Source organism: Calypte anna, chromosome 6, assembly GCF_003957555.1.
Source record: "Calypte anna isolate BGI_N300 chromosome 6, bCalAnn1_v1.p, whole genome shotgun sequence".
In the NCBI taxonomy this organism is placed as follows: Eukaryota; Metazoa; Chordata; class Aves; order Apodiformes; family Trochilidae; genus Calypte; species Calypte anna.
Genome location: NC_044252.1, coordinates 31,689,088 through 31,760,105, shown reverse-complemented (window position 1 = coordinate 31,760,105; position 71,018 = coordinate 31,689,088). Strand labels below are relative to the sequence as shown.

General features: G+C 43.9%; 3 protein-coding genes across 4 annotated transcripts; all 3 read right to left on the bottom strand.

Annotated features, from left to right (window-relative positions):
• Positions 1-31,576: 31,576 nt before the first annotated feature.
• Positions 31,577-44,444, bottom strand: BUB3 (BUB3 mitotic checkpoint protein). Of its 2 annotated transcripts, XM_030453064.1 has the most exons (9): positions 44,361-44,444; positions 43,946-44,110; positions 41,588-41,782; positions 40,385-40,454; positions 38,926-39,077; positions 35,896-36,054; positions 34,509-34,686; positions 33,929-34,145; positions 31,577-31,918 (listed from the first exon to the last, which is right to left on the bottom strand). In XM_030453064.1, exons 2-9 carry the CDS (start codon positions 43,952-43,954, stop codon positions 31,909-31,911), a joined length of 990 nt encoding a protein of 329 aa, XP_030308924.1. In that variant the 5' UTR covers positions 43,955-44,110; positions 44,361-44,444; the 3' UTR covers positions 31,577-31,908. The 2 variants fall into 2 exon arrangements, with proteins under 2 accessions (XP_030308924.1, XP_030308925.1); XM_030453065.1 differs by lacking the exon at positions 31,577-31,918 and having other exon boundaries at positions 33,925-34,145; positions 44,361-44,435.
• Positions 44,445-46,029: 1,585 nt separating this feature from the next.
• Positions 46,030-47,620, bottom strand: HMX2 (H6 family homeobox 2). Its single transcript, XM_030453535.1, has 2 exons — positions 47,344-47,620; positions 46,030-46,580 (listed from the first exon to the last, which is right to left on the bottom strand). Exons 1-2 carry the CDS (start codon positions 47,618-47,620, stop codon positions 46,030-46,032), a joined length of 828 nt encoding a protein of 275 aa, XP_030309395.1.
• An 8,667-nt stretch (positions 47,621-56,287) lies between these two features.
• HMX3 (H6 family homeobox 3) lies at positions 56,288-57,424 on the bottom strand. Its single transcript, XM_030453487.1, has 2 exons — positions 57,109-57,424; positions 56,288-56,898 (listed from the first exon to the last, which is right to left on the bottom strand). Exons 1-2 carry the CDS (start codon positions 57,422-57,424, stop codon positions 56,288-56,290), a joined length of 927 nt encoding a protein of 308 aa, XP_030309347.1.
• Between the last annotated feature and the right edge of the window lie 13,594 nt (positions 57,425-71,018).

Below are 71,018 nucleotides of genomic sequence, written 5' to 3'. Positions count from 1 at the left end.
TTCAGCTGTCCTGATCCCAACCCTCTGCCCTTTCCTCCTGAAAACCTCTGCTCGTGGCTCAGAATCTGACCTTTAGCAGGAGCATTTACTGGCTGCACTTTAAAATATTAAAATGAAATCATGAGTTTTCAGACCAAGACCAGTGACTTCTCACTGCAAAACCACATCAGTCCCAGAAGACGCTGGAAAAATATGTGGCTCTCTGCAAGGCTCAGATGGGCAACAAAAGCATTTTCTAAACTGCTTACCTATCAAAATCATATTTGGAACTCTGCTCCCGTAAGTACATGCAAAATTTGCATTACAAAAGATGCAGTCTGACATTGAAAGAGAGTTACCACAACTGTTCTAAAACACTGCAGTGTGGAAAAGGGGCCCCCAAGGATTCTTTTTATCGCCCTTAGGACTCTTGTTTCCAAGTGCCTCAGCACAACAGCAGAAAAGCTACAATTAAATATTTAAATCACCCTACCAGTGGGTTGGTTTTTTTTTTTTTTTTTCCAGGAAGAACTTGGACAGACATCTTTAGGAATGGGGTGTTTCCTTGTACACACGGCGAAATAATTTCAAAATAAAAGGGTAATCTAAATTTTATATTGCCCTGGGTGTAGCAAGCTCCTGGTGAGCCCTGTAACACCGCAGTAAAAAGATGGAAGTGCAAAGCTCTTTTTTTTTGATTACATCAGGGGTTTTCTATTTGCCACTTTAATCCTTAGACTTCAGCTGTTCCCTGTTCGGTCCTTTTACATCATCCTTAGCTAATCTGTCAAACATTTCAGACAGCCAAACCAATTTTCAGATTGCTGGGGACTTTGCCACAAGCACCGTGGGCCGTTAATAAGATTTTCATTTGGAGCGATGCTGCGGCGCCCGTGTTCTCTGTCGTACATAAATACTGAGCTTTAATGGCTTCAGGTTTTGTTTAATGTTAACATCAACAATAAAATAAAATAAATAAAATAAAATAAATTAAAAAAAATAAAAAAGGGGGGGCGGGGGAAAGGTTCTCAAACGCCGAAGCCCCACAGTGAAATGCACTAGTGACAGCTATTTGCAAGGTTAATGTTGTGGAAAACAACATCCATCTTTGAAACAGTTTCATTAGCCCCATACAGCTGACCTCCCCCCATAATGTTGTCAAATGTGACGTGCATCAGATTATTGGGAATATGGAGATCAATAAATATGCAACACCAGCGCTCAGAACGCTCCTGGCATCATAGCCCTACAAACGCCATCTAACATCCCAAAGAGGAGCTGTCATCTGTCAAATCTCCTAGCAAATAGACAGGCTTACAGGGGAAAGCCATCGGAAAGAGGGAAAACACAGGAGGAAAGATGAATTAGGGAGTAGAAACTTAAGGTTCTGATACATTCCCTGTCCAAACGAAAAAAAAAAAAAAGGAAAAAATTAAACTCCAACGCTTCAGAGCAAGGCTTGCCTGGTTTGTTGTGTTAGATGCAAACTCCAATGAGAGGCAGGATCTGCTACATTGGAGGTTCTCACACTCCCATCCTCTCCTTGGTGATGTTTTTGTGCCCTCTCAGGATCATCCTGGGGACTGTCCCCATGTGCCAGGTGTCTGCCAGCCCCAGGAACCTGAGCAGGTCTCCAAAAGCAGCCTAAGGATCAGCTCCTAGGGAGAAGAGACATAGAATAGAATCAGAGAATATTCTGAGTTGGAAAGGACCCATCAGGATCGTTGAGTTCCACTCCTGTCCCTGTGTAGGGCACCCCCAAAACCACATCAGGTGCCTGAGAGCATCATCCAAACACTCCCTGAACTCAGGCAGGCTTGAACTCAGTGCCTTGAACACTTCCATGGGGAGCTTGTGTCTCTGGATGCTTCCACAGCACATCAGGATACTAGAAATAATGAAGAACTAATGATTGCTTTTAATATTTGAAATAAATTCCATTGGCACAGCTTTTTCCCACCTTATTCTGGTTCTAACTCAGGGTTACAACTAAGGTGTACTTAGCAGCAAAAAGAGAAATCAAGGTATAATTATATCAAGATATAATCATATCATCTGCAGACTTTGGCTTTGGGTTCAAAGAGCTTAAAATATGGAGCACTGACAAATGACAAAATTAAGGAGAGGGTTTGGGAGCCAATTCCTAAAGAGAGGAAGAGCAGGCAGCACAGAGATCAAATAATTTCAACACAAAAGGGAAACAAAGCTACAAAGATCCCTCCCCAACCTGTTCTTGGCCTGTAAACTTTTTGTAACTGGGAAAATTAATTTTTTTTCTTCTTTTCTGAATGTCTGACATTGTTCTTATTACCATTTCCTAAATAACTGGGTAAGTAACCCTCAGCCCCCAGCTTTGGAGGCATTGGTGTGGCTGCCAGAGTGATGGAATTCTGCAATAAATTAGTGATTTGAATCACTCACTGAGTGGGAGCTGAAAACTCCCTTAAAACTTAATGCAGAGAATGACATGCCTGCTAACAACTCCAGCAAACAAAGATATATCTGTATAATAAAGAATTACACTCAGAACAGGCTGCCCAATTAAAGAGCTACCAGATTTGGATTTTTATGGTGTGGGGTTTGGTTATTTTTTTTCCTTATGTGTTTTTAAAAACCACAGCTGGTGTTGTGGAAAAGGAGAGCAAACAGAAAGCAAGGTATTTTTGAAGTATACAGTTATAAGGTGCTTGGCTGATAATTTGCAACCTTGGTACACAACATACCTTTTAGCAAGGCTATTTATTTCTCGGGGAGAATGCTACAGTACTTACGATAAAGGCCTCTGTTGGACCTCTTCATCAATAGCAAACCTTTAAGCACAGCACATTTCATAAATAGGAGTTCCACTAACACAGACTTCAAAAGGATAGAACCTGATAATTCAAAAATAGAGCTATATTAAGTGTTCCAACAGTCCATCCATAAAAGCAGCCTCCAAACGCCTCCTCTGTGCAACATGACAGTCTATTAGAATAATAGCAGGGGAAAGCATAATTACAAGTAATCATTGGTTGGAAAGGAGCTAGTTGTTTTTGTAGAGTAAAATGCCTTACTGAACCCAGCAGAAAATGCAGCCCTGGTTCTGGCAGGGAGGGGAGGGAGCTGCAGAAAATAATCAGAGCACAAACCTCGAGTCATCTGGGTTTTTTGGTGGTGTTTTGGTTTGGTTTTTTTTTTAAGCCCTGCCGTATGTCTTAATATTTTCCCAATGAATCACTCTTAATTTGCTGCCACTTTTTAAGTCCAGTGACCATGGTATTGCTGTTGGTTGGGGAGGGGAGATGATGACACATCCTTCCTGTTGGAATAGCAGCTTGGTTTGGGAAGAGCCAGGACTTGACACCTTTCTGCTCACCAATGTGAAGGTCTCCCAGCTCAGGGCAGGGGAGTTGGACCAGAAGACCTTTAAAGGTCCCTTCCAATGCAACCCATTCCATGATTCTATGATTGAGGACAAAAGGTCCACTCAGTGTGATTTTTTAAGTCTGTCCCTGGATAAGAAAGTTCAGAAGGGATTCCCAGGCTCCCCATCGATTTTGGGGGCTTCAGTAGCACTTGGGTCTTTGTCTTCAAGAGCAAAGAAAGAGCCTGAAGGTGAAAGCAACTTCTGGTTGCATGGAGCTGAGCTCCAGAAATCCCACCTCTTCCCCTTTCTTATTGCTCTAACTCTTATTGTTCTAATTATTATTATTATTATTATTATTATTATTACTTCTACTTCTTATTGCCCTAACTTCACTCCCACCTCCTTTAAGCTCCCCAGCCTCAGGTGCTCCCCAGCCATCATGCTCCATCAGTGAATCCATTTGGAGATTTGCTCTTGCCTTCTGTAAAATTGGAACTGGGAGGGTTGATTCCTAAATATCACTCTCTAGGATTATTTATGGTCACTTTTGTTGGAGCTGGATATATGAACAACCTCTTCATGCCCCAGCTGACCTGCTTACCCCAAAGCTGTGGGAAATGACACTGGAGATGGCAAGGGCAATGGTGGGGCAGACTTCATTTTGGCATTACATTCCTCAGCTTCCTTGTCATGTTAAAAACTAACAGTTTTTCTCAGAGGACCTGAGGCAGATGACTGGGCTAATTAAGAAGTTATAATTATACCCCCAGCTGCCAATCACTTCCTTTGTTTTGCTCTCCCAGGTAGAGGAGCAGCAACTCTTGCATTCATTATGCAGAAAGCACCTTTGTAGACCAGCCTGTATTCCCTTGCTCTTCTAAGAATGCTTTTAAGGTAAAAAAAAAAAAAAAAAACCATCTCTTTGTGAGGACAGTGCCATTATAAAGTGATATGTTTAGTCACAGCCAGTGCTTACTGAAAAGTTTCAACACTCATTACATTAGCTAGTCTTAAAAATGGAATGCAAACCAATTTTAATCAATATGCAGTAATAAATAAATATTAAGGAACTGTAGCAACTAATGTACAGGTAGCCTAATTAAAGTAACAGCATTTGCTGCACTAACATACCTTAATTTTCCCCACAAAATCCTTATTGAACCGCTACTTTTAAAAAAAAATTGCATTTGCAATTAGAAACACTGAAGTTACATTATCGATTTTCTGCTAAAAACCTTTTTAGTAAACAAGCACAAACTACATTCATTAAATGTAAGTGCTTGGAGCTATGGTGTGAAATTCAATTCAGCCATTATCATGAATTACACTGATTATTGCTGTAATTATTTTCTCTTGGATACAACTGCATTTCTGTTCCTTGCTAGTTCTGTTGGACATATAACCATGTTCATTTTATAGCTAATAATACTCAACTATAGTTTCAGCAATTACTATCACTTATACAAATCATTAAGTTAAGCTATGGGTACCCAGGAAAAAAAAAAAAAAAAAAAGTAAAACATCCTCTCATCCTCTTTTTTTTTTTTTTTTTTACCTCTGAAATAACTAATGGCAATGGCAAGAGAAGAAAAATTACCAATGTTAAATGATTTACATTAGAAAAAGTGATCACCTGTGATCCACTTTCACTGATATTTTGGTCATAGTGAACTCATAACAGTCAACTTAAAACCTGCCAGGTAAATTATGTCTTTATAGCCCAGGCTAATAGATAATCCTTTTTTTTTTCTTTTTTTTTTCAAAGTTTACCTATTAAGAGAACAAACTTTTCTCGAGGGCCATTTACACACAGGCAGGTCCTGGCCAAAATTAAATATCCCAATAATTTCAACCATTAAAAGAATTGATTTCACAGATCGTTTCAAGCATGGCAACAAAAAAATGTTTTGCACTTAGAAACCCTTTTTCCCAAACCCAATGACTGCAATCAAGAGGCTGCATTGCCACCAATGGTTATTGCTCTTCAGCCCAAAGAACACCCAAATCACCTGGCATTTTTTTAGGACAAATCCACAAGTGTCCATTTCAAGTGCTGCTTGAATAAGAAGCTCAGATGCTATATAATAAAAGTGAGGTTCTTGAAAAGCTATTTCTAGAGTAGATACTGTAACAAAAGTGATATTCTTGAAATGTGGTTATTTCTAGAATAGGGGGAAAAGCAACCAGTGAATAGCAGACCCCAAACTGATCAGGAAAGAGAGCTGGTGTCACAGCAAAGTTTTATCTGGTCTTCTGGAATATCAGTCACAGAGAGGACCAAGATCTGGGCTACAAATGAAGAATCTATCACCATTCCCCTGACATTTCCAACATGTGTGTATATCACATGAAGCAATGGGCACCAGGCAATTCACAACCTACTCATGTATAGATAAAATTTATGCATTTATATAAAATAAAAATTCCTGAGGGGCTGCTGAGGAGAAAGTGTGAAGCAGAGAGCAGGTGCTTGACCACTTGCAGGAGGAGCCTGGTATCACTCTACAGTCCCAAAAGTCCAAAGATAAATTGCTCCCAATAGAACTTGGCAAAAATGCAAGAACTAAGATGATTAAGGGAGTGGAACATCTCCCTTATGAGGAAAGGCTGAGGGAGCTGGGTCTCTTTAGTCTGGAGAAAAGGAGACTGAGGGGTGACCTCATCAATGTTTTCAAATATGTAAGGGGTGAGTGTCAGGGAGATGGAGTTAGGCTTTTCTCAGTGGTGACCAGTGATAGGACAAGGGGTAATGGGTGTAAATTGGAGCACAGGAGGTTCAGGTTGAATATTCGAAAAAATTTTTTTCCTGTAAGGGTGACAGAGCCCTGGAACAGGCTGCCCAGGGGGGTCGTGGAGTCTCCTTCACTGGAGACATTCAAAACCCGTCTGGACACGTTCCTATGCGAAGTGCTCTAGGTGGCCCTGCTCTGGCAGGGGGGGTTGGACTAGATGATCTTTCGAGGTCCCTCCCAACCCCTGGGATCCTATGATTCTATGAACTTTATGAACGACCCATGCAAATGTTCTGAAGACATCAAAATATCACCTCTTCTCCCAGATCCAAGCAAGAGGTTGGAAACCTGGGGCAAAACTCAATGGGAAATTTTCAACCCTCTGTGTTCTCACTGCCTGCCCCTCTTTGTTAGCTGCTAAATTAGAAAGCAGAGAACTAACAACAAGGAAATCCTACCCAAAACTCAAGCATTAAGCACAGAAGATGACCATGGTTATTCCCAGTTATCTTCTCCATACAGGAATCTGTCCTCTGGACACTCTGAAACCATGTAACATAAAATTCAAAGCAGCCAAGATGTGTTGGAGAAGTTCTGCTCAGCAAACAACGAGTGCTAATTGCAGGTGGATGGATCCACCAAGGGCAGGAGCTCAACCAACAAGGGCAGAAATTTCATCCAACAATGGAGCAGAAGGATGCTGGGACCTCCACCAGCCTCCCCAAACAGGGATGCCTGCCAGGCTGTGGCAATAATAGGGAGGGAAAAGAAGAAATCTTAGCAAAGTAGACTTGGAAAAGAAAGGAGGAGTAGAACAAGGAGTTTGGGGTGTGTGGACATATTACCTGAAGGGGATCCAGGAAAGCTGGGAAAGGACTTTTGACAAGGGTATGGGAGGATAGGTAAAGTTCCCCTCCCAAGTCCAAGCATTCCAAGCCATAAAAATCACATTTGAAACATGAAATAATTCTGCAGTTTTCTAATGGGTTTAATAATAATGCTAGTGATAGTGACCACCCTGTGGTTCCCATCAACAAAGAAGGAGGGCAATCCTATCAGAAAAAAGAAAAAAAAAAGCTTTTATTTCTGGATCAGGAGATGTAGAGAGAGAAGTAAAACTAATCAGAGGAACCATGCCTGGAAAGCCAGCCTGTAATTTTTCAAAAGAAGCAATACACATGTTTTCTGGAATTTTTTTTCTAGCAGAGATTGGGATGGGATTCGCTGTGCCCTGGCTAAACCCTGCTCTCCCTGCAAGCAAGAACCAATGCAGAGTGTTTTTGGAAAGTGAAGTTATATTTTTTCTTTCCTTTTGGGATGTGTGCAATGAGACTCTGGAGAAGGCAAAGCCAGCCTTTCAGGCAATGACTGGGAAGGGAAGCAAACAAGCACATAAACAAGCAAAATATCCTCTGCTTGTCCAAGACCATTCTAAAAAGGGGTTTTGTTTTCTTTTCCTACCAAGAAAAAAAAAATCACAGAATCACAGAATATTAGGGGTTGAAAGGGACCTCATAAATCAGTCCAACCCCTCCTGGGGCAGAGAAACAGAGGGGGTAAGAGAAGCTGGGGAGGAGAACCTGTATCCCACCCCAGGAAAACCATGGAAGGCAGAATTTTTTCTTGTGTAAGGTTCCTGGTGATCCTGTAAGCAGACTCAGAGATGGAAATCTGGCAGAAACATTTTGTGTCAGAGCCTTCCTACAAGAGCAAACTAAGCAGCAGGCAGCGACAGCACTGCCCACCTTCCAGGGAAGGCAAAAATTAATCAGAGGGAAAAGAAACATCCTGGATAAGTTGATTCCCTTGACAAAACATCCAGCTCCCTGTGGACATGATATGCATGAAGGTGAGCAGGGTAATACTGCTAACTTAACCTGCTCCAAAACATCTCCCTGCAACTTTGCTTTTTATTTGTTATTAAGAAAAATTGCAGCTGAGGGTTTGTTGTGTTTTTTTTCCCCCCCTCGTTCCTTGCAGCACTTGGATCTGTACAATTGAAGTACTTAAAATGACATTTATATGACTGCCAGCAATGGTTGATCAGTTAGTGTGACATGGGACAGATAAAAGCTCCAATTAGGCCTTAACTGTTTACTTAATAGAAAGACCTGTTAGGAATAAGAGGGATTGCCTGTTAGCAGGACAGAACTTTTTCACGTGGCAGATTATCAGTATTCTTTAGATTCACACATAAAACAGGGCTGAAATGCAATTACAGTTTCCACAAGGACCCAAATGCTTTTAACCTTTTCAAGGTAAAAAAAAAAAAAAAAAAAAAAAAAAAGGTGGGGAAAAAAAAAAATGCTGAAACTGCTGTTGAATTAGGTCCAGCTAGCTTTTTTTTTTTTTTCCTTGTTTTTTTCTTTTAAGTTTTTGTTTCATTTTAATAATGCTTTAGTCTGTTTCACAGCCTGTGGCCTCTTCAAACCTGTTACTTTTAAAGATATAGCAGATGCTTCCTAAATGGGAAGGAAATTGTAATGATGCAAATCCCTATTCACATGATTTTCCAAATAGGTTTGAGCACTAGAAGCTGTATAGGGCAGGTGGGGTAGTGTTGCTGACAACCAAAAAAAGGTAAACTTGAATACAAATAGACAAATCGAGCACACGTGTTCGTTTGGAAGTTTGCAGTCAGCTCTCCAGTCTGTGCCCGAGAAAATAAAGCTATAATGGGCACTGAGTGTCCTCCTCAGCATCAGAAAGCTAGAAATTAACTTAATTGCTGAACTGCCCCTAAAATCAGCTGCTTTGAACATTACAATTTGGCTTTTAGGCTCATCAAAATTCCAAATATGTTAAAATTCTAATTTGCAAGCGTGTTGAATTAACACTTTGAAACCACAATATTTAACCTGCTGGCTAATCTGATGTCAAGTGAAAACAAGTCAAACAACCTGGAAATTATGTACTGCACCCAAAGCCAGAGCAATTTACCTAAAAAATCTTCAGGATGGGGCTGCCATGAGGAATCCTCCAACTGGGTTTCATTACAAACCCTGTTACGTCTTTCCTCCTCCTAACAATTCCTATTGATTTAACCTGGATAAAGAGGAAGTTTTTTTCATTTAGGAGTTTGTTGAAATTTTCTTTGCTTTAGAAATGTAATTTTACAAACCTTTGTAAGCTTTACCTGAGCAGCAGTTTGGCTTCTGCAAGCAAATTGCCTTTATTTATTAACAGACCCAGAGACATTGCAGCTCCATGGTGTGGCCAAAAGCTGCTTTGAGAGGCTGGTGCTGTTCTGAGGGGTTATTTGTAAGACTGGTCAGAAAACTAGTTAAAAATTACATACTGCACCCAAAGCCAGAGCAATTTACCTAAAAAATCTTCAGGATGGGGCTGCCATGAGGAATCCTCAAACCGGGTTTCATTACAAACCCTGTTACGTCTTTCCTCCTCCTAACAATTCCTATTGATTTAACCTGGCTAAAGAGGAAGTTTTTTTCATTTAGGAGTTTGTTGAAATTTTCTTTGCTTTAGAAATGGAATTTTACAAACCCTTGTAAGCTTTACCTGAGCAGCAGCTTGGCTTCTGCAAGCAAATTGCCTTTATTTATTAACAGACCCAGAGACATTGCAGCTCCATGGTGTGGCCAAAAGCTGCTCTGAGAGGCTGGTGCTGTTCTGAGGGGTTATTTGTAGGACTGGTCAGAAAACTAGTTAAAAATTCCCCTCCTCCCAAGTGTAATCTGACTTCACAGCAACAGGCAAAATGCTTCTTTATAATAAAAAAATTTTAAAAAAAATCAAAACCCAAGCATGCAGACGTATGGATGGCTTCCAGTGACAGAACTCACATCAAAAAGGAGGAAGGAAAAAACAAACATTTACCTCAGCAGTTAGAAACAAGAAGGATCCCAGTGCTCTGGAAACATAGTGAAGAACATCCCTGTGTAGCCAACCATATTTTCATGGATCTTATTTAAATATTCTGGAAGGAAAAGAGCAGCAATAAGCAGGTTTAATACCAACGTGGATGTCCCTGTCACCTTGCCTTATTCAAACAAACATGCCTGGGACATATGGCATCACTTGAGGCATATCCATGCTCAAATCTCTGCACAGAATCAGGCTCCTAGGAAAGAAAATGAGAATTAAAACCCAGAAATCTCTGTAAACCCCCAGGCTGCCACTACAGAAAAGACAATAGCCACAATTTCTTGTCTCTTTGGTCTTGTTCATTCTTCAAACATCAAACTAAATGGTTCCCAGTTTTTATTTACAGGGTTCTATGAGATGGAATATTTCACTTTCAGGTCAGCTGTTCCAACAGGAAGTTATTTCTCTGGGGAAAAGTTTTTGTTTATTTCAAATTTTCTCATTTTTTTCATCCTGAGGATGATCCTTAACTAGGAAGTTTACGACATGCAGAACTTGCACATTTAGAGAGGAATTAATAATAAATGTTTCCAGTTTTGCAGCTTACAGTGAACTTGCACTGGCAGGAATTATAGGAACTATCATTTCTGCTGCAGCTGCATGGCTTGTTTGGGCTTCTGCTCTTTCAAGAAATGTAGGGCTATTCCATCCTACCTAGTGGCATTTCAAGACTGACAAGAAAAATTGCTCTTTTTTGTGTATAAAAATGCAACAATAACAAGCTCCAAATCTTTCTAATTAGCTTCTAATGCAGTGGTGCTGCTAATGAAATGATGCTTCCTTAGCCTATAAAACTCTTCCCCAAAATGATTCAGCAAGTGGCAAAGCCTGGAGCTGGGGCCAGCTCAGGTCCCTCTCTAGCCTGCTGTGATTCATGAGCAGGAGAGATGGGGAGGGAGGCACCAGCCTGAGATGCAAAGGGCAAAAATCCCCCCAGCATGAGACATGACACCAAACTAATGGTTACAGATGTGTTTTGGAGCAGGAGGAGGGGGTGTGAAAAAGGGCTCTGGAAAACTTTCCATTCTATTGCATGGGAAAGGTTTGTCTCTTGAAAGCAGCTTTTTTTGGTTAAGCATCTTTAAAAACACACCAGTTAGAGACTACTACTACTAAAATAGAATCATTCCTGTCCTCTGCCAAAATCAACAGCAGCATTTTGCAAGCAGTGGCCAAATAAAACAAGGTGAGGATTAAATCAGTTTAACACCTTCTAGGGTTTCTACCAAGCATCCTTAGAGAAAAGCCTGGGTTTGTTTTCCTGACTGTCTGCTTCCTTCACAGCCTCTCTTCAGTTTCACCCTGTGTCTTCTTCTCTTGTGAATACTCAAGTGTTGGGACCATGGCTCTTTCACCCCAGAGTTTGGGACTTCTTAAGGCAGTAAGGAACAAAGAACCAGTCCAGCAGAAGGCAGAGAGCATCACCTTGGAGTCAGCAGAGTTGGAGCAAGGACAGAAGCTGGTGATGCAGACTAGGAGCCAAGGCGGAATAACTAAAACTGTTATAGCACCAGGGAATCACTCCAGGCTGAAGACACAGCTCCTCTGCTGTCCTCAGGACATGGATTTAGACCCCCTGAACACAACACAAAGCTCTCGAGGTTTTGATGACCACAGCTGGTTATACACCAAGTGACTAGCAGGCTCGGGCAGGAGAAAAGGTTTTCCTCCTTCTTTTCCCAGCTAAATCAAACCTCCCTCAAGGCAGAAGTCTCTGCTTGGAAAGACATGTGAGATGCAAGCCTATGCTCCAGGTTGTGCATCAGCAATGAGAGGTGAGGTGGCATCCGTCTTGATTTAACACCACGCCAGAGCCTCCGGGCTCCTGAGCAGCACTTGGACACGATCCAAAGGTGGTGATTGTGCATTTCAGGCCTTCAGAACTTGTCCCAAGACCACAACCCTCTCCTTTCTGCCAGTAAGTAAAATATAACCCAGAGGCTTCTTTTGTCACACAGCAATCAGGTTCTCCAAACCCATTTGCTGGCTGCAGCGCATCGCAGTTCCCAGTTTCTTTTCTCTTCCCCCCCACTCCTCTCTTCTCCCCGTGCTCACTGTTTCTATTCAGCCCTCACAGCTGCATCTCAGTCAAAAAACAAAACTTTCCACACACAAGCCAGGCTTCAGGGACAAGAAGGCAGCATAAGAAATACCCAAGACAAGAAACAGCCCAGCCTTTTGCTCCTGCCTTCACGTGAACACAATAAATTAGATCTGAGCCCTCCTGTTTCCCAATGCTTCTTTTCACAAGGAATATTTGAATTAAACTAACTCACATGTCATTATTTTCTTTCAAGCTCTCAATCTAGCTTTGGAGATTAAAAAAAAATTTAAAAAAAAAAAAACAAAGTGAGGGGAGTATCCAACATTTTCAACCAGAAACAACTGGATCCTGAGTTTCTTACGCTGCAAATGGAGCTCAAAACACAGTAAGGGGAAGGGAGGCCCGGGTTTGTGTGCAGCTGTGTGCATGGGTTCACGTGAACTTTCCTCTGGTCTTGGTTCTAAACTGCTGGGGAAAATCTTCAAAATGGGCAACAGTTGCAGAGCAATCAGCCAGGCAGACTGTCTGCAGCAAAACGATTTAATTTGGTCCCTGTTGCCCCTTCTGAAAAATGATGTCGACAGAAGATAAGGAGACAGAGAGTTTCAAATTGTTCTATCAGAACCAGTTGCCTGTTAGGAAGCCTATTCCAGGCAATTCAAAATTGTTCAGATTTTTTTTTTTTTTTATTACAAGGCGATGGCCCATCAGAAAGACTGTTTGGAACTGAAGAAAAGGCTAAAATAGTTTACATAGCAGGATGAGGTGGATTTGTACATATCCTGTGTGACAGACCCTTGTGTGCATATTTCCCTTACCTTGTTTTCCTGTGTCTTCTGTTTGCTGCTGAAGCTTTTCCTTCCTGGGAGTCTGTTTATTAGCTGAAAATAACAAGAGCTTTTTCATTTTTATTTTCCAGGCCAGGCAATTCGTATAATCTCAGAAAATTGTTTCCCTTTTCAGTTAGGCTCTATAATAATGCAAGACCAAATCTTGTCATTTATTAATAAGCTGAGATAGATTTACTAGGGGAAGACTAAGAGACTGATATGGCTGAACCCCATCATCCTCAACACCAAAGAGGGGAGCACACATTTTGCATAGGGAGCACCTCAGGAGGGACCACTGGGTTAAGAACTCATTCCTTGATTAATAAATGGAATTATTCCTTTCTAACCCAGCCCTGATGGTGGTCATTTGATTGTGTTGGTATCATTTATACATTTGTGCTTGGTCCTGTTAAAGTAGAGCTGAGATAATCAGTGTTATTCTGTGTATTCTGGGAAATGAGCATGTAAAGAAAGAACATTTGGAAGTGCTTGAGCATGAGCAGCCCAGGTCTCTCACTCTCTGGGGTTCATCTCAGGAGCTGAAGGAGAGCTGCAAATAACACCAAACAGCAGAAACCAAGGAGTTTTCTCCCCATCAGGAACAAACAAAAAGAGGTGAAGCTAAAAGTCAGAAATGGCCTCACACTCCCTGTTCTTTGTGACCATTTTTTTTTTCCACTACAGTTTTCCCTCTTCTCTGTCCAGCATCCTTTCAAAGGAACATCACCTCGAAATTCTGGGGGGCTTACAAATAAAAAAACCAAAAACATTTTGTTAAAAGCAGACTTGGGAAGAGCAAAAAACCAAACTAGTTAATTCCTGATATTAGCAGAAGTAATTTTCATCTGCAGGTTCTTAGTAGACTGTAACACCCAGACCCCCAGCACCTTCACCATCTGAGGGCAACGTGTCCCTGGTCTGTAAGGGCTGGAGAAAACTCCTTTCTTTCAAGTCACATTTTGCCCCTGAGCATTAAAGGGAGCCTGAGCTGATAGGGCAGCAAGGTAACACAGGTAGAAACCCCCTGGCCTGGGTCACTTGGTTTGGGGCTGAGCAGGGAAGGATAAAGCCCTGCAGGTCCCTCACCTGTGTCCCCTGCAGGACACTGAGCAGGGATGAATCCCACCAGCAGACTCCTGGGTGTTTTCACACTGACTCTCAGGGAAATTCAAAATGTTCTTGTGTACCAGCTCTTCCTCCAGAAGGCTTTCTTCTCAAAGTTGACCAGCTCCAGGAACACCCTTGCAAGACAATTTCACCCACATCAACACAAACCAGCAGGCAAGGTCATGTTCACTGCTGCCTCACAAAAAAATGGCAGAGAAATCTATTTGCACAGAAACTAATTGCACTCCTGCAGAACACGTGAATTTGCTGTGTTTGCTTTGTTACACACATCATTCACACAATGGCACAGGGTGCCCAGGGAGGTGGTTGAGGCCACAACCCTGGAGATATTCAAGGTGAGGTTTGAGGAGGTTCTGAGCATCCTGATCTGGTTGAGGGTGCCCCTGATGACTGCAGGGGGTTGGACTGAATGAACTTCAGAGGTCCCTTCCAACCCAAATTATTCTGTGATTCTGAAGACCAACCTCAGTAGTCAAAAATGCCAAGATCTCTGCTGTCCCATCAAACTGAGGCTGCCTTCCACTTTAATGGGGCCCAACCTGTGTTTAAAAAGGATAAGAGCTGTTAAGTAAAAGACAAATGTTTATCAGCCAGAATAATGTCTATTGATACTCAGTACCCAGTCAAGACCATATGGTCTACCCAGACATATTTTATTGTCTAATGCAATAAAATTTTCTCTATCAGATCTTACAGTAAAAGAAAATTGTTCCTTGAAGAAGATTTATTCTGTAAAGTTAGTTCATAAAACACTGAATAAGGCATGAGACACTGTTGAGGCCATCCAGATTCAGACCAGTTTCAGACCCATAGAGCAGCTTGTGCCTAGATGACAGGCATCAGTTCTGAGTTTGATCCATGTTTGTTTGGAATTCCAGTGGGTAGACAACCCTGAAAGCCATTCCCATACACAATGTCCCACGTGGACAGGTTCTTAAGGAGGATCCAAGGCTGGTTTTGTTACTGTGAACAAGACTCATGAAGAACAAGTTCCCAACACCACAGACCAAGGTTTCCTGGTGGGTCAGCAGTCTCATGCTGATGAAACAAAGAGGATTTGGGGTTCCACGCACAGGTTTGCTTAGACAGCCCCATAGAAATGGTTGCCTAAGTGTAAAATCTGTTTCTGGTCAGTACAACAACACAACTATTCAAGAATGCTGATGATTTGGGCCCACAGCCCCTCCCTGATTTAGGGCAGCCCTGTGTCCCTGCTGGAAGCCACGTAACCCCCCTGCAGAGCAGCATCCAGAGGTGACATCAGCCCTTGGTCACCACTCCTCACTCCTGGATTTAAGGCAGTGACCACGATGCTCTCCTCACCTCCTCATCCCTGAAGTCCTTAAGCAATGCTCTTCCCTGCCAAAAGGCAGAGTTCTGAAGGTTGTTTTATGACTGAGCCTATAGCAAAGCCAGAAGGAAAGCCCCAAGGTGGCTCTCATAGACTCATGGAAACAGACATTATTAGCTCACCAAGCCTGCCCTTCTTCAGAGGACAATGTGGAATTTTATACAGCAAACTATTCCTTAAACCTCATAATTCCTGTCTGACTCGCAGCAGGAAACTGAAGTCAGATCCATCCACGTTTGAAGGGGGAACCTGGCAGGAGAGAAAGCTGTGGTGGGATCCCCTGTTTCAACCCATGTCTGAATGGCTCTGAAAAACTGGGGTTAACCAAACCCAGGTCATTTGGCTCAATTCAAAACAGGGTGAAGTTCTCCATGGGCTTTATTACACAGCAAAATCACCTCATTCTGCATCTGATTCAACCAACATGAAGAAAGCTGCCCAAAGAGTGCAGAATTACTGCTCAAGGTATGAACATGGAACTCATGTATTACAGCTCATGTATGAACATGGAACAGTCTGGGTTCTGATCCTGCATCTCACAAAATCACTGGGGTTTTTATCATTGAATTCAAAGCAAGCAGCAAAGAAGCTCAGATTTTTCCAGTCAGCTATTAATATGGATGATGGTTATTTGATTCCAAGGAAAGTCAGTGGAATCAGGTTAAAAAGACAGAGATATATTCATGTATCCTTAAACTGGGAGACACCACAGCTCTCTGATAACCTAAATTAGATTGAGCTAGTGCTATCTCTAGTTAGGATCTTGCACTATGAACAAGGGAAGAGGACAAAGTGGATTAGCAAAGGAAGCAACACATCCACTGGCTCAAAACAAGAACCAGAAAAGAGAGCTTCCATGTCAAGGTGCCATGCATAAAAGAAAAAGAAAAAAAAACTTGCAAAAAATCAGTTCACCAAGGAAAATTTGAAAGTATTCCAAATTAGAGAAGCTCACTAGGAACACTGGTGATATTTAAGTAATTAACTAAATGACCTTTGCATCATTTTTACCAACAGTTTTGTTTCATAAATATTTCATGAATTACATGTAATTATTAGTAACATCAACTTTAGTGAATTAATTACTGCCAATTCCTATTAATAAAAGGCATCTTGCAATAAATAATGTTAGTTTATTACAGAGTATTGGTCTCAGAGGTATTCACATCTGTCAGTTGCCTCCTACTTCAGGCTAAAAGAAAGGTAATCAAATAACTGTAATCACTGTACTAAATATATCACCGTTTGTATAAAATGTCAATAGGAATGGATAAAGGCATTTGTAACAACCCAAAGTGAGCATCCCAACCTGCAGTGGGGTGAAGAGCTTTGTCACCATCAGGACAGCAGCTGATGTCTGAGGCTAACAGAGAGAAAGGTCAATAAATGGCACTTCTCTGACCAACTAACAGGTTGGGTTTGCCTATAACCCATTGGCTTTCTCACTTTAGTAACAGTTAATTTCATCTGATGGCTCCTAACTCGTCCTTGGGAGCTGAACATTGAATCATCAAGGTTGGAAAAGCCCTCTAAGATCACATCCAACCAGCAACCAACCAAACCATGCCTAAGTTCAACACCTCTAGGGATGGTGACTCTACCACTGCCCTGTTCTACTCTTTCCATAAAGAATTTTTCTAATAACCAATCTGAACCTCTCGTGGTGCAAATTGAGTCTGTTTCCTCTCTTCCTGTCACAAGGAGTTGGATTTAGCCCAGCCCAGTTTCCCACAGACTGATGCTCCCACACCCAGTAGCATCTGAGGCTGATGGACCACGCACTACAGAAGAACAAACATCACCTTCCTCCTGCCTGGTAACCACCAGGTTTTGCCAAGCCTGGGGCTTTCCAGGCTGCATGCATGGATCCATAAAAGCACAAAAATGGAGATTTAGTCTTTTTTCCATGGTTTCCACTCAAGAAAAGTGAATAATTCTCCAGCACTCTACTATACCAAACAGCTTGTCCTTTCCTATCTGAATGCCTGAATACTGGCAAGCAAGAGAAACTTAATTTGGGGACATCTGCCAATGTTTCAGCCATGGAATAAACCACAAATTGCCATGATTTTTCAGTCTTTTAAGCTGAAGCCTCCCAGCATGGTAATATCTAAAAAGGACAACATGAGCACATATATTGCTATAGACCAGCTTGTCCATTCTCTACTCCCATCCTCCCCTTTTATCAGAAACAGAAATTTCTAGAGGAAAACATAAAGAAAGACTAAGATGGAGACAAAAAAAGTTACCCTGAGCTACCCAAACATGGTTAGTCAAGAAAACCAGCAGCTAAAAAATAGCAAACCAAGTTGTGATAAGCCCAGCCTCCTGGATCTTGCCTCTTCTCCCTCTTACCTGCAAACTCACCCCTTGCCTTCTCCCCAGCAGCATCATGGTGGCTGCACACACCCTACACCTGCTGCCACGTGGTTACTGTGTTTTATGATTTCATCCACATCCAGCTACACAGCAAAGCTGCTGTAATCCTCTAGGCTATAATCCTTCTACTGGCAGGAAATATTAATACAGAGAAAACTGCTAAGGCAACAGCAGAGCTTCCAAATTCTCCAGATTTGGCGACTGGTGCCAGAAAAATGCTGTGCTGGGGAGGACTCTGTTCCCAGAAAATGCTTGATACACCCCAATTCCAAGGACTCCAGACCCACCTCTCTTGGCTCAGGGATGTGCCTGATTTATCTCTGTTTGGGTACCAGCTCCTTGATTAGCCCAAGAACATCCAAGTGGACTTGGCCACCTAAGAAAGATTTCCAAGGGAATGACCTGGTGATGTGCATAGGAGATCTTCTGGAGCCTGGGAGAAACTGGTAGACTCCTGCTCTCCAAGGCCAACAGCTCAAAACACATCAGGCAGTGTGGGGAGTGCCTGCAGATTTATTTGCAGAAATAAAAATTTCCATATTTAAATATGGGAATGAATGAGTTTTGTTGATCCTTATCCCCTGCTTCATACCTCCTGTCTCCAAACAGCTCTGCACCCAAGGAGCTGTGGTAGCACCCTAAGAAGCAGCTGGAACTCCTCTTAGCAGAGTTCATGGCTGCACATGGGTCAGCACAGCTGAGATGTGCACTCTCTCTGCTAGAAGCTTCTTGTTGTTTTAAGAGAAAATTGCATATATTAGGCAGGCTTTGAAGTTACTACCAGACTGTGGCAACAGCAGAACATTATGGTTGGTTTTAAAGATGAGGGAAGTGTTGATGTGCTCAGGTCTATTACAGAGATTTGGCTTCCAGAAACCTAGAGAAATTTAAGAGAAAGTAAAGCACTGATCAGATTTAGGTACCTCCTAAAGTAACAGAGAAGTTACAGTCCTCATAGCTACCACTTAACACAGTGCATTAATAAAGGAGGAAACATTTAGATTCTCCGTCCCTGGAGACATTTAAAAAAAGACTGGATGTGGCACTCAGTGCCATGGTCTAGCAACTGCTCCGCTGGGTCAAGGGTTGGACTAGATGATCTCTGAGGTCCCTTCCAACCCGGCTAATTCTATGATTCTATGATTTTCTCAGCATTCCTTACCTGACTGGTAAGAATAATTCTAATCACTTGAGTATAAGATCTTCTGGGTGGGTTTCTATGTATAGTTCTCTTGATAAGGGAGCAGAGATCTCTCCTGGGACTTCCCAAATTCTGTTGCTGCAAAAAGGTAAAATCTGATTTTGTATTTTGAAATGTTTCTCCTTGAGCCTCTGTATTATAAGGATGGGGTTGCCTCACCTGTTTAAAGTCAACAGGCATTTAATGAAGGCACCTCCTGCCTTCCTAATAACACCAAGGAAACATTTTTACTCAGAGCTGACACCCATAAAATACAACCACCAAGTAACAGGTTCCCCTTATGAGCAGGTGACTGGAAGCAACAAGTCCCAACCAGGCAGCTTTAAATCATGTACCATGAATGGACCAAACTTGTTTCTTTTACCTCTCAGCCTCACTAGGGCAATATCTTAGTGCTCAAATTTCAATTCATCCATTCAGTTCCTTGATGGAAGCCTTTCCTTTAGATTTACACACTGAGTGGCAGACAGGAGTAGGTTTTACCACCGTGCCATCAAGAGGGTTTTTTTCAGGAGCTTCTTTAATTTTCCCTGCACACTGCAGAATAGCACACTACAAAATTGAGAGGCACATTTCTGAAAGTTTGAGGGAAAGAACTAGGAAGAAAATGGAGAAAATCTAGCTTAACAACTCTTTCAATTTTGAAAATTGCAATTTGACAGCAATCCTGTGGGCTGGGAAATAAACGTTCATGCCTTTGCCTCTATAGTCATTTGATTGATGTCAAATTGCTTAAGATGAAATAAAGAGTGAGATGCAGTCATATTTTTCCATCCTCTTTCTATAGAATTGGGGTCGCAGTATTTGGGATCAAAAAGTTATTTATGACATTTATTTTCCACCACTGATTGCACTTTAGCCTCTCCAAATCTTGGGTTTATCATGAAGATGTGCCTTTATATTTAGAACTTTGCAGCACTGTGGTTCCTTAGACAGAAAAAGTGCCCTTGTGCCACAGAACCCACCATTTTCAAGATTTAATCCTTCAGTCACTACAGATTCTGTTGCTGACCCTACATAACCCTTAAATGAATACATTTTAAAGCATGGATGGAGTCTCATTGACTCCAAAGGGTATAAAAGCAACATACTCACATGTAAGAACATACATCTTCATCTAAGATACCTTCATGTGTCTTCATTGGCTTCATATTTTCATTCCAGGCCAGCTTGGACAGGACTTGGAGCAACGTGGTCTAATGGGAAGTGTCCCTGTGCATGGCAGGAGGGTTGGAACTGGATGATTTTTAAAGATTCCTTTCAACCCACACCAGAATTTCTGATTCTGTGGTGATAAAGACTCTTCCATGGCCTTCTCTTTACCTGGATGCTCCTGCTCTTGCTTGGATGAGCAGGGCAAGTCAACTGACTGCAAAAAACAAAAAAAAACCCAACCTCTTCCAAGGAGAAAGAGCAAGAAGCCACACAAGACTTTAGGAACAAATGTCACCTTAATTCCTCTTGTCCCCTCCCCAGCCACCCCTGCTAGACAAAAAGTTTTCCCCCATATAACCAGATTTTAATTTTATTTTTTCCTTTTGTAAGCAAACAGAGGTCTTGTACCCAGGGCCATGGGTAAGGTTGGTTGCAAAGGTGTTAAAGCCTTAGAAGAATGCTGGCTCTGGCTCCTCTATAATCATCTCAGCTTCTAGGAGGTATTTTACAAAGCTGGAAATAGGGGTGCTTAGGTGGCTTCCTCACTTAAGACTAAAAACCTTGCTTTTAGGTAGCTAAAGGTAGGGGAGATAAATCCATCCCTGGGTTTTCCATAGGAATTAGAGAGACTTAGACAGGCTGGAGAGTTGGGCAGAGAGAAACATGATGAAATTCAACAAGGGGAAGTGTAGAGTTTTGCATTTGGGGAAGAACAACACGATGTCCCAGTATAGGTTGGGGGCTGACCTGCTGGAGAGCAGTGGAGGTGAAAGAGACCTGGGGGTCCTGGTAGACAAGAGGATGACCATGAGCCAGCAATGTGCCCTTGTGGCCAAGAAGGCCAATGGCATCCTGGGGTGCATTAGAAAGGGTGTGGTTAGTAGGTCAAGAGAGGTTCTCCTCCCCCTCTATTCTGCATTGGTGAGGCCGCACCTGGAGTATTGTGTCCAGTTCTGGGCCCCTCAGTTCAAGAAGGACAGGGAAGTGCTTGAAAGAGTCCAGCGCAGAGCTACTAAGATGATTAAGGGAGTGGAACATCTCCCTTATGAGGAAAGGCTGAGGGAGCTGGGTCTCTTTAGTCTGGAGAAAAGGAGACTGAGGGGTGACCTCATCAATGTTTTCAAATATGTAAGGGGTGAGTGTCAGGGAGATGGAGTTAGGCTTTTCTCAGTGGTGACCAGTGATAGGACAAGGGGTAATGGGTGTAAATTGGAGCACAGGAGGTTCAAGTTGAACATCTGGAAAAATTTTTTTCCTGTAAGGGTGACAGAGCCCTGGAACAGGCTGCCCAGGGGGGTCGTGGAGTCTCCTTCACTGGAGACATTCAAAACCCGCCTGGACACGTTCCTGCACGATGTACTCTAGGTGGCCCTGCTCTGGCAGGGGGGGTTGGACTAGATGATCTTTCGAGGTCCCTTCCAACCCCTAGGATTCTATGATTCATATATTCTATGATTCAAATGTGTCTGTTGTGGTGGGGTTTTTAAAATGGCAACTCAGCTCCTTATGCAGAGATTTTTTTTTCTCATTCATAATTTTTACAGTATTTTGAATCTTAAAACAAACAAACAAAAAAAAAATCCAGACAAGAATCACCTTGTCACAACACCAGGAAGCAAAATGACACTGACAAAAGATGGGAAATTCATAAAATTACCCTTGACTCTATTTTTACTGAAGTTAAATGCCACATTGCTGTTAACATTATGCACCCTACGCCCTTCATTCATTCCAATACCCTAAATGTAATTCAAATGTAAGAAACTGAAGAAAAAACAGCCATCCAGAATTGAAAACAAAAAGCTCTCCAGCATTTAATATTACAACATGCATAAAAATCAGTGTAATCAGTCACCAGTGATGGGCAAGGGGGAAGTATTACTAAAACTTTATCAAGGTAATTACCTGATATAAAAAGCAACTAACAAGACCATTCTGCATTTGATATTATCCAGGAGAAAAAAAAAAATTAAACCTATGTTGCTGCTACAATGCCATCTAATACTAGGAATTGGCAGAAAAACATCTATTCTATGAATAATAGCTCAATAGTCCCACAGGACATCAATACATGAATAAGGAGGGAAAAAAAAAAATAAATCTTAAGCCTTTCCAAAATGGTGCTAATGCTCCACTGAAACTTAATTTTATAATTTACTGGCAGTCAAGATGGCAGGAAATAAAATAATTTGCTATATATTCTGCACAACAAACCCCCTGCTTTTCCTGGGAAGGGTAATTATCCCTTAAAAAAAAAAAAGAAAAGGGGAAAAAAAAAAAAAAAAGGGGAAAAAAAAAAAAAAAGAGAAAGAAAAAAATACGACATCTCATATTAAGCTAAAGTCTCATCAAGAAGAGAAAGAGTGCCTCATTACATGTAATTACCAGGGAATTAGAAACATCATTTAACTAAATGAGCGAATAATGCTCAGGATATTGAAGAAACTTGCCTGCACTTCTGCAGAGCACTCTAAGTCCCATTACAAAAATTGCACCTCTTTAATGGAATAATTTTAGGCCTTGTCTGCCTTGCTTTAAAAATAAAGAGCCTCAGAGAGGCAGAAAGAGGCTGAAACTACCATAAACAACTGTTGAAAAGAGCTGCAGAGTAGGAGTAGTCTCTACTGGATACCATGATTTAAAATGACTCATAATCTAACATAATCATGAAAATTAAACCTAAGGACTTGGGTGGGAGGATGGGAGAGAGGGAGGGAAATGAATTACCCTTTTTAATTGTACTTACTCAAGACTACAATGTATTTATAATTATACATTATGGATAACGGGTGAAAGATTCTAGGTTAAAGGTAAATCTTATATAGAGGGATGAAAGGCTGCTGCATTAGAAGCCAGCTCAAAAAGAAAAAAAAAAACCAACCAAAAAAGCAAAATAAAATAAATAAAAAAAAAAAAAACCTACCTGCTGATAGATATTTATTGTCCTGCAATGCAGTTTTTTCCTTAATAGTGAAGAGTTACTAAGGGAATTAATGATGGCCATAATAATGCATTACATGCAAATGACATAAGCCCCAATCTCTATTTTAGGAATATTGTATCTGCCTGTAAAGGTGATTCTGATGCTGTACTAACAAATAAAATCTGGAAAACGTTATTTGCCACCATTTTGCTGCAGAGGTTGATCCCGTGCCAAGAGAAACAAGTTTTTCCTCCCTGATTTTAGCCAGACAAATTGTCTCCAAGCCTTCTAGCAAGTCACTAAATTGAAAAGATCTCTCTTGAGTTCATAAGGTTTTGGTCAGGGGGTTGAATCCTGGTTCCCCATCACTCCACGAGGAACTCAATAACTGAAGTGATGTTATAACAAAGTCCCACAAAAAAAATGTCTTCAAGTTGATGCAGAGGAAAGGCACCAATTTTATTAAACCAAAAAAAAAAAAAAAAAAACCAAGCCAAAACAAACAAAAAAAACCCACAAAAAACCCCAAAACATCCTTAGAGAAAGGAAAAATTCAGGGAAGTAAAACTAGAAATAAGGAGGTACATTTAATGCATCATCTGAAACATCAATTCTCTATTAATATTTTTCATCATTTCCTTCTCTCCACAAAATAAAAGCCCCTCATCATAGAGATTCTGGGAAAAAGAAAAAAAAAAAAGGTGGCTTGTTCTTTACTGTAAACAGTTTCCCAGCAAAACAAGATGATAGCTTAAAAAAAATAATGCAGTAAGAGGATGAAAAAGGAACTAGAGCCCCTAAGTGTTGAATCTGGACATCTCGACCAGGTAAAGGACAACAGAAAATTGAGGATTTTTGCTGCTTTTGAGGTCACAAACATTTCAGACTGCTCCCACAGGCTTGGTTTGCAACCAGAAGAGCAAAACAACTATTCAGGTTTGTGGGATTTTTTTGGTTTTAGTTTTTTAGATTGGGATTTTGATGATGATTTAGAAGAGAGTCCAGTAAACAGCTTGTGAAAATGTTAGAACTTCAGTCTGTATCTCCATTTGTCTGCCACTGGGAAGAGATATTTGAATTATTTCTGATTGAAGGAATGGAGCTTAATGAAAGGTTAATTTAGTTTTTTTTTTAATGGTCAGTGAACAAGGAGGGGAAATAAACAGAATTATTTGGCAACCAGTGAAGTTTCCAGAAAGTGAAAGAAATAAGGTAAGTAATCACAACAGGGTTGTGAGTTGGTTAAGAAGCAGCAGGAAAGGTGACTCCATGGGTGGGACCAGATGGCTTTGGAGTAGTGCAGCTTGTAGAGAACTCCTGATGCTGGGAGAGGGATGGGACGAGGTGGGTTAACCAGCATCCCCCTCCCTCCTAGAACAGGGGGTGTGAACCTTGCTGCAAAGGCTCCCAAATACTGGAGGTGTTGGCTGTTATCTTCTGCCATCACTCAGTGGTTCTTCTTTGGGTGAAAGTCATGAGGAGGCTTTTCAGGTGCATCCTAAAATTTCAGTTGCCATTTAAAGTTCACCCAGAAGAAAGCAAAGGTGAACACTGAGCCCTGAAACAAAGGAGAGGGCTTTGAAATAGCAGGGTTACACTCACCCATGGGAATAAAATACCTTTTTGGAGGTACATGATGGAATGCAACCTGCAGCAGTTGAACCCTGATGCTGCCAAAGGCTCCACAACTTCAGCTGCTCTTTACAGAAAAGCCAGGTTTTAGTCCTGTGTTTGGACACTTGAAAAATAATGGCCAAAACAAGCTCCATCCTATGCTGGACTGATCAAGATATTGTATATCATGGATACTTGGAACAAAAGGCATTGTCCTTACAAAGTAATTGAAGAAGGGTAGTGGAGGGTCTTAAACTTAATTGACTTTTTTTTTAATTCCTTCTTTCCTAAGGAAATGAGATTCGTGCAATGAAATTGTCTCTGTCTGTCTGCCCATCCCCTTTCTCCTCTCAGCCCCCTAATAACTTGGGAACTGATTGACCAATTACAACTGCGTGTGACAGGGGAAAAAGGTCTCAAAGATATCAGGTTCCTGTGCCCCTCATGAAAGCAAGCAGCCAAGCAGGGGAGATTGCCTCTAATCATGTGCCCAGGAAGGGTGGGCCAGGAATCTACCTGGGAAAAGTTGCCTCCTGCTTGTTGAAGAGTTTAAGCCTAAACTTGATTTTCTCAGATGTCTCAGAAGGAACAAAACCTGACTATCAGACTTTGTTCTGTTACTTGCTCACTATTTAGATAAGTTCAGGATTTGGATGGACAATCTCAAGAGCAACACAAGAAGAAAGAAGACACAAGTGCACAACAGGAAAGAAACATGACTTGGATTTGCATGTGCAGCCTCCATATTGATTTCCATCTCCATTAAAAAAAAAAAATACATAATTCCAAAAATTTCCTTCCCCACCTCATCCTTAAAAATCTCACTTCTAACCCCATTATCTGCCTAATTAAATTTGGGATGTATAAAATTGTCAGACTCATCTTTTGGGAGACTGCACGCTTTAATCGCAATTACATGCTGCATATTTCATGATATATTTCTTTTGCGTGTAATTAGGGATAAAAAATGTAATCCCAAAAAGATGTTAAATAATTTAAATCCTGAGGCTTTGATTAAGAGCACTCAAGGATTGCGGATGACAGGGAAAGAACAGTCACTCCATTATAACCAAGGGAAAAATTCAAGGACTTTTAAGCACCTCTTTTATTTTTCAAACCAAGAACCATGATCTCAAAAACAAAGATCTTACCCAGGAATGGAGAGATACATTTCCCCAGATAGATTCTTGCCATTTAACTGTGGAATAGGATCGAGGGTTTTGCACAAAAGGCCAGATGTTTCATTTGAATAGTTTATCTACAAATATTTCTCACAATGTTTCCCTTCAAACTCTCATTAGTAGAAATTAATGTACCCTGACAGGAACAGGGCCCTCATCTTACCACTCAGGCAGCATCACCTTCCAGCCATCTTATGTTTGCAGGCCACTAGATAAAGCCTCCACATGAAGAAGTAAACAAGCTCAACATAAAAAAATATGGATGGAAGAGAAAAAGCCAAAAACCATACTCTCAAAACATCATTTACAAATATCCTTCACCAGCTGACATCTCTAAATGACACAGAGGATGGTTATGGATCATCACCAGCAAGTAAAAAAATTAAACCCAGTGACTTGATGTATGAAAGCAAATGTCAAAAGAACAGTCTATGTGCCATCAAAGGACAGGGAACAGGAAGCCCTCTCCCACTGCCAAATGCCCCACTTTTTTTTTTTTCCAGGGAAATACTCCTGGCAGCTTCTCAGTAACTTTGTCCCAGAGGACGAGCATCCTACAAGGCACAAAGCTGCACGTGCAGCACCACAGCAACTGCAGCCACCAAAATGTCAGTGTGGGACACACAAAGCCACCTGTCAACAAGTGATATGAGAAGCTGAGAGGGTGAAACATGGTAAAAAAATAACTATATCTATGTATTTACAGCCCTGATGTCTCCACTCTTTTGTCCACTGTACAGACTCCAGCTGGGCACATTTATTAGAGCTTTACAAAGCTGATTACAAATTCTCTTAATACTTAAATAGTCTTTGATTTGCAGGGTATGAATTATACATTTTTTCAGACTAGGTAGTACTATATGGAAACATGACAGCATATTTTTAGAGGTACAGTCTCTCAAAATGCTCACTTTTTCTACTTTCATCTTACCTGTTACAGCCTTCATTCACGAGTCACTGAAGATGTAAATAAAGTAAATCTTTGTATTCATCTGGAACCTCTTCATGCCACTCAGCACCACTATATATTCCAACACTACAGTTGTGTAAGAAAAATTTGCATTTAAGAAGATTCAACTAAGGAACTTAAACAATTTGATCTCGTTTACCTTTACACGGAAGCACTGTTTGTGTGATTGGCAAAAAAAATTACATCCCAGGAATAAAAAAGATTTAACTCAAATAACTCCTCACAGGAAGACTACAGCAGAGGCAAAAAATTAAACCAATTACAGGAGCACGGATTCAAGAAACCTCTGTTCAAGTCCTGCCTTTGCTCTGTGACAAGGGAATTTGCTTCCTTATTCCCTGCCTTTGTTGACATCTGCAGAATGAGAATCTTCCTTCTCTCACCTTTTGGCAGTCTTACCTATTTAGAGAGCAAATTCCCAAGCCAAGATCATTCCTTACAAAGCATCTGTGCAGCACTGAGCACAAGGAAATTGTTGCCTTTGTGGCATTGCTGTCCCTGCAGAACAGCAGTGGCTTGCAGAGGACACAAGCAGGGAAAAGCAAAGCTTGCTTAGTTGCAATTGTTGGAAACTCTTTGGCATAAGGGAATTATAGTTTCATTTTGACTTGAGCTACCTTGCTCTGTTTTTGCCAAAAGTAAATATAATGGTTTTCTGTAAGTGAGGAACTAATTAATATAAATGACAAGCATTGCTCAGTGCCAGCTGACGGTGAAGCTGGAGGCTTGAACTAAACTGTTTGATGTACACAAAATTTATATAACAAGGAATTTAGGCTTTTTTATATTTATACAAATTCAGAAACACCTACAAAAATTAATATATACATTTAACTTAAGTAGTATGATGGTCTTGTTTAACAGGACAGTTCTGCAGAGCTTTCCCCCAGCAGCACCCACTGGCCCTGCAAGCATGGACAAAGCTGCAATGAGTTTGTTAATGGGGAGAGGGGGGATGGAGGCAAATAAAAGCCTAATTATGAATTTTAAAGTTTTAAGTAAATCAGAATCCCTCTAATGGTTACAAAAGATATTGATCTGCTGTAGCAGCAGCGAGATGACTGAAAGATCAGAGATAAATTTAGCAGTGTTAACTACCCCAAGTACAACCAGCCTGAGCTTCTCTCTCCTGCCCAAAGATGGAACTGGTCCAAACCCACACCATTCCCAGCAGATGTGTGCCTAACCTGTGCTTGAGAAATTCCACAGATGAAGATGATGCTGCAGCTTCCCCGGGCAATTTATTCCTGGGCTTAACCATCCTTACACTTAGAAAGTTTTTCCTAATGCCTAGACTAATCTCTGCTGCAATTTGAGCTCATTATGCCTTCTCCCAGTGGACATGGAGAACAGTTTATTCCCTTCCACTTTGCAGGTAATCACAGGAGGCTCAGAAGACCTATTACATCCCCTGTGTTGCTACCATGCATTAGCACATTCATAGCTTTCCATGCTATAGGAAAATGTAGGAAGGAGCCAAAGAAAGTGCCATACCTTATGGTATAGGACACATTTCACAGGAAGCACCTTTAGCATATTCATTAAAGGAATATCTGGACTAGTCCTATATTTGACTTCCCATTCCCAAATTCTACATATTTATTACAAAGTATCCCTTAAATCCTCATTAGCACAAAGAAGCCTGACACATTTCAGAGCCCACGCCAGGTTGCTGGAAGACTGGAAGTTGTATCAGTTGCATATTGACTAAAAAAATTACCAGAGTTGTGGTTATGATTATACTAAACAACATGAAAGCAGCTAATGGTGTAATCACCAGAACTGATGTCTGCTAGTCAAAAGAAATGGGTTTTCCTCCAGACCACTAACACCAATCACTGATGGTGGATGTGTCCTTTCAGACATTTGCAAGAGTATCCAAGAGGAGCAACACCCAGCTTTTGGGCATCTACCTGATGTGCACCAGCTGAATTCCTGATGAACTGGGATTACAGGAGTCCAATCCTGGATTTCCAAGGCAGTGAAAAAGTACTGCATGCTTAAAAAAAAAAACCACAAGACAGTTAAGATGGAAAGAGCAAAACCTGCACAGCTTTGGAAAGGTTTTTCTCAGCAGCATCACTCAAGTCTCCATGTTGGGAGCTCAGAGTTCAGCTCTGAGCTCAGAGCAGGGCTTTGTTTTGCTTAGGAAAAAGCCCATCTAAGGGGCAATTTATTTTTTTTTTAATATATATTATAATTGCAGCAGCACAAAACTTCACACCTGAGATGCAGCAGAACTCCAGCCCTGTATGTAGTAACTGTACACTGATTATCTTGAAGTACTGGCCAAACAGAAAAAAAAGTCCACTTACCAGCATGCTTTTGTACCATTCAGGACAGAGATGCCACTTGGCTTCTAATACCAGGGTGTTAGGAGGCTCTTGTCAGAGACAACCCCTGATATTTTTTTCCTGCAAGCAGTCAGTGGTGATTGATGACTCTATTAGAATGACAGCTCTGACTCCATGTTTTCTCTATGGCCCTCAACACCAGCCAAAAAGCAACGACTTAAAAGAGGTGTTTTTTTAGATCTCAATTCCTCTGAGCAAGAGTCAGCATTCTCCTTGTTGTTCAGCTGCTTGTTATATAGGTCAGAAAAGGTTTGTTGCAGGATTTCTCTGGCTTATCATCCTCTGCCTTGACCTGCATTTCTAGAAGAGAGCTAATAAAAGGAAGATTAATCTTGTAAAAGAAATACCTGTATTCCAAGTGCACATATTCCTACCTTACAGACAGGCACAGCTGTAGCCCTGACCAACTAATGTTGGTGTTTCACCTCCCTTACGCCCAAATGTCTCACAGGCTCTTCTTTCTTTCCAGCAGTGACCCAAGGAAAGGGAATTTACCACCATTTTTAAGCCAAGATAGAGCTAATAAGTCCAATCCATTTCCTCCTACATATATGGGGCTACTTTTATCCAGTGGAGCATGCAGATCTCAGCATTAACAGGTTGCCCCTATGCCTAATACTTACCAACCAAAGTAGCACAGGTAGCATCATTTCCAGGTTGTGTCTACTTTGCTAAGCAAACTATTTGGAATTCCCCTAATTCTGTTTTCCCCAATGTTCTTCAGCCCTCATCTCACTTTGCTCCCCACACTTCTCCTCCTGTTACTCCCCACTCTGTCCTCTCTCTTTTTTTTTCCACATCCTCACTACACTACCTTTTAATTAGCCCCTTCCTATTTCTACCTTCACACATTATTTATTTGGACACATCCTCACTTCATGTCTCTACTCTACAAGCAGGGTCACTGTTGTCCTCCTAAATAACAAAATAATGTCTTTTATATTTTTTTTGTGGGCTCCAGCTTATAGTTTTTTAATATTAGACTCTTTCAGCTGAGATGGAGGAAAAAACAGATATTTTGCTCTGCAAATATGTGCATATTCAAACCTGCACACACAGTCTGGAACCATGGAACACTTCACAGAGTTCTTAACCCCAAGCCTGCTGCCTCAGCTGACAGTCATCCTCTTTTAAGAGGACACCAAAACTTCAAACTTTGCCCAACATCACTGAGTCATGTACCCTCAGTGCAAAAAAACAATTAAAATGGTGCCCAGGTATCAGATCAGAGAGTGGGTGCAACTGTAGTGAGGGCATGAGTTACATTTAATTCTGGAAAAATCTTTTTTTTTCTTTTCAACCCTATCAAAAGCTTATATTATCAAAGAATCCATACCTAGCCCCTGACAAATTACAAAGTACCCAACATTCAACTTATTTACTACCTCTGCCTGGTAGCAGCTGAAGTTGGTCAGCTCTCTGCAGGCAGGCAGCCCAGCTTCCTCTCTCCATCACCACCTGCTTTGGAAGGATGAGTTACTGTTTCTGCTGTCAGCAAGTTTGTTTTCTAAAGGTAATGAACAACTCCCACTGGCTACACACACACTGATAACTCAGAATAGAAGCAGTTGGAGTATTAATCCCTCCTTACTGTTCACTACAAAGTGAATAATTTATTAAGTGCTTCCCAAACACCAGATGCAAGGTACTCTTAAGAGAGCATCCTGACAGCATGTTCTGCAGTTGCAAGAGAGCTTTCATTGGTGGTATGAATCAGGAGGCATTTATCTTCAGGAGAAAATTGATTTGCAGGTTTAGTCTTTTGATCAAATGCACATTTCCTGTTTAGAAAAACCAAACACACAGTGTCCAAGTTCTTTTTCTAATACTATTTTCCCAAGACATTTGTGTTTTTTTCAAGTTCAAGAGCCTTCTCTCTCCCCCTCCACTCCAAAATCCTCCAGAGGCTGATATAAAATTTGATTATAGGTAAGATTTCTTACAAACTGGACATGAAACAGCACATTTTCATGGGTTTTGCAAACAGAATTATATCTCCACTCTGGGGAAACTCCTCCTTCCTACCTTTCCACTTACGTTACTCCATAAACCCTGGGTAGATCTGCAGACTTGAACCAGACCTCTTGGCTGTAGGGAACTCTCCATTTCCCTTTCCCTACCCTCAATTCTTCCTAAGCATTAATTTCAGGCTTTTATGCAGTATGTGTGGGGAAAAAAAACCAAAACAAAAACCCACACACAACAAAAAAACCCCACATACCACATGTTCCTTCCTTCAGAAAGAGTTAATTGTTCTCCAGTAATCAGGTCACTGAGATAAAGAAGCCCACCCAACAACTTTAGGTCTTCACAGCCTGAGAAAACATTGCCTGGAGAGCCAGCATCCCTGGGTAATGAAGAAAACCCAAGTTCACCTCATTGGGAAAAGACAAATGGTTCAGAAATTTTCCATCAGGAAGATCTAGAACTCTGGAATTTTTATAGCTTAAAAGGTTTCATCTTGATGTTTGTTTTGCAAACAGTAAAGGTTGCTACACAAAGCATTTGTTTTCCAAAAACCTAAAGATATTTATTGAACAATTATGAGACTATTGGAAGTTTTTCATTATTAGATACTACAAAATGTGGTGAGTTTTATAAAGGTATAGGCAAAGTTATCTACAGGCTTCAACTACAGACAGCAGATAAAGAAAAGTTTCACTAATATTCTAAGGAAGCAAGTAATGACAGAAGATGTACTACAATATACAATCAAATACTTCTTAGTTAAAAACAGTATCAGTACAAAGTTTGCTCTTTTCACTTCTATTGTTTTAGTTTAGTCTTGTTAGGAGCAGGTGGGCACCTCTTGTAGAGAAGAAGTATCTCCAACAGTCTAAGTAGACCTGAAATAAATAAACTGTATTTCAGCAAGTGGCATTTGGAGTCAAACATTCAATATTCCATAAAAGCAGAAATGAGCAGAAAGACCACTTTCATTTTTATCAAGATGCCTGTATCAAGATAATTCTTTAGTGATTAAAAAGCTGATCTTGCCAACTTTTCTCTACATAATACAGCACCATCTCAGTATCACACAGAAATGCTAAGTGGTCCCCATTAATATGCAAAAAGATCCCTATGAAACAAGTATTAGTTTCCTGTCCTAAGTAATTTATTTTTAGAATAAACCAGGGATGACTCACACTCCTGTAACATTAAAATATCCACATCATTCTCAGTGCCCCAAGGTTGGCATAAGCAACTTGTAAATGTCAGAAAAGCATATAAACCTTGTTAATGTTTTCAGAAATTCATTTAAAGATAGAAACAGGTCCAAAAAGATGCCTGTCTAAATGCATTGCAATTACGTTACAATTATTTTCCAAATACACAGATCTGCTCTGTCTTTTCTCAGCTCATTACTGACTCAAACAATTTGCCCTTCTGGGATCAATTGTTTGCTAATAAATAATTGTTTACAGTCACAAAATGATATTAAGGAGTATTCTTATTAGTTTTCCTTCTACAGCCTAATAAGATTCAAAACTAGCTGATTCCCAAGAGTGTAACCTTAACCTTGCTGGATTTAACAACCCAGGAAATGATGAACCATCTGTTTCAGAAAATAATGGAGGGCCAAGAGGAAATATTGTTTAATTGTAGATTAACCTCCTCCTACAGCAGAATGAAGCAGCTACAGAATTAGCAACCATAACTAGAAGTGAACCAAAATAACTGAAAGCAGCTCTTACTATCACAAGACAAACAGCACAAAGTATTCCTCCACCACAATTTGTTTTTAAACCCTCCCAAATGTATGCAACAACCTGATCTTAAAAATAAATCAATTTTCACTATCTTTGAATTTTTTTTTTCCTTGAGGGAGCCTCAGAAATAAATAAAATAATTCTGGTTTTATTTTTTCCATGAGCATCAACATTATTTGCAAACAAACCCTTACAAGAGAGAGGTGATGCATTTATTTCCCTGTAACTTCCACCTTGCAACTTCCACAGCAATAAAATGGCTGCTCAGAGGCAATGTACAAGTCACTGAAGGGAGAGAGGGGAAGGTCTTGAGGTTTTAAACTCAAGAACTTTGACGATTTCTGTGTGTCTATTTACATAGATACTTAGACACTAAATAATGGAGACAGACAGATAAAGTGTAAGACAGTTTGTGTGCTAGAAGGAAAAAAAAAAACCCACAAAAACACAGCAATGATAAACCACATGAATTTAAAAATAAAAACTGCTCCTGTGCTAACATCATGAAGAGCAGCTCAATTCTGCACAGTGACAGCAATTTTTCTATGTAACATTCATGCCAAAGCAAGCTCAACAGAAATCTTTTACCTGCATCAATCAGTTTCCCCCATTTTGACAGCAACAACGATAGAAAAGTGTCTTATCAGAGGGCTGCAGCAAACTCCAACACAGGGGCACTGAGAAAGCTTTTCCTTGATTTTACAGAACCTTCCTGGAACAGTCTCTAGACTCACTCGTGGCTGTGACAGCTGGGTGCACAGCCAGACTGTAAAGATTTCATTAATTCTAAGTTTTAAATACCCAAACACAGCAACATTGACTCAAATTATTCTTGACTTCTTCACTTAATTCCTGAAGCTATGAGCTAGCAATAACTCCACAGCTTCATATAATAGCACCTATTCAGAAAAGGATAAGAGTTTGACATTCTTCTCCTGCTAAACAACTGGGCACAATTTTATCCATCAGGCGTCTATCAACCTACGGATATTGAAAGCTTGGGTGAAGAAGATAAAATCAAACCCAACCCCACTGTCAAGCTGCACTATCTCCTGACATCAATAATGCTATTCATGAATTTAGGAAAATTAATAAACCTTGGGATGAATGCTGAGAAAGGCTCAAATACAGGTGAAGCATACTCACTTAGGTTTTGTTTCTGCATCTGTCACTTGGCGAATATAGATACCATCTTCAGGATGTTCAATGTCATCCATTTCATACATATAGGAAGAAGCTATAGCCAGGGTGGTTCCATCATTGCTGAAGGCAAGGGATGCAATGCTGGTGGGATACCGATGGAATTGACACAGCCTCTTCTTATTAAAGGGATCCCAAATGTTTACAAATCCATCAGAACCTCCTGAAAAATAAATATTGAATAAATGGTTGCTAAGTTAGAATTGAGCTGCCTGGTAAGATACAGCAGAGAACAAAAATAAGGGAAAGAACAAACTACCTGGAATTACTTTGTGAAATTACCTGGAATTACTGTGTGAAAACACAGGGTTAAAACTTGCTTAATTAACAATGAGAAATCCCCAAAATCCCTGCTAAAGCAATTAACTACATCAAATAATTTTAAGACCCTATTCATAGCAAGAAATATAATTTAAATGCTTAATAAATAAGGGCATATAAAGTAAAAATTGACCTGTTTAAATCAGAACTAAAGGAACTGATGCAAGTGATACAAAAAAAAACCAAAAAACAATTGAGTCCCTACCTGTAGCAAACGTGTTGTGGACATTATGGAAAGAAATAGCATTAACTGGATAAATCTGCTCAATGTTATTTTCCTTCAAACGGTGACATTTGAAGGCATATTTCTTCTTCTGGATTTCTGGACTTGGATCCAAATATTCCACTGCAACACGACCTTCAATAGAACTTAAAACATAACCCTGCCAAAAAAAAAAAAAAAAATTGAAATGCACATTTGAGAAGGTGCCAACTGTAGATAACAATATGATTCATTTTATACCCCTCTAAAATCAAATAAATGAAATGCAGTCTGGAACAGGGTGCAACCAAAACTTGTTTGTTACCACTGATCCATGGCATAAAATCTGCTTCTAAGAAAGAAGTAATGCAGAAAAATAAAAAACAGTTTTAAGGTAACAGTGAGGCTTTTAATTACCTCTGCAGGTCCAAAGAGAAGTTGATTTGGGAAATAGTGTTATGAGTTAAGAACCACTTTTATTTGCCCACCTGTTCCCCAGAGCCTAAATATCTCTAATATTGGAGATCCTCATGGTTTAGTTTCAGAATTGCATTACATTATTTCAGAGCTTTCTACTAGCAACTAAACATTCAAGCTCAAACAGGATTTTTCAGTGAAACTTGATTGTAAGTGGTGTCCACTTATTCAGTTAATTGAAGCCCTGATTTACAGCAAGCTGAGATGCTTTTATTATAAACTTCTGAGTTAAGCCTGTAACAGACCTTTTCAGAAATAGGGTTGTAATGATATCTAGCTATAGTAAGGCTCTTTAAAATTCATAATGCAACACAATCTGTAAGATCAGCTTGTTTTGCTATAACTAGAATGACAATGGACAGAGAGCACTCATGGCAGTTCAAGAAGCAGTAACTGGGTCTCCCAATAGGTCCTTTGGAGCATGACAGGCACAGAGTTAAGGAAAAAAAAAAAACAAAAAAAAAAGATAAAGGACATTCTAATAGTTTTAATCCAGCCCCTGTTTACAGCCTGAAGAACCTAGGGATACAATTCATCAAGGCTGCTGAGCAAACACCAATTCTGTCTTCATCTCTTCCACTGCAACTTAGGGGGCATTTTCTTTATTGTTGCTTTGTGTGTCTTGAAATAGGTTATTTTTTAAATGGAGATAAAACTGAAAAGAAAAAAAAAAACAAACTAAAACTTAATATGCTGTGAAGTCAGTGGCAAACATTCCTGACTATACTGCTATAGTTAGCTTGGAGTCCTAACCCCAATTTCAGTTTCTCCTCGCAGAGTTTGATTACAAAACTTTGAAGACCAGAAACATTTTTAAATGTGAAAAAGATGCAGGCAACTTGAAAAATAAACCACTGTGTTTTTTCCTAAGGAGTATTCAGCAGAAATATAATTCCTGACATGATTCTCATACCTGTTTATTTGGGAATGCTCTGATACAGCGGGTCTGGTACTTCAGACTGGATTCTCTTCGCTGCTGAACATAACCCATGTTCCTCAAATCCCACACCAGCACCCTCCGACCTGCTGTCCCCACAATCAGTCTATCTCCAGAGACAGAAAGTGTGTAGACCTTTAAAAAAAAAAAAATTACAATATTTATCTTTTATCAGCCTGGATATCCATTGTTCTCTGTACAAAAACTGTCAGCAATATAGAGAGGCAAAACAGGTGAAGCCTACAAGGAAGTCTGTAGCTACAAACCATCTCTTTGCTTTAATTTATAACTCAAATTTGAGACAAAAAAAAAGTAGTGTGCAGCTGGTTAGTGAGAAGACACTGAGGGAGCATTTCAAAAGCTCAGCCATAATTCTGTAACCTAGGACAGATTAGAAATCAAGCCAAATAGAGCACCATACTAAACAGAACTAATTTAGGGAAAAAAAAACCTTAAAACTTTAAATTAAAAACTTTAATATGTATATACACTTGTGCAATTCTAATTATCAAGCACACAGATCTCTGTGATACTCAAATAATCTTCTTTAAATGAGATCTCTTCCCTTTGCTGGAATTACCTATGTTTATATTCCATACTTGTACAGAACTAATCCAAAAGGCAAGGCAGTATTACTCACATTCTCCTCAAAGATTATTTCAAGCATTAAATTTATTGGGCATTTTAAGTAAAGAGAAAAACAGATACAAAATGAGAGAGAAAAAGGGCATGGATACTGGAATTCATCTTTGCTTGGCATGCAGAGCTTGCACTCCCCCCTATCAACTCATGATCCTGCAGCTTAGCCCTACAATACTATGTCATGCATTTATTTTTTGCCTTCTGGTAATCTTTTGTTTTTCTTTTTGAATACTTCAAATTGAGCTTCATATTAATAAAGGGAAATAAATGGCAAAAAAAAAATCACTAAAAAGCAAATAGTGCTTTATATCCTTTAATAAAATGAAGTGAAACCAAAGGAAGCAATATTCTTTGCATCATTAAAAAAGACCACAACTTGGGATTTCTACTTTAAAAATTGGCTCAGAGATTCCCATTTTTGTTTATGAAATTTCTCATTATAATCAGCATATAAATTGTTCTGTTTCAATCTATAACTTGGGAGGTGGGTAACCTGGAAACACATTAAGACAAAGTTCAGTCAAAAAATTCTGTGCTAAAAATGAATTACAAGCTGTTGATAAACCAACAAGATGGAACCCTGCTACCTCCAGCTGTCCTGTCACCCAGCTGCAAGAATGAGCTTTTTCAAAAGTGATCTAATTGAGCTAAATACATAGGAAGAGGTATTGTATATACTTTGGATCAAGAACCAAAAGGGTAAGAGATCTGGTACCCAGCCAGAAGGATTCAATTTACTCTTGGCATGTGCTTGTGCAACCCCACTCAAGCCCCTGGTTTCCCCTTCCTGGTTCTCTGATAAAGCCCAATAAAGCTATTTGGTTCTGCTGAGCCTGCACTGAAACATCAGACAAAACAACCTTGCATTTGCTAAAAACATTTTCCAGAAATGTTAATTTCTAATAAAAAAATAAAAAAAAAGAAGCAGATGTGTGTGTGTTTACGCTTGGGATCTGACCATCCCAATTGCTAAACGCCACTTCTGCATAAAAACACCAAGAAAGCTTTGAGCCAGCAGTAGTGACATCCCTGAACAAGGCAGGTTTTCAAACCTCCCTTTGCTATTGATGTAAAAATCAATCCATAAAGTATTAATAAACATTATATAAAATGTGTTTGTATACATGCATGGAAACAAAAGCATACAGAACATTAAGTATCTTAAATCTTCTTTACAAACAGATGTCACACCTGTACAGTAAGTATTCTTTCTACACCACACAATCATAAATCAAAAGAAACCATTGTCATGCAGTTGAGTAGGTGTACACATTTATCAAAGGCAGTATTAAAAAAATGACATAATGAACCTTGCTGAACCAATAAGCAGCTTGATTCACTGTGGCTGTCCATTATGGGATATTCTGTCAGCAATTTATCACAGATCTTTACATGCTACATACGACTATAAATCAAAACTAGAAATAATGCAATTACTTTGATTCTGAACAAAGGTATGTCCAGAAGTAGATTCAGCCATGTTGCAGCAAAAGTAATGGTTATTTAGATGCAGTAGGGCTCATAATGATGGCTCCTAATTATGACTTGACAATATGACAGAGCCAAATTAAATTTAGAAAGGGTATAGCCAAAAAAATATTCACAGGTAGAATTATCCAGCAACACAGCTGGTGCTTAGGAGTCTACAGAAAAAAAAATTCCTTTTCTGTAATTCTTTCAATGGCATTACTGTAAGCAGTATAAAAATTAACACACTATAAAATTATTAGAACAACATTTTGACATTATATTTTACCTTCTTTCTCCTGGTCTCTCACTAGCACAGAGGATTTTAGTATTAAAGGGTGAGAATTTACTAGGCATTAGGACAAGAGTTGTACAATACAAGCAGTTTCTGTGTCTTTTAATACAAGTGGAAAAATAAAACAACAAAATACTGTTCCAGGGAACAAAATTAGCCTCCTACTCTGTCTCTAGCCACATTTCAAAACCATCAGCCCTTATAACTGCCAGGGTCTGATCTATCTGAAGTCTTCACATTTAAGGAAATGTCTCCATTTGTGTATATCACAATTAAGCCAAGGATTATTAATGACTGCATCCATTTCACACACTGCTTTTGTCAGGCTTTCCTTCCTCCAGCTGGTTTTATCTTGTAAGAATTTGGTCCATCACAAGTGCTAAGAATTTGGTTATGCTCTCCTATTTAAGCTCAAATCCTTAGTCTAAAATCAGAATATATACTGAATAGCAGTATTTTAAAATGCAACATTTTGACACTTTAACCACTAAATGTAACTTTTCAAATTTAATTCAGTTCATGACATCCTGTACAGTGATGTTTAACCAGTCAGGGGATGCATTATTCAACATACCCTCTGGAATGCAGCACCCAGAACCTACCTTTTCAGGTTGAGAGAAGGTTCCTGCATTACAAGGAGTTCTGGGATCCCACAGTTTAACTGTTTGATCCCAACTTCCAGTCACCATGACATTCACTTCTGGACAATACTCAACACACCTGATAGGAGCATCATGGGCACCAACAAGGTTTTCTGTAAGAAAATATAACTGTAACTTTATAGGCACTACAAACAATCAAAATGCTTTGAATAAAAAGGACATAACTGCAGTACAAACATTCTATTTTCTGACATTCCCAGGGGTGTACTGATAAGCTAGGTGCTCCTTTAAGGATAGCTCAGTCTTCAGAAATCTAACTTTTGTTCTGATCATGATTCAGAGAGAAGGAATGTTAAATTTAAACTAATGTCCACATGTCTCCCCTATGGGCACAAGAGAAACCTTCAGAGGGATAAAGAGTGTTCAGCAGCAAATGGTGTCACTGCCTGAGACAGACACTGATACAGGAAGTTACTTCAACTTGTGTATATTAACATTATGACCCCAAAAAATAAATTATTACATACTTATACAAATATTAATTTAAGCACTTATAGGAAGTCACCTGTAAAATTATTTGACCTTTCCTATATTATTACTGTGCATACAAGTTCTCTGAACCCTGGGTACTGGCTGGGTTTGGTGTCTCAGGTTGAGATTCTCCTTCTCTCTAGCACAAGTACATGCAACAAAACAAACTAGAGCTGGATCTTGCTCCAATGAAGCACTCAAACTGTGCTCATTTTCAAGCAATGTTAGAAAAAAAACGTAGTGTAAGGCCATGATGTTCAACAAAACAAAAAGCTTGATATATGTTCTGCTATACACAGGGAAGATCATCCTAAAATGCCTAACCCACAAATTATTGAGCAACACCCAGTTTTAGTACAGCTTAGTTAATTCCCCCTGATGGAGCCAATGGCAGAGCAGGATTATCAGCCAAAATCTAATTTAAGGTGTCCTACAGCAAGCACCTACCAAGCCTTCTGGCAAAGTGCCAACCCTTTCCATGGTTTTAGGTGGTGCTGAACACTCTGCTAAATAAAGGTAGGTATGACATGAACCTTAAATCATCAGTGTGACAAGTATATAGGCATTTTTTTTCTTTTCGTTCCATTTTCACCTTAAGTAAATAAAAAGGAAATACAGGTGTAAAATACATCAATATTCATCACTGGGAAAGTTGAATGTCTGTTGTCCATCCTGTTAAAGTGTTCTACAGCACAATCTTTAATGACAGAGTCAGGAACATTGCCTCCTTCTGTGCCTTCTCTGTGAGAAAGAGACTCACAGCATAGCAAACTGCTGAGCACCAAGACTGACAACATATAAGAACAGAGGCTACTCCTTAAAGCAAATATTCCCTCTCTAAAAAACTTGAAATATGTCCTGCACATGTAAGAATATAAATCTGAAGCTTAGGCCAGCTGAATCCACTGAAAGAATTCAACCTGCTTACCTTGGTCTGTGTTTAGATCATGCATTTTCAGTTGTTGATCTAACCCTCCACTCCAGGCATGGGTAGGATCCTACAAAGCAAAAAAAATTCATCTTCAGGCAAGTGTTAAATTGCCCTGGTGCTACAGATTTCATCTCTTAAGCTTGTAACAAAGGATTTGCTTCCAAAAGTTTGGAAAGATAGGAATTAAGACACAAGATACAAACAGGCAGATGATGGAAGCTTTGCAAAATGTTTCAGTAAAGCACTCTGAGCTAAAATATTTTTTTTTCATTTCACAGTAGAACTAAAAAGAAACAAAAGCATTTACAGACTACATAAACAACTCATTTTTCTGTAACAGCAAAGCACAAAACTTCTTTATGAGAGACCACCAAACTAAGCTAGTTCCACCTAATTGAAATGTATCCCTTCTAGAACTAATTTGGAAACTAGAAACTACTTGAGAACTGATATGTTGATCCACAGCACAGCATCAGTTATGTGTCAGAATGTTCAGTGAAAAAGGCAAAAGAAAATTAAGCATTTAAACTGATCCTTAAAACATTCAGTAACATATCAAGTCTCTGCAGAACACACCAGAATACAAAACAAAAAAGAAACAAAAACAAAAAACAAACAAAAAAAATCAAAAATAAATTTAAAATAAAAAGGCAAAACAAGAAAGTGCAACAATAAACTTAAACCCTATGTCAAATCCAGTGCATTAAAAATACAGAAGTATCCAGTACACGGCCTGCTTGGAACAACACTGTTTCCAAACAACCCAGCATGAGAAGGTTAAAAAATAAATAAAAACAGGAATTTTTTGAGAAAAATTATTTCTGGCAATATAATACCAGTATGACTAAGAAACACAATACACAGTTTACTACAGCATCCCAGAAACAGCACCAACCAGCTGAAATGACTTTTGCTACTACATCTAACAGAAATAAGTTACTATAATAGTACCTATAGTAACTTTCATATGTATATATAGAGAGTAATTTTGTAGTAATTTACTACTTATTTAGAACCAGAATGATGTTCATTAAAAGAATAATTGTCAGAAGCAAGTTTTTGTTTTGTTTTGAAGATAGATTGCAGGTAGGATTTCTCTGTCCCTGTATTTCAGGGACTGACAACTTCTCAAGCACCTCGGCCACTCTGTCTACAAAATAACAATTAAAAAAATAAGACAAAAACATTTCATGCACTTACATAAAAAGCACAGTCCAGGACAGCCCCTGAATGTTGATATTTGAGTCTCATGGTGTTGGCAGGGACATCATAGAGCCGGACTGTTGTGTCCCAGGATGAAACAAGCAGAAACTGAGATGTATTTGGACTAAACTTTACTGATGAAATCCCATCATCTGGAGTTTGATTGAGTTTGAACTCGTTTGATCCTGTCATCTGTAGGAAAGACAGAAATACAAAGTTTTAGCAATAACAAGACCTAAGGCTGCCAAAAAGTTTGCTGACTGATCCATTTTAAAGGTAACCCAGAGCAGACCTGCAAAGTTTGAGTGCTTTTACACAGAGGGAGTTGAGACCACACAGATATCTGACAAACTCTGACATTCCAGATGCTGATCACTGCTCAAGACTCAATAAATTCCATTCCCCCATGCAAGGCTTTTGAATCTGAATATTAAATATAGAATAAACAGTATAAAAAGTTTATTGTTATTATCAACTGTAAGCTCAGCTCTTGTTACTTAGGAATGTGTATTTCCCCCCTACTCTACTGTATATGTAGCTATATTTTTAAAGTGATTTATGATTGACTGTGAACATCAAATGACTTTAAAAACCACAAGCAGGCAGAAAGGAATTTACTCTGAAAATAACAAAAAGTGCTGATTTGTTCCTGTTTTTTACCATAGACTTCTAAGAGCTGCAGCTGGATCATCTTTTAAATAGTTTCAGGTTCTCTGCAACTTTCCAATCCTTAGGCTTCCACTGCTGCTATCAAAGTATTTTCAATTAAACAGTCTTAAGGTTATTTTTTCCTCTGAAGAGTAAAGGAAGGCAGGTAAGAAAAGGAAATCACACTTTGTGGGATACTGAAATGTAGAGGGAACAGAAAAATGTGATGTGACAGGAAAAATAATATCAATTCATTGACAGATTAATGACTCTGAAAAGTAACTGTAGCACTGGCTCCATGGGACCAGGTAGTTCTATAAAAACATTGAGAGCAGAGGCTACAAATAGCAAATTTCAGCTGAGAAAACAACACAGACTTTATAAACACTCTGAAAATAAACAAACACTTCATCACAGGCACACCAACAAAACTGCTAAAATATTTGTAAGGGTTCAGAAAGCCCCAGCAACACGTTTGCCTGATGCTAAGAGGGCAAAGTAAATGAGCTTGGATTTTTTATCACTCTTAAATTCACCTGTACAAACCCAGAGGAAAGATGAGACCTCTTGATACCTCTTGAATAAATCAAGAGCAAACAAGCAGATGAACTCAGGCAAGGTGCAAAATCAGTGCCCAATTATTGCAGTTCAGCACTTGGCAGTACTGCACAACTTGATGATTGTTCAGTTAATGTCAGCACTACAAACATTCCCACACTGGAAAAAATGAGAGCTTTGCCAGGTGCTCTGTAAAACATCCTTCCCAAAAACCCACTGTGCAAACACCCAGTGCTACTCCTGCTACTCAGAGGTAAATTAAAAAAAAAAAAATCTCTTAAGAATAGGAAATAGGAATTTTTTCCTTAACCTCTTTTTTTTCAGCTCTGCTTTAGGAATAGCTGAACAAGAGACAGATAAAAAAATTGCCACACATTTCTATTTGAGCACCACAGAGAATTCAAGACCACATTCATCATCCTTTAGAGTGAAATTTCTCAGTGAGAAGTTCAAATGGATGGACAAAGCCTAAAGGAATTCAGAACAACTACAGTAATTAGATTGGGTGTGCTAATTGCCTGCTTATGGCTGAAAAATCAAACAACGAGCAGGAGGGTCCGAGGTGGAGCTACAACTACTCCCAGCCCAAAAGCAATCCACAAGCAGCAAAGTTACTTTAAAGACACCTGGAAGTACATCCCGAGGCTATTTTTAAGCCAGAAGAAATATACAACAGAATCTAGAAATATCCTGTCTTTCAAACGCGTTAAGGGGGAGGAAAGAAAAGGGGAAAATCACAAAAGAAAGCTCTGCATGCTTTCACAAATGCAACAGCACACAACCGGGATTGCCAACGAGCAGAATGGGTCACGACGACCTCAAACAACAAAGTCCTGGTAAAATCCTCAAGTTACAGACCAGGTGACTCGTAAAAAAAAAAAATATATAGGGAAGACACTTGCTGCTGAAACTGAGGTTCTGGCTCCACTACAGGGTGCACCTTCACAATGTCAGCATTCCTCAAAGCTGGGTTTTACTGAGCTAACAAGACACCGGTACTTTTACAGCTCCTTTTTAACACGGCACACCCCATCATTTAGCTAGACAGGAAGTGTTTCTCGAATAAAGCAGCTCAACCAAAAAAAAAAACAACAAAAAAAAACCCGGTTAGAACCACCGGTCGTTGTTTTTAAGAGGCTATTACAGTACCGTTTTCATGGTGCCCGAGTTTCTCTCGCTGCTCCACGTAAAGCCAAGGAGAAACTTCTTTCTGCTGCAGCTGCGGAGCTCCGGGAGCACAGAGGCGTCAGAGAGACGGTGGCCTTGGCAGTCAGGTCCCGGAGAAGCACGTCAGGATGTCAGAGATGCTGCCGGCTGCGGCGGGAAGGGAACAGAGTGAGAGAGGCCCGAAGGCAGCGGCTGAGAGGCTCCGGGAGGGAAACGGAGCCGGGGAGCCCTCTGAGGGCGGCGGGAAAGGCCGCGGCTGACGGGAGGCGGCAGCCAGGCCCAGGAGACCGCTCCGCCTCAGCGATGCCCCGGTGGGTAAGGCCCAGACACCCCCGACACCCCGCACAGCCCCACCCCGAAGGTCCCGGTCCCGTTCCTGGTCCCGGTCCGGCCTCACCTCAGCGTTCAGGCCCGCGCGCCCCGGGCCTGCCGTTAACCGCCGCCGTTGCACTCCCGCATGCGCGCTCCCGCTCTGCCTCGCCATTGGCCCGTTCGAAAGGGCGGAACGGCGCGTCACGCCGTACCACGCGCCCCCGGCGTGGAGCCGCGGGGCATGCTGGGACTTGTAGTCCGCCAGGCCCCGAGAGGCTGCCGGGGAGAGGCCAAGCGCGACCCTCCCGTTAACATCACCGGGGGTCCCGAGAAGGGGAGGCTTGGGGAGGCTCCGGGAGAGCCGCACAGGAATCCACCAGTGGCGCTGCGTGGACACAACCCCGCCTCGGGGTGCCGAGGGCCGCGGTGGGGGTGGTCGCCGTCCGGTTCTCCCCGTCGGAGGCAGTGGTAGACACGGACCCAGGAGGGTCCCGGTTCCGGTCCTAGCGCTGGACCGGTGCCGCCGGGTGGTAGAGTTACTGCAGGGCTGTCATAATGTTAACGGGCAAACCCACAACACCGATTATTACCCCTAAAAAACGAATCCGAATGACGACCGGCGCCGGGGGCACCGGGGACCGGTGTTCACTTTGACGTCGGGGGCTGAGCAAGCCCAGACCTGACGGTACCGCCGGGTAGGGGCAGAACCGAGCGGGAAACCGAAGTCCGCGGCTTCAAACACCGGTGGCCAGAGCCCTCCCGTTCCCTGGCATCGAAAATCGCCTGATTTACCCCTTGGAACCTTTGATTTCTGTCTCTATCCGTTCCCCCCGTGCAAGCACCCGCCCCGTTATTGCTGCAGTACCCCTCACACTCAGTACCGAACCGGTACCCGCCGTTTAAATCCCCACTTTTTGGGGGGGATTTATTTTGGTTTAACGACCGAACCCGTCCCCGGTGAGGAGGCAGACGGGGGGGGTTCTCCGGGGAGGGGATAGGAGCCGGCAAGAGCCGGGGTCCGTCCCCGGGAGCTGCCCGGAGCCCGCTGCCTCTCTCCGCGGTTTTTAGCAAAAATATTCCTCAAACCAGAATAACGCTCCCTGCTCCCCAAACCGCTTCCAAGCGTTGCAGAAAGGCCTTTCCTCTTCCAGCCAGGGACAGGGGACCGAGGACCCGTTGGGTCATGGGCAGGGGGACGGGCAGGCCCGCCTGATATTCCCTGCGGGAAAAGAAATAAGGAGCAGAAGGGTAGAAAACAAACAAACAAACATTTTTATAAACTCTTGGCGTTACAGCTCGTTCTCGCTCTCCCATGCATCGGTTCTTCCCACAGCAGCGGGTCCCGTCGTGCCCGACCCGGCTGCGGGAAACCCTCCCGGGTCCCCGGGATACCCCCTGGGGGGCAAACACCCGCCCGGTGGGAACACGCCCGGTTTCGCCCGGTGGGAACACGCGATCGAGATGGCAAATTTACAAACGAGGCTTAAAAGTTTTTATTTTTTTTTTCTTTCTTTAAAAATATTTACAGATCTGAAATAACGCTTTTTTTTTTTTTTTTCAAGTGGCAGGATAGCAGGAGGGGGGGGAGAGGGGGGGGCTGCCCACGACCCCTCCCCGGCCTCTCCATTTTTAATTCCCTCCCATCAGTTTCGTTCTCCTGTCCCCGCCGTGGGGGCATCCCGAGACCCTGCACGGAGCCCCCCGGTCCCGGCCCCGACGGGGCGGCCGCGGGGAGTGGAGGGGATGTGGGCGGCTCAATAGTCGATCTTGTTGTAGAGGTTGTAGAGCGGTAAGGCCGAGAGATTGCTGCCGGGGTAGTAGAGAGGGGCGGGGAAGGCGATGGACCGGGGGACCGGCACTCGGAGGAGAGAATTGTCTCTGAACACCAGCGGCATCCCCACCAGAGTCTGCGCCGAGGCGTGAGCCATGTTGGCCGCCTCCAGCTCGGCCGAAAGCTGCCGTTTCCATTTGTTCCTGCGGTTCTGGAACCAGGTTTTCACCTGGGTCTCGGTCAGCTGCAGGCTGGAAGCCAGGCAGGCCCGCTCCGAGCTGCTCAGGTACCGCTTCATGTCGAAGGTGGATTCCAGCTGATAGACCTGGCTGCGGCTGAACACCGTGCGGGTTTTCTTTTTGGCGGTTCCGGCCTGCCGGTCCCCGCCGTCGCGCTGCCGGTCCCCGCAAGAGGGTGAGGAGGGTCCCAGGGGTTTCTCCTTCTCCTCTTTACAGTCCTGCTGGGGGGGCGAGAGGAAAGCCCCCCCCCTCTCCCCGCTGCCCGCCGCATCCGCTCCGCTCCCCTTGGCGCTGCCTGAAACAAAACGAGAGAACGGGGGTCGGTACCGGTACCCCCGACGTTCGAGACACTCCCCACACACACACAGAGATCCTGGGGCAAGTCACCGGGGCTAGCACTCGCCACCTCCGCTCCCGGAAGGAGACACTATGGACACCGGGGGGTGTCATCGCCTTCTGGGCTACCCCTGAGCCTCCATCACATGGAGGAAGGGAAGGAGGAAGGGATGGATGGATGGATGGATGGATGGATGGATGGATGGACGGACGGACAGGTGGCTGTGCACACCTTAGTGAAAGCAGTTGAGTACCAAGGTACTGGTTCTTCCCTATCCAGTATGAGCAGGCAGATTTTACTTTTAAAGCATTGCATTTCACAGACCGTTTAGTCAAAATTAATGCTAAAAAAACCCACCACAAAACCCAAAACCCAAACAACAACATACACCCAAAAAAATGACAAATCTTTTCTCTCCCTTTGACCGAGTGCCTTAAATAAACGGAATCTAAGAAAACGATCATAGTTATCCATCGCACCTCATCTCTCCAGGGAAATCAGCCCCGGGTGGGAAGGAGGGAGAAAAAAAAAAAAAAAAGGGATTTTTTTTGTTTGTTTGTTTGTTTGTTTTTAATAGTTCCTTCCTCCCCCCTTCAGCCAGAGACGGCGCAAATACGCTCTGCCCCGAAAGCAGAGAGGGTGACCTATACCTTCCCCTTCCCCCACCCCCATCGCGGCTCCTCCGCGGGCCCCGTCCGCCCCGTCCCATCCCGGTACTCACCGAGACAGGTGAAGCTGAGGGGCTGGTGTTTGTGGCACGGCTCAGCGGGGCCCTGCCCCTCGGAGCAGAAGCAGCCGCGATGTTTCCAGTTCTCCTCCGGTTCCTCGTCTTCTGAGGAAAGGGAGAGGGTCCGGGGGCGGGGGGGCCAGGAGGCCGCCCTGCCGCCCGTTTCCCGCGGAGTTTCGGTGCTGCCGCTGCCCAGGATGGACTGGATGGTGAAACTGGAGATGGGAACAGCCGCCGGACAGCACTTGCTGGGATCTTCTTTGCTGCTCATCCTGGGTTCATAAGAAAGCAGAGGAGGGAAGCTCACGCTTTAGAGGCGTTCGGGGGACCGAGGTGTAGGGGAGCACGGAGGGGGGGACGTGGGGGGAAGGTTTGGGGGTGAGAGCCGGCGGGGGGCTTGGTTTTTTGGGGGGGGTGTTTTCGGCGTGCCTCTGCCGGCTCTCCCCGCGCCTGCCCAGGCGGACTGCATGCTCCTTCCCCCGCGTCCCTATTGATCTGCGGGCGGCGGGCGGCGGGGCTTCATTTGCATGGAGGTGGCCTCCGCCTCGCCAATCACGGCGGCTGCGGAGACGGAAAGTTTGGAAACCCGCGGGGTCCGAGGTGGGGAAGGGGGGGCCGGCACGGTTGGCAGGTAGATGGGTCCGGGGAGAGCCCCGAGAGGTCTTCCCCGGCGGGTTCAGAGGCTTCTCTGACGCCCCCCCCCCCCCTCCCTTCCCCCGTTCTCTCCCGGGGGAGGGATGCTGAGCGCCCGCCGTGCCTCTGCGCCCTTCACCTCGAGTGGGACGTGGGCTGAATGTCTTATGCCTGATGAGGGGGGTGGGATAAACATTTTGTGAATATCCGGGGATCTTCATCCTTCTTGGTCATAAGGGGGGTGGGGGGGAATAATAATAATAATAATAATAATCATAATAAATAAATAAACAAGCAAACAAACAAACTGTTACGGTGTGATGGTTGCTCGGCAAAAACTCCTTCAATAAACAGCAACCGGTCACAAATATTTCACGAAATGCCTCCTGCCTTTTCTGCAGAGGGTCTGGAAGCCGGGGGGGGAGAAAGGAAGGAGGGGAAATCCTGCGTTGCCAAATAAACTTTGTCAGGAGTCAGGGGGTCTTCCCCTCGGGGGCTCTCCCCCCTTCCCCGCGGCTCCCTGCGCTCCCAGGAAAGTGGGGGACCTTTAGTGAGGTCCTTGCCCTCATTTCCACATTTTCTGGGGCCTGCAACCCCCTTTCTCCCCTAACTCTGTCCGAGGCCGAGCTCCGACGGCTTCCTGGAGCAGGTGTGAATATCACCAGCCCGGTCACCGCAATCTTGGGTCTCCAGAGGATTCATTTCTCCTCTGCCAAATGGCTGCGTCCACTCCCTCGTCCGTCCTTCTGTCCCCAGGGCCACCCGTGTCCGTGGGCTGCCCCCGGACCCACGAGCCACAACTGGGAATATCGTTGATTAATGAAGATGGGGCAAATATTTTGGCTGGTTGGGGTAGTGCCCCCACACACACACACACACAACACTCGTGGGTCAGGGGGCAACAGCTCCGGGAAAAAAACACCGGAGAGAAGAGAAAAGCAGAGAGAAGCATTCCTGCTACTCCAGCTCGGAAATCCCGGTGGGTTTGATCGCGTTCGTGTCGCGATAGCCTTGGCCTTGACAAGGAGTCCGGCACCGGAGTTTTAACCCCGGATGGCCCGTGCCGCGGAGGGTCCCCCGGTTCCGGCTGTTGATTCTTCCCCTCGCTGTTTTCGTTCCCCCTCTCCCAAACCTGCCTTCCCTTCCAAAAAATAAAATAAATTTAAACAAAAAAAATCAAATCGGGGAAAGCAAAGAATGAGATGGAAATATACAAATCAATAGAGACAAATGTCAAGACGTTTTAAAATGACATTTTCATTAACTCCGAGTCACCATATTATGTCTGGTATATTGAATAAAGTACTTATAATATAATTAGGTATAGCGAGATGACGACTGTTACCCAGACCAGCGGCATAATCTTTAACTACTTAACTACTTGATAGACTCATTAATGGACTAATTGATTAGGAAAAGTGTTCCAGCTCCTCCTCTCCCTGTGAGGGGCAGGTGCTGTCCTGTTTTACCACATTAACCTTTTCAGTGCTTTTCAACAGGGTCGCGACACATTACAAATGGTCAGCTTTAATCATGATGTCAGCTCATTAACCCGGAAAGACCCCGCACTGAAATACAATTTAAGAAATCGTCCTTCATCCCTCTCTGCCGCACCGGCTGGTCCCGCACCCAGACCCCAGCACCCTCCCGCCAGGGGAGAAGAAGGGGGGAGCGGGGCAAGAGGGCTCCAAGCCAAAAACACTCGAGCCCGACCTGGGGAGGGTCCCCCGGGGGGGACTTTCAGTGCTTGGCTCCTTCGTGAGGACGGGGACGGAGTGAGAGTGCCCCAGAAGCAACCCCGCAGCACCCCGACGTGACACCCGTGGGGCACCGCTGGCCTCCGGCTGCCCCCCACCCAGCCCTCCTTTCCTTCAAAGCCCACCGGTAGCTCAGGGTGCCCCAGGAGGGGTCCTCCCTTCCCCACGAAGGGGGTCTTGCCCTTGAGAGCCACCCAGGGGAGAGCGGCCGGCCCGAGAGGATGCTCCAGGGATGGACAGGGATGCACGAAGGCTGTGGGCAGGCGTGAGCCCCTGAGAAAAAGATCGTTTTCCTTGAAATGAGCTTTTTAGGCGAAACTTGGGAAACGGCAGCATCGTTCGAGAGGAAGAGAAGCGGAGGTAACCCCTCCGGGATGCTGCCCGTCGCTGGCGGGAGAAGAAGACCCTGCCCCGGTGCCTCTCCTGCGGGGAGGGGGGAAGCAATCCAGCCAAGTGCTCATTACCATCTGTTTAAATATTCATCAAGACAGGGGATAGCGACCACGTTAAAGGTTTTGCGCCAGGGCAGCCGGCGGCTGCCGCCCCCCCCCACTCCCCTCCTCCCTCCGCCCCCAACCCGTCCCGTCGGGGCACAGATGATCAAACGCCGCGGCCAAGATAAACTTTGAAAGACAGAGCGAACGCTTAAAGTTTAGATCTCCAGATTATTACAATGCTCGATATTAAAGTGGCCCTGAGCAAGCTTTCACAGGGAGCCTGATAAAAATTGATCTCCGCTGCTTTTGCAGTACTCGGAAAATAGGCTTGTTGAGCGGCCGTAATATCGGGAGAAGGTTCCCTCTGAAATGACAGATGAAGTCATAAACAAGTTTGATCTTGGAATCAAGCTTCGATAAATATTAAACACAGTCCCCTTTACACGTGTGGATTATGATATATGGCGCGTCCAAACTTTAAAATAAGGAAATACCAGAGAAAATGATCTCAATAAATTTTCTAAGTATAAACGTTGATTATGTTTCGATTTTCATTCAAGAGCCTCTGCTGCTCGTTTTTTGGTGCAAATGACATCTCGCAATAGGCTTTTGGGGAAAAGGGCTCCCTATTTGAAAAAGAGAGCCCTAGAGGTGTACAATTTATGTAATCTGTGGCTGGAAAATGAATCGTGTAATTTATTGGAAAACAGAAAGTCATGAAGATTGGATCAGCATAGCCTATCCAAGGCCCCCTATCCATCAAGTTCCAATTAACAACCTAACCAGAGAGCTTTAATGTGTTTCCAATCTAGTGGCCTGATAGACTCATCAATTCCTCTGGGAGAAATTAAGAAAATCGACCGCCCCTTGGCGTTGTAGTGTCATTCCTTTCTGCAACTATATGTCAAATTAAAAACACAATTAAAATTTAAACTGTTTCAATCAGAGGGTGCCCTGCAACCTATGTTTCACTTAATAGAACTTTGATGAAAATCTGATGGTTCCACTCCATCATGAAGGCGAATAGAGCTGAGGAGAGCAAGAGATTCTTTATATTTATTTAAAATATCGGAGCTCAGGAGACCCAAGACCAGGTGACCAAACCTGAGGGAAGCTGAGGTTTTATTCCCGCCGAGCTACCGCTTCCCACGCCCGCTGGAGAGCCCGGGGCCACACGCGTGTCCCCGCGGGGGGACGGGCGTCCCACGGCCCCTAGGAGCGGGGACAGGGAGTTTTAAGTCGGGGATACCGCGATGAGCCGGAAGGATTGGCTGATCTGGGCTGTAAAATATGCACGATCAGCTCCAGAGAGTCACGAAGGCCCAGGCACCGATCCCGCTCCCCGCATCCCCCCTCACCCCAGAGGATGCGGGATGGGAGGGGGCTGCCTGGGGAAAGGCTGCAGGATCTCCCCCTTCTTCGACTTGATATTGATGGAAACAGGTTTAGCCCTCTCCGTTGGGCGACTTTTCAGGCTTCACCGGAGGATGCGGTCACGGGGAGGAGGTTTTAGACGCACTCAGCCCCGGCATCCGCTCAGGGTGCGGAGCGGAGGCTCAGCCGAGAGCTCCCCGCACACCGGGACACGCACCGAGCCCCTTCCTTTCCCCTCATCCTTTTTTTTTTTTTTTTTTGGGGGGGGGGGGGCGGGATGGGGGTGCTACATTATTGAGGTGATTCCGACCCCTCAGCCTGCGCTTTCGGATGGGAGCCGGTCCCTCCGCCCGGTTCCCAACGAGATGAGAGCGGCGGGAGAATAATTTGGATGAGCGAGAACAAACCAAGGTCATCAACACCGTCGAAAGAGCTCAGGAACAATAGATTCATTTGAAACAATATTTTACAGACGTTTCGCGATCAATATGAACTGAAGCATTATGCTGTACCAATCTGTTAATGCTCTTAATGGTCTTCTCATTCCGTTAGCACCACTATACCAAGTCGATAGAGTAAAGTGATTATTACAGAGACACTTGCAGCATATTTGGAAAAAAGAAAAAAAATAATAATAAAAAAATCACCACCAATACCCCTCCCACGTATTTCCACCACTGTTTTAAAGCGGGATTATTCCCCCGCAGCGGTGACCGGAGCTCTGTGTCCTCACCCTGTGTCCCCACCTCCGCAGCCTGTCCTGCACGTCGCAGCCCCTGCCAGCAGAATAAAACCTTTCCTACCAACCTGCACCAGAAAAATTGCCATTTTCCGTGTGCAGGGGAAAAAAAAATAATATTAGAAATTACCAACCTCCTAAACTGGCTCGCCGGGAGCGTTCGGTTGCTGGGGGGCGGGGAGAGGGGCGAAAGGTGCACCCCGATCCCTACTTCATCCCTCCGGGAGGCAAAACTCTTTCTGAAACCCCAAAACTAGTGGCCGGGAAGTTTATATCTTGCCCCCACCCCACCCCCCGCACTGTTTGCTGTACACAGCAAGCTCCTATTTACTACCAAATAAAAGAAATACATGTGTGTTTCGACCACAAACAGGCAAGCTAGTTCGGTTCAGCCAAGCTCAAAACACTGGCCGAGAAGAACCCTGTTATCTCTTGAGTTGCAAACAAAGGCAGAGATTTGTCGAGCGGGGTTGTAGCAGTAAACACAAGTGGCCGTAGAGTTGTGAACAGAATGAAGCAACTTTCTGCCAAACAGTTTTTGTCTCTGTAAAAATAGTTTTTAATTTTTTTTATTTTTTTTTTTACCCCCATCACTCAAGAGATCGTTTTCACTTCATCGGAGCGCAGCAGTCGATGCCGGCTCTCCAGAAACTTTGGGCAGGGTTGGGGTTGTGGAGGGGGGGGTGCGTTAGGGGTACCTTGTCCCGCTCCTCACCGGCGTTCCCCGCCCGGGAGCGGCTCAGCGAAGCCGGGAGAGCCGGGTCCACCCCAGAGCCCCGGCTCGGTGGGCACCCACGGCCAAATGTCACCTTCTCCCTCGAAGGGAGAGATTAAACCTCTCACATCCCCCCCCTCCTTCTTCTTTTTCTTCTTCTTTCTTCTTCTTTTTCTTCTGCTTTTTCTTCTTTTTCATTCTCTCTTTCTTTTTCTCTTTCTCTTTCCTTTTCTTACTATTCTTTCTTTCTTTCTTTCTTCTTCTTCTTTTCCTTCTTCTTTTTCTTCTTTTCCCCCTTTTTCACAGAAAATTTAGGGGTAGGATAGAGTTTGGGGAGACTTTTTGGAGGCTTGAGAAATGCTTGAGGGGCAGATCCGGCTGGCTCTGGATGAGAAGAGAAAGGAGCATCCCGGAGAAGGGGGAAAAGCTGCAGGAGGGGCACGGGAAGGGGGGCAACGAATGAGGTTCACACTCCCCCAGCCCACTGCCCAACTTCACTGCTCGGTTTCTCAGCCTGTTGTCTGCTGTCGATTCCGCAGAGTCCAAGGGCAGCAAGGAGCAGGAAACCTGGGCTCTGGTTTCCCTTTATTAATTTTTTTCTCCCTTAATTATTTTTCTTCATCAAAAAAACAAAATAAAAAAGGACATCCTACTTCATCCCCATCACATCCCACCAACACCAGCCCTGACGGGCAGGATGCTCAAGTGCCTTCTCTCCGCGCTGGGCCTGGCTGTATCCGCACCCGCGGAAGGGTCGCGCAGGCGAGGGGCGACCGCTGGGGAAGGGTCGGATCTGCCTGGAATAGTTTTCAGAGCCCTGACTACAAATAAATGTAGTTTTTTCTTTCTTTATTATTATTATTATTATTATTTTTATTTTCTCTTCGCCGTTTGATAACATCGTGCTAACGCGCTGTAAAATGGAAAGACCTATTTGCTATTACAACAATATTTTTAATGAGCTACAAGCGACTTGTCCCAAAGTTAGTACCGCAAACAGAAAAGGCATCACTCTGTTTGTAGGCAACACAGCGAGCAGCGTATTTTGACTCCGAAACTCTGTTTATTTTTCGTTTACGACCCATTGCCAGGGTTTTTATCCCAAACGAAAAGAAAACGCAGGATTATCTTTTCGCAACGCTGAGTTTTATTTTTATTTCTTTGGCCCCAAATCTTGCCCTCGGCGCTATAAACACCTCGATTCGGGCCAATCTGCGGGAAGCGGGGAACGATCCTATCTCGGAATAAACCCCGCTGGCTGCAGGGCCAAGAGCGGCGGCTCCGGCCGGGGGCGGAGGGCACAGCCCGGTGGGAGGGGGAGGTCAGGGGGTGCACCTTGGGGTGCCTTGGGTCTGCGGCAGCCTCCCGGAGAAGTGGGGAGAATGGAACATCCGACACCCCCCCCCCAAGCCCCCTCGAGGGGCGAAGCAGCCGGCGGGGGGTAGAGGAAGGGGTGGCCCGAAGTTCAGGAGAAGCCCCCGGGGAAGAGGCCCACGGGGAGGAAGGGACCCCACACCCCGTCTCGCCCAGCATAGAGAGGGTCCCTTGGGACCCCTCACTCGGGGTTACCCACCCACGATGCCTCCGGAGCTGGGAAAAGCCACCCCGTCCATCCGCTCCCCACCGGGGACCCCCGGGGGGAGATGGCTCAGTGCCCGCGACCCCCGAGACCTGGCCGAGCAGCAGCAGCATTCCTGGGCACAGCTTAGTTTATTTGTGGTTTTTTTGTTTTGTTTTGTTTGATTTTTTTTCTTTTTTCTTTTTTTTTTTCCTCCGAAGCCAGACTTGAAAAAAAAATGATAAGGAATGGGTTTTATTGATTCATTTTTTTTCCACCACAACAATAATCTTATAACAATATAGGCTGTTTTAAAAATAGGACCGATTCCTAAACAGAAAGCGAGAGGGCAGAGAGTACAACCGAAAAGGGAGGGAAATAACTAAAATAAAATAACCAACCCAAACCCTTGGGAAGACGGAAAACAATTGTCAGACAACAGGTGAGCAGACATTAAGACAGAGAGAGACTAAAGGTGTCCACTCCTCGCTTGATTTCTGCCTATTAAAATCCACATACTCGATGGACTTTAGAAGAAAACTGTACATCATCTCAAATAAATTAAAATTACCCTAAAGTTGATTGTCCTTCACTTAAAGCGCCCAGCTCACCGAATCTCCTTTATTTATTCGCATGAGCCGAGCTGATGCTTATTCCCATGCCCTGCTCCTCTCTTCTCACTTCCCTTCGCTTTTAATTCTTCTTTCTTTTTTTTTTTTTTAATTTTATTTTTACAACATGAACGAACGCAATTATACAATGCAAAAAACCCTTTCCTCACCATTCAAATAAAAGCAGTGCTTTAAGAATCGTCGTACAATATTGCACAGTTCAAAAGTACAATAATAATAATAATAATAATAATAATAATAATAATTATAAGTATTACAAAAGAAAGCAAAAGGGTACAGATTTTTTTTTCCCCAAAATACCGAGACAGCTTTACAAGAAAACAAAACTAAACAAACAAAAAACAAACAAAAACCTCTCAACAACCCAACAAGTAGGAAAACAGGAATTATAAACAAGAATTTAAAATATCTAGGTAAATGATAATAAATAAAGGTCGCTCAAAGCGTGTGGGTGTGTTTAACCGTTCACTTTGAGGCTGTATTTCTTGCTCGTTAGAAAGTCCCACGGCAGGAACCGAAAGGTACAAAAACCCCTTACATCAAAAGCAAAGTGGCAAATCGGTACCGGGGGCTGCTGAAATGAAAAGCCGCGGTCAATGAAGTTTGAGTCACGACAGGACGTGGAGCCTGAAAATTTGGAGGCAGAAGGAGAGGTCCGAAAGGAACAGAAAATCAGCTTCTCGATAGCATTTGGCAAATCTCGAGGAGTGGCCTGGGATCATTAATTTTTTTTATTATTTTTTTTTTTTTTTTTACAAAAATAAAACTAAAGCCACAGGGACCATCGCGGTTTTCCTCCACTTTTACAAAAGATGTGACAGCTCCAGGGTTCTCTACAAGTTCCCGCTTTCGTTTTCCTTATTTCCCTTCCCCTTCCCGCTGTTTTTGTTTGTTTGTTTGTTTGTTTTCATTTTTATTTTTCCTAATTTTTTGTGACTTTCCTCCTAGCACCACCCGACCCCTCTTCCCCCCTCCCCAACTCCCCGGCTCCGCAGACGCCGGCCGGGTGAATCGTACGAGTGGCTGGAGTACTTACAAGCGGGCCGGTGACTTGCGCGCCTCTCCGCGCCCCTCCGCGCAAGGACGGGCGGGCTCAGACGGGCCGCAGGAGCGGCACGGAGGTGACCACGGGGTGGGAATAGTAGACAGGGTGAGGGAAGGTGAGCAGGGGCTGGGTACCGGGGGCTCCACCGCCCCCCGCGCCCGCCTCCGCGCCCGAGTTCTCGTGGTAGAGGATGGGGACGCGGACGATGCGCTGCGCGGCGGCGTGGCTGAGGTTGGCCGCCTCCAGCTCGGCCGCTAATTGCCTCTTCCACTTGTTGCGACGATTTTGGAACCAAATCTTCACCTGGGTCTCTGTCAGGTGGAGGGAAGCGGCCAAGCCGGCCCGCTCCGAGCTGCTCAGGTACCGCTTCATGTCGAAGGTGGACTCCAGCTGGAAGACCTGGCTGCGGCTGAACACCGTGCGGGTCTTCTTCTTGCGGCAAGGTTTCTTCTCCGGGCTTTCCTCTCGTTTCTTCCAGTCCTCCGCGCTGCTTCCTTCCTTCTTCGCCTCCTCCGAGTCGCTCTCTTCCAAAACGATCTCGTCGGGGCTCTTGGAGTCCAACTCCTTCTGCTCTCCCTCCGCCTTCAGCAGCGGTTCCGGGGAGTCCCGGTCGGTGCCCGAGGCGGGGGACGAATCTCTCAGCAAGGATTTTTCGGCGGCTGGAGGGAAAGGACGAGGGAGGAGGAGAAGAAGAAGGAGGAAGGGGGGGGTAAGGGACACAAAGAGATACCTTCACCGCCCGGCCCCCGCGTCCCGTCGGGGGGCAGCGGGAAGAGCCGGCCAGCCCCCCGCTTCCAGCTTTGCCTCCCTCCCCCGGTCCCTACCGCCCCGCCGGGAAGGGGAGGGAAGGATGGAGGGGGGAGCGGTACCTTCCGTGCGGGGCAGGTGGGCTCCGGCCGGCGTCAGGGCGTAGGGGTACCACCAGGTCTGGGCGCGCTCCAGGCAGTGGGCGCTCAGGGCGAAACGGGGAGCCGGGATCTCGAAACGGGGGAAGGCGAGGTCGCCCACCTGCGAGAGGGCAAAGCCGGCACCGTCCACCGCCGCTTTGCCCGAGGGGGCGAACAGAGCCCTCGGCTGCTTGGGGGGAGCCTTGGGGGGGTCGCCGTTGAGGAGGTTCTTGATGTAGAAAGACTCCTTGGGGGGCGGTGGAGGGGCGCTGGCCGGTTCCTGCCCTGTCTCCGGCATCCTCCGGTGCCCGCCCGGCTCCTGCCCGCCGCTGGCCCCGCAGCCCGCGCCCGCTGCGCAGGTGGCGGCTCCCAGGGGCGCGGGGCAGAGGAGCGGCGGGGCGGGGTGTGTGCGGGGCGGCGGGGCCGGCCGGGGGCCCCTCGCATGAGGGGGCGGCAGGGCGGGGGGCCGAGGGGACCCGGGCAGCCCTCGGCACCGGGGGGCTGCTACGGGCAGGCGAAGAGCCGGGGTCGTCGCTGCCGCCGCCGCCGCCGCCTCCCACCGCCGCCGCTGCTGTTCCTGCGTCAACCTGGCGCCGGATGCTAATGATGAAATCAAAATGTCATCCAAGTTAAACGCGGGGAGCAGGCGGCGATTGGGCACGCAGGATGGCAAATGGGATTAGGCGGGGAGGCAGCCGGGAGGAGAAGGCTCCGCGCAGCCCCTGCCCGCAGCGGCCCCGGCTCCCCCCGCCTCTCCCCCCCGCGACGTGCAGCCGTGGCTGGAGGCTACGAGCGCCCGCCCGTTATTGGCTTTATATAGTCCAATTAGGCAGCAAATGAGGACGGGGCTATTAGCACAAAGGGATCCCGGCGGTGCTGAAGCACCACGGGAGCGCCGGGAGGCGAATGGCACCGACCGCGCAGCTCCTGTCACTAAACCTCCCCTCGCCCCGCCGCGCCGCCCCCTCCCCGCCCCGCACCGCCGGTAACAAAAGCCGCCGGCGACGGGGGGTAACGGACCGAGACGGGCTACCGGGCCGAACCGGGCTACCGGCTTGAGCCGGGCTCTGCCTTGGGGCAAAAAAGCGACTTGGCGGGCGGCACCGCTGCCCCCGCCCGTCCCGTCGGCTGCGGGACACACGTCGAAGCCGCGGCGGGGCGAGGGGTGGCCGACACCTGGGAGCTTCAAGGGGGTCCCGAGGAGGTTCCGGGGGGGCTTAAGGCCCTGCCCGGCCCAACCTGCCCGGGACCGGGACCGCTGCCGGGCAGAGAGCGCCCCCTGCCGGGTCCATCGCGCTTCCCGGAGCGCCCCGGACCGGGCGGGTACCGGGTTCGCAGGCGGAGCGGCCTTCAGCACCTTCCGCATCTCTCCGCATCTCTCCGCACCTCTCCGCACCTCTCCGCACCTCTCCGCACCGCGGATCCCGGGGAATTGGCTACGGGGACGTGCGGGGACGAACCGAGGTGGCGGGCGGTGTAGCGGTGGTACCGCTCGGGGCCCGTGGGTACGGCCACCGGGAGAGGGAGAAAGGAAAAGGGAAAAGGGAAAAGGGAAGGGAAGAGAAGGGACGAAAAGAAAAGGGATGGAAAGGAAAGGAGAAAGGAAAGGAGAAAGGAAAGGAAAGGAAAGGAAAGGAAAGGAAAGGAAAGGAAAGGAAAGGAAAGGAAAGGAAAGGAGAAAGGAAAGGGAAGGAAAGGAGAAAGGAGAAAGGAAGGGAAAGGAAAGGAAAGGAAAGGGAATGAGAAAGGAAAGGAGAAAGGAGAAAGGAAGGGAAAGGTAAGGAATGGAAAAACACTATAGAAGGAAAGAAGGAAGGAGAGAAAAAGAAAGCTAAAAATAGAGGAAAAATAAAAGGAAGAGGAGAAGAAGAAAGAAGGAAGAAAGAAAGGAAGGAAGACAGAAGGGGAAAGAAAGAAAGCAAAATAAAGGCAAAGAAAAGAGCGTATTAGCCTCTCAACTCTGATGTGCATCTAAACATTTGAGATACATGTGAGCAGGCACTGTGAAAATCTGTCCTGGCACAGGCAGAGCTACAGACTGAGAAGTGTGTGTGCTCACAGGGGGCAACAATCTCTGAATTTAAATGCTTTAATGCTCAGATCAAATATAAGTGATTCCTCTTGCCATCCACTTTTAAAGACCTGGCAGTTTGAAATAAAACCTCTTTTATCTCAATCAAAGTTATCAGTGTTAACACTTGCAAACTATCCTCGGGAGTTCTGCTTCCCCTGAACGTTTGGGGTTATACATCCAGGGAAAATTTACATAGACCAAATAATATAATTTTTTTTTCTGCAACAGGCATGATAATTGTATACTTCTGGTGTACATGACCTTTTCAGAGCACTGTCTCTAATGAGACCATTTTTAAACCCTTATTTTCGTTGCAGGGAGTGGTTTAGATAAACAGAGAGGTGCAGAGATGAAAAATCCATCTTGAGGATGAGCTTCCAGCAATTGATAGGAGTTTACAGAAATATTCTGCTCTTGCTAACAACTGTTTCTCTCAGAGACATCAGGCAAAGTTAAACTCCTCAGGAATTTTTCAAAGAAATTCTATTTCTGTGGAAATACTCAATTTTGGGGAAAAAAATTGTACAGAAAACAGAAAACAGCCTTTAGTCACCAAACCAGGGGTCTCACATCTCCTACAAAGACCTAGGCTAAAGCTTCTTTTTTTCCTATAAGAGCTGGAAACAAATAAAAGAAAGGTTGCAAGTTCTTATGGTGGATCCCAAGGCATTTTTCTTCATCTCAGGGGAGATCTTGGTTTAGAGATTTTGGTTTTTTATTCATCCAAATGATTCTGTACAGAAATTCCCACCCTTTTCCATCCATCTCTCCCTGCTTTAGTAACTACGAGGTCCTAATCCTTCTGGAATCTCATAGGGTAAACAGCCACTTGTAGTGAAAAGCCAAGGAGGGATGAGAAAAAAAAAAAAAAAGCAGCACTTCTGAGGATTTGTAAAAGATATTTCCACTTTGTGATGCTTTGTTCTGGGGACAAAAAAAAAAAAAAAAAAAAAAGAGGAGGGGGGAAGGAAAAAAAAAAAGAGAAAAAAAAAAAAAAAGAAAAGAAGAAAGCAATATTTTAAAATATTCTAAAAGAGCCTTTTTACATCTACACCTGTGGTATTTCCAGCCCATAGGATTCTCACACATTTATGTGTTTTATTTATGATGTAACAGCAAAATCTGGGCATTAAAGACTGGTATTGACCATCCCACCCTCTCATGCCCAGTGGTGATGGAGCTGAGGGAACTTTGCTGCAATCTTTTATTTCAGTTTTTAGATTCATGCTCCTACCATTACATTGTGAACAGATAATTATTATTTCATTAGTGCTCCAATTCAGAATTAATTGGCTAATTTACACATGGATCAATTGTATAAATGTGATGTTTGTGATAGCTGCTTGATATGATTTAAAGTAATTGTTTATTTTCAGGTTTTGGCTTGCATTGTGCTGCAAAGTGATTTATCTCCTTATTTATCCTCTTTCAGCACTGCCTCTTCTTTTCCATTATTTTTTCTGAAGAGCCACACACTTGCTAAGCCCAAGTGTGAATCTGGGATTTTGTGGGGCCACACTTCTGGGAGCTCCAGCATGTCCTGCCTTCCCCTCTGCTGATTTTATGTGCTCACAAAGTCACCCCCTGCATCACCTGTTGTATTTCAGGAAAATTCTTGCATCATCCTTGCAGCTGTTGTCCCTGAGTGTCTGCCACAGTAACCACAGGTGACAAACGCCTGTCATTTTGGGTTTCGGTTTTTTTGTTTGTTGTTTTTTTTTTTTTAATCCCCAGTCCAAGAGGGAAAGTGAAGGTTCCTTGTGCTTAGTTCCCTCGCTCCTTTGTTTTTCCACCCAGCAGCTGTGGGAGGGCTGCAGCCAGGACTTGCAGGGTGGAAGCAATGAGGTTTTCATCTGCTTTTGATATGACAGAGGCTTCTTGACAGTGGCAGGACCTGCCATGTCCTTGCAGAAGAATCATAGAATCATAGAACAGGCTGGGTTGGACGGGACCTCAGAGATCACCAAGTCCAACCCTTGAACCACCTTTGCAGTTGCTAGACCATGGCACTGAGTACCACATGTAGCAGGAAGAGCCTTTCTTGCTCCTGAGGCTCGACGAGCTGCTGGCCTCTCCATTGCCTCGCACCAGAGTGAGCTGAGCTTCTCTCTGTGGGTGTGTGTCCCACCTTTGTTGGCCCCCTGGTAATAGGGGGCCTGCCCTAACCAGGCACAGGTGGACTCACACCCACTCTTTGGCAACTCCAGGCACCTGGTTTGTCTTGTTTCTCTACAGCCACATCCAGTCTCTTTTGAAATATCTCCAGACACGGAGAATCCACTACTTCCCTGGGCAGCCCATTCCAATGCCTGATCACCCTCTCCAGAAAGAAATTCTTTCTAATCTCCAACCTAAACCTCCCCTGGCACAACTTGAGACCCTGCCCTCTTGTCTTGCTGAGAGTTGCCTGGGAAAAGAGCCCAACCCCCCCCTGGCTCCAACCTCCTTTCAGGGAGTTGTAGAGAGTGATGAGGTCTCCCCTGAGCCTCCTCTTCTTTAGGCTGAACACCCCCAGCTCCCTCAGCCTCTCCTCACAGGGTCTGTGCTCGAGTCCCTTCACCAGCCCAGTTGCCTCCTTTGGACCTGCTCCAGGACCTCAATCTCCTTCCTGAGCTGAGGGGCCCAGAACTGGACACAGGACTCAAGGTGTGGCCTCACCAGGGCTGAGAAGGCACTGGCCAGCCAGAAGAGCCTCCCTATACCAGCCCTTTGCCCTCCTGTAGGTGCCTGCAGCATTTGGCTTTGCAGCAGCTGCAGGGAAGCAGTAACCCATCAAAGCACTGCTTCATTTCATGGCTCACTTTAAGCAGGTTCCTCCACTGGGAAGTGCTGAAGTGCCTCCTTCCATTAGGGTTTAGATGTTCACAGGGAGAAGAAAAAAAATGGGATGAGGACACATCTGACAGCTTGCCCCACGCAGAAATGCTCCATTCCCAGGCAATTGAACTGATTTCTTCTACCATCAGATTTTAGAGCTGCTGCTGTGCTGTCCAGGCAGCCAAAACCAATTTTGTGAATGCCAAAGATTAACTAGAGCAGACTTTTAGCCACTGTCAATGCCTCTCCTCTTCCTACTGCAAATGGTTGGATGCTCTCAGGGCCTTTGTACCAGCTGAGTTATTCAGAACATTGCATTTCTCTGCCATTCTTTCAAGTGCTTCTTCTGAAACGCATGATTGGAAACAAACAGAGGTTGCCCAGAGAAGAGATGCTCCTTTGTCATCCACAGGAATGTCTCTTGCAGGATGTATTTGATAAGGAAGTTTTATTCAAGACTAGAAACAGCTCAAACGAGTTATGCCTCGTAACCTCTCTCAGGTTTCACTTGGTTGAGTGTCCCAGGGTGTCTGGGATGTGTGTGGGTTGGGAGATATTTTGGAACAGTTAAAGTTGTTCCCTTATAATGCCTTACAGTGGCATTTTTGTACCTTGAAGTGGAAGGCTTTGTAAGTCTCTGTTTTCCGGCAGCTTCCTGGAGACCTGAGAGACAAATCTGACAAATATGAGAACCTTATAGCACTGCAAGAAAGCAGGTTATTTAATTTATGAGACTTTTATTTCTCAGGCCCATCACAGCCTGCTGTCTGACTCAAAATTATATCATTTCTACATGAAAGTGGAAACATTTTTAGGTTGTGATGATTTTGTCAGACAAATTTTGTTGCAGGCTCCTGTGTAATTTGGAACAAATCCACGGGGACAGAACTTGATGGGTAAATGATGTGACCTAAGTAGAGTCTTCATCTCTCCCAGCACTGCAGCACGTGCTCTGCAAAGGGTGTTAGGATGCTCTGAAGTCATCACAAATTGTACAACGTAGCCTTTGCTTTTGTCACTGTCACCTGCCCACTGGCCTGATTTCTAGAAAGTCTAATAATCCTCCTTGTGTTGATCCCCCTTGTGTGTGCACAATTCTTTATCCTTTTCACAAGTGAACTCATAGAATAGAGGGCAGCATCTTATACAGGAAGACTTCTCTTCTGAAAGTGACACTGGAGGATTTCAAGGCAGAACACATGTTGGTGTTTGACATCTCCACAGGGGCTTCCCTGAAACTCATCTGATTTGTTTTAAAACACAACAGGACAGAAACACCCAAAGAACAACGATTTGATAGTAGCTTTGCAGCTTCTCCATCTGAAGACTGGTGATTATAGATCAGTTTGTAGACTCTGAGGTATCATGTAGCATGTAAAAAAAAAACAAAACAAAACCAAAGACCAACCCTCCAGAGAACCATCCCCTCTCCCCCCCAGAGAACCACTCCCCCCCCCAAAAAAAACCCCAAAAAACCCAACCCAAATCCAACCAAACAACAACAACAACAAAAAAACACACAAAAAAATCAAATCCAAAAAACCCCCAAAAAACCCAACACCTGTGGAATCATAAGCACTGGTGAAATCCTAAATAGGCTGATCTGGTTTTGGCCACAAGCACCCTGGAATCACACCTGAAAAGCACTGAGCATTTTCAGCTCCCAGTGAAATCAAACTTTTCTTCAAAGCTGTATGGTGAATGTTTTACTGGCCTGGCTAGAGAAGAGGTGTTTAAATCCATGTTCATCCTTCAGACCATATTATCCAATTGCAGATGAGCCAACAGAGAGCAGAGCAGATCCAGTGTTTGTGTGCAGAGCAGCAAGGCAAGGTGAAGCTTTAGCAGTTCTTAAATAATCATTGATTTCAAAAGTGTTACAGCCCATTGACTCAAAAATCAGCTGCTTATAGAGACTTGGGTGTTCACATCAGAGATCTTTGGCAGCTCTATGAGAGTTACACCAAACAGATGTATTGAACATGAGCTAGGCTTTGAATTTTATTAAAAGAACCTGAGATCATCCTGATTTCCCTAAGAACTTCTGTTATCAGTGGCAGGACAGTCTGAACCTGCTCACTCTGAGTCAGCAGATCTCCAAAAGAGCTTGTGGTGTGGCAAAATAAATGAGTGGTGGGGCCATTCTGAGCTTCCACAGGAATTTCTTTCATAGAATCATAGAATCATAGAATTGGCTGGGTTGGAAGGGACCTCAGAGATCATCAAGTCCAACCCTTGATCCACTCCCGCTACAGTTCCCAGCCCATGGCACTCAGTGCCACATCCAGGCTCTTTTGAAATATCTCCAGACACAGAGAATCCACTACTTCCCTGGGCAGCCCATTCCAATGCCTGATCACCCTCTCCAGAAAGAAATTCTTTCTAATCTCCAACCTAAACCTCCCCTGGCACAACTTGAGACCCTGCCCTCTTGTCTTGCTGAGAGTTGCCTGGGAAAAGAGCCCAACCCCCCCCTGGCTCCAACCTCCTTTCAGGGAGTTGTAGAGAGTGATGAGGTCTCCCCTGAGCCTCCTCTTCTCCAGCCTCAACACCCCCAGCTCCCTCAGCCTCTCCTCATAGGATCTGTGCTCAAGTCCCTTCACCAGCCTGGTTGCCTCCTTTGGATCTGCTCCAGAACCTCAATCTCCTTCCTGAGCTGAGGGGCCCAGAACTGGACACAGGACTCGAGGTGTGGCCTCAGTGTCAAGACCTCAGTGTGCTTTGAGGTTACGAATGACTGGACTGCCTGCCAGTCCCCAGGGAAGGCTGCTCCTCAGGCAAGCTCCATGGTTCAGGAAACCCAAGAAGCCCAAGTGATGGGCACATCACAGGAGGCTCCTTCTGTCTCTTTTGGCTGGGGCAACAGGACATCTTGTCTCAGATATGCAGACAGATCAGGTACTCCCATTACTCCCAAGGTGTGCAGACTCTGTGCTGCCAGTTCTGCAAAACAGAGAAAATAATTTTTTTGGGGTTCCCTTACATATAATGCTTCTGCACATTCCAGGGAAAACTTCATCCTAGATCCTGAAATTACTTATTTCCATTGTTTCTTTATTAATATAAGAGCTCAAACCTACACTGCAAAGATAAGGCACCAAAGGCCAAGAAATGGCTGCACTGGGGCCAGACTTCTTTCTTCCAAAGCCAAATTCCAAACCATCCTTCTCTGAATCCCAGAACTGCTTTAGTGGAAAAATTAGAAATCTATCAGAAAGGCCATCATTACAGAGATATATTTCAAATATCTTTGAATGAAACATTCAACATATGAGAAATTAATCAATAATAAACTTGATTAAAGCAATGCTGGTAGGGATAAATCCACTGCTGTGCAAGACCTCCAGTATGCAGATACCTCCTCAGCTTCATCAGCATCATAACCATCATTGTTCCACCACAGTTTTCTGAACAACAGGAGATTATCTTGGACACCAAGCCACAGGGACCTCACCCTGAACAGTGATATCAGAACAGAGGTGATATCAGAAGCAACCATGAAGCATTAATGAAGTGAGCCAGGAACCAAGGAAGACTTTTTCACCTTATTTTACATTAGGTAGATTTTTGGCTTGTCATTAGGGATCCACAACTAATGTCAGCAAAAACAGTGGAAGATGACTGTGTACAAGTGAACATCTTGTTCAAGGTGGCAGACAGAGCAAATAATATTATTGATGACAAACTGGAACAATTTCAGCTTGTTATTTGCATGAAATGTAATATATTTAAGTACTGTTTGGTGTCTACAGAGCAAAATACTTGACAAAACAATAATCCTAACAGATTAAGCAAACACTGCCTGTTTCTCCTCAGCAGCCTAATGTGTGTTCTTGCCATGTGGTGTCATTCTCAGAGCATGAGATCTAAATTACTTCTGTAATGCTGTCATAAAAAAAAGACTTTTAATATATTTCCATTTTCCTCTAGATCACTCCTGACTCAAATATTTCAGCCATGGAATTGTATACAATTTTCAACAACACATCATGTTGCCACAAGAAGTTTTGTTACATATTGCTGTGCTGGAGAGCTGTAATGGAGTGATGAATAGAGGATATTTTAAGTCTTCAGAGCAAGTGTGAGAATTATACCTCTGCTTTGGGTTGGTTTGTTTGTTTATTGGCAGCAAGGGTTGGTATGAATGAGAGAGGACAAGATATTGCCTCTCTGGTTAGTGATTCTGGCTTTATTCTGCTCCAGAGACCATGCTTGTAAACCACTGAAGCTGATCAGAGGTCGCAGAACACTGATCAGAATTTCCAGATGTCCTTGATAATGTCCTTCACCTTCATAATCAAAGTCTGCAATGATAATTTATTGATTGGGCTGCTTCACAGCAGTATGACACACAGCATTATTGAGAAACAGCTCTCAAAGATCCAGGTGACAAACGAGAGAGGGGAGGTGATTAAAACAGTAATGCAAACCTGCCACAACAACCTTCACCAGGGAAACTTGGGCTAACTGGTGGTATTCTTACCACAGAATATGGTATTATATGGGAGCAGATTTCCATTTAAATTTAAGAGAATTACTATTCTTCTTTCTTTTTCTTTTTCTTTTTTTCTCTTCTTTTTCCTTTTCTTTTTCTTTTCTCTTTCTCTTTCTTTTCCTTTTCCTTTTCCTTTTCCTTTTCCTTTTCCTTTTCCTTTTCCTTTTCCTTTTCCTTTTCCTTTTCCTTTTTCTTTTTCTTTTTCTTTCTCTTTTTCTTTCTCTTTTCTTTTTCTTTTTCTTTTTCTTTTCTTTTTCTTTTTCTTTTTCTTTTTCTTTTTCTTTTTCTTTTTCTTTTTCTTTTTCTTTTTCTTTTTCTTTTTCTTTTTCTTTTTCTTTTTTCTTTTTCTTTTTTCTTTTCTCTTTCTTCTTCTTCTTCTTCTTCTTCTTCTTCTTCTTCTTCTTCTTCTTCTTCTTCTTCTTCTTTTTCTTTTTCTTTTTCTTTTTCTTTTCTTTCTTTTTCTTTTTCTTTCTTCTTCTTCTTCTTCTTCTTCTTCTTCTTCTTCTTCTTCTTCTTCTTCTTCTTCTTCTTCTTCTTCTTCTTCTTCTTCTTCTTCTTCTTCTTCTTCTTTTTCTCCTCCTCCTCCTCCTCTTCCTCCTTCTCCTTCTCCTTCTCCTTCTCCTTCTCCTTCTCCTTCTCCTTCTCCTTCTCCTTCTCCTTCTCCTTCTCCTTCTCCTTCTCCTTCTCCTTCTCCTTCTCCTTCTCCTTCTCCTTCTCCTTCTCCTTCTCCTTCTCCTTCTCCTCCTCCTTGTTTAACACTACTAGTACTAGTTACTTATTAGTTACTAATACTAACACACTAACTAGCAGCTGTACCACCACTCGCTTCTCTACCCCTCCACCTTTCAGCACCATGGACAGCGCCGGGCGCTGCGCGGGGAGATGCGCGGAGACGGAGCGCGCCTTTTCCGCAGGTTTGGGGGCCCTGGGTTCCCTCTCTGCATCCCCCTGCGTCCCCCGAGGACTCGGAGTGGCTGCATGACAGACAGATGGAGACCTGGACCGCTGCTATCCCAGGGGCAAAAAGAAGAATTGGAGACTTTCCGCTAGTCTGCAAGCTCCTGAGCAATTAATTAATAATTAAATTGCAAGTCATATAAATCCTGAGATTACAAGCTAAACCCGGGACCCTTTGTCTGCTATGCCTTGAGCCTTCACAGGCAAATTCAAGAGAGTTACATCCTGGTAGATTTTACTAGCAAAGCATTTTTTAAGCAGGCATGGAAATCCTTCCCCTTTCCAACGGCGTTGCTGTGCCCCTTGTTTATTCTCCAGCTGGTATTCTTTGGTGCTTCTTAGAGATATATCAAAGTTTATGCAGGATGTGTAACTTGAAGGAGATGGAAAAGATATAGACAATATTAATTGTTTCATAAATAGAGGCAGATAGGAGATGCTTTTTATATCCTTGGTTTAAACCTTCTTACTGAAAAACCAATACCCTGCCATTTGTTTATACTTTCTTGACATGGAAGGCAGATATATTAGAGTGAATAAAGCTAATAAAAGGCTACAGGCAGCATTATCCACACTCGGATAGGCATCGGCCTCTTATAGGCATCGGCCTCTTTTTCAAAAGAAAACTGTCTTTCCTTTTGGAACATTATGCCCATTCCATCTGTCTGTAAAAATGTATGAAGAGCCAGAAATTACACAGGACCAAATAGACCAAATAGGAAAGACCCTTTGCTTTTAGGCAAGCACTTCTTCAGGCAGGCAATTCCACCAACTCCTCAGACCTCCTGAGGACACAAACTGTTTCTGCAGAGGGACAAAGGGCTCCAGCAGCCAACCCAGCCCTGCACAGGCTCCTGAGCAAAGCTGCCTCAGGTGCAAAGGTGTGGCATGAGAAATAACTCTTTCCTGTGGAAAAGATCCTTATCAGGATCCAAGAAGTGGCAGAGTAGAGGTCCTGTGCATGGAAACCTCAAACTCTTCCCAAGACAGTGCATGACAAATGGTTTCAGACAAGACAAATGTTGGCTGGAAGTTGCTTTCCCTCATTACCAACTCCTAATTGTAGCTCAGCTTTACCATGCATGTAGTCATCATACTTGGGACAAGGTTAAAAAGATCACCTTGTTTTCAAGGCCTGGAGTAGACAGCCTCCACCCTAAACCTTTTGTCACCAGCAGGAACTGAACAGGCAGAGGGCAGAGCATTTGGAAACACTACATTTACAGAGCCACCTTGCACTGCAGGCTCAGCCCCAGGAGTGCCACCAGAAGTGATGCCCAAAGAGCAGCCTTTTCCAGCTGCTCTGGAAGGCCTCGACAGAAACCAAGGGGGGAATTTTTCTTCAGTGCAAAAGCAAACGTGCTAAGTGGCAGTCTCTGTGTAAAAGTATTCACCAAGGAAGTGATTCCGCCCCTGTACTCAGCCCTGGTGAGGCCACACCTCGAGTCCTGTGTCCAGTTCTGGGCCCCTCAGCTCAGGAAGGAGATTGAGGTCCTGGAGCAGGTCCAAAGGAGGCAACTGGGCTGGTGAAGGGACTCGAGCACAGATCCTATGAGGAGAGGCTGAGGGAGCTGGGGGTGTTCAGCCTAAAGAAGAGGAGGCTCAGGGGAGACCTCATCACTCTCTCCAACTCCCTGAAAGGAGGTTGGAGCCAGGGGGGGGTTGGTCTCTTTTCCCAGGCAACTCTCAGCAAGACAAGAGGGCAGGGTCTCAAGTTGTGCCAGGGGAGGTTTAGGTTGGAGATTAGAAAGAATTTATTTCTGGAGAGGGTGATCAGGCATTGGAATGGGCTGCCCAGGGAAGTAGTGGATTCTCCGTGTCTGGAGATATTTCAAAAGAGACTGGATGTGGCACTGAGTGCCATGGTCTAGCAACCACAATGGTGGTTCAAAGGTTGGACTTGATGATCTCTGAGGTCCCTTCCAACCCAGGCAGTTCTATGATTCTATGATTCTATGATCTCAGTCACGGTCATCTCACCATCCGACTCCAATTTCTGGATGCAGTGTTACAGAACCCCCTGTGTGCCATCCCCTGTAGCAAAGCTGACCCAGCAATACGTTTTTACCACTCACAGCATCTGTTGAGCTGATCTGAAAACACCACAACCCAAATCCCATTTTCCAGCTACGCACACGCTCGCCTCTCTCCTCAGCCTGCCAATGCTAATGACTGGCAATTAAATAAAAGCCTTCCTCGTGTTCTGGGTCTCCTTGCCCGGTTTCCCTCCCAGGATATGGCTTTAATTTTGCCCTCTCACATTCTCATGGCAGTGGCTGTCATGGCAGGCAGCAGGATTATGACTCATGATGTACTCTGGGAAGTAATGATGATCCAAAAAGCAAACGGAGGTGGGCAGCGAAGGAGAAATCACTTATGCAAATAGAAATATTTTCAATAATGATCAACAGCGTGAGAAAGAATCGAGGAAAAATTACATTAGGCAGAGGAGCTTCATTTTTAAAATGTTCCCTAAGTGCTAGAAATCTTCCCATCTTCATTTTTTCCCTTTAAACTCTGTCATTTGTACAGCCTATTAACCTTTAACTTTATGACTATCCTAACGTGAAATACTGGCAGCATTTAAGTCTGAGAATACTGGAGACCTGCCTTCCTGGTTGGCAACAGAGGTGAAACACTTTCTTTTAAATCAGTCATTTTTAATATCAGTCAGACACACACAGCTATTTTTAGATCCACGTTACTTATAATAGATGCTCTACAAACTCCAGTTATCTTTCCTTGAGGTCTTAAAAGTTTCCTTCCTAAAGCTGCCTGTCCTCTCCCAGTTCATCACCCTAATTTAGTATTCAGTTCTGTTCAAAAGTAAAAGAGCAAATCAGAGTAAATCACTTTCTTCCAACTCCCTCTCCCCTGTTCTTAAAAATACAAGGTGTAATCAATTATTTGTGCTTGCCAGAGCTGCTGGGGAGTTGAGCCAAAGCTGGGAGTTCATCTTCTGAAGCACTAAACCACTGCTGCTCTGGACATTTCTGCCCTGAAGATCCAGCAGATGAGATGGGGTAGGGGAAGGAAAGGTGATTGAGTGACTTCCAAAAGGTGGTCAAGACAAAGTGGTTCATCTGGATGTGCTGGGGCTGTATCGATTCCACCCATGGCAGGGGATGGAAGAGGTTCTGCACAGAGCTTGTGTGACTTTAATTGTTAGCATTATTTCAAACCAGAAGAGCTGCCCAGACCTGAGGACAGGAACTTGTGTTGTTTATACCTAAATCTCAGCAATTAAATCGCACTGGGGGATGACAGGGAGCTATTTGTTGGGAAGATACCTGATGGTTTCTCTTCTGCCAGCACGTGCCTTCCTCCAGGGCTGGACATGGGGCATCACTGTAGCCCAGGGGAGCTTCCCAAAAGAGTTCTCAGTTGGGAAGAACAGCTGAAGCTCTTGCATCAGTGGTTGAGAAAAAGTTGCCACAGAGCTGAACCACCAGAATTTTCTTACAAAAAATCTTCCCCTTTTCCCTTGCTCTTTTGGATGCTACAAACCTTTAGCAAAGCTCATCAGGGAGTCCTGAAACAACAACTAGA

Coding starts and splice junctions, on each gene's coding strand:
- BUB3 (XM_030453064.1), bottom strand. Junction 36,055..38,925: donor CCTTCTCTCAACCTGAAAAG/GTAGGTTCTGGG, acceptor TTTTTTTTAAAG/GTCTACACACTTTCTGTCTC. Junction 34,687..35,895: donor GAGCATTCCCAAATAAACAG/GTATGAGAATCA, acceptor TTTTTTTGGCAG/GGTTATGTTTTAAGTTCTAT.
- HMX2 (XM_030453535.1), bottom strand. CDS start 47,620: ATGAGCAGCAAAGAAGATCCCAGCAAGTGCTGTCCGGCGGCTGTTCCC. Junction 46,581..47,343: donor CCTCAGCTTCACCTGTCTCG/GTGAGTACCGGG, acceptor GTTTTGTTTCAG/GCAGCGCCAAGGGGAGCGGA.
- HMX3 (XM_030453487.1), bottom strand. CDS start 57,424: ATGCCGGAGACAGGGCAGGAACCGGCCAGCGCCCCTCCACCGCCCCCC. Junction 56,899..57,108: donor CCACCTGCCCCGCACGGAAG/GTACCGCTCCCC, acceptor CTTTCCCTCCAG/CCGCCGAAAAATCCTTGCTG.